General features: G+C 41.3%; 3 protein-coding genes across 6 annotated transcripts in view; 2 read left to right on the top strand and 1 right to left on the bottom strand.

The window, feature by feature from the left end:
- The window catches only part of LOC108411623 (zinc finger protein 420-like), a 35,521-nt gene extending 14,398 nt beyond the window's left edge, over window positions 1-21,123 (top strand). The window contains exons 4-6 of the mRNA XM_037538511.1: window positions 16,864-16,996; window positions 17,078-17,165; window positions 18,997-21,123. Of these exons, the coding sequence (XP_037394408.1) occupies window positions 16,864-16,996; window positions 17,078-17,165; window positions 18,997-19,996 (1,221 nt within the window). The 3' untranslated portion in view covers window positions 19,997-21,123. The remainder of the gene's footprint in view (window positions 1-16,863; window positions 16,997-17,077; window positions 17,166-18,996) is intronic.
- A 17,718-nt stretch (window positions 21,124-38,841) lies between these two features.
- LOC119263461 (putative uncharacterized protein DDB_G0290521) lies at window positions 38,842-54,420 on the top strand. 3 transcript variants are annotated; one of them, XM_037538363.1, is made up of 9 exons: window positions 38,842-39,498; window positions 40,255-40,725; window positions 40,816-40,987; window positions 41,170-41,400; window positions 42,179-42,433; window positions 51,079-51,144; window positions 52,407-52,477; window positions 53,993-54,036; window positions 54,221-54,420. In XM_037538363.1, exons 2-9 carry the CDS (start codon window positions 40,525-40,527, stop codon window positions 54,270-54,272), a joined length of 1,092 nt encoding a protein of 363 aa, XP_037394260.1. In that variant the 5' UTR covers window positions 38,842-39,498; window positions 40,255-40,524; the 3' UTR covers window positions 54,273-54,420. The 3 variants fall into 3 exon arrangements, 1 of the variants encoding a protein (XP_037394260.1); XR_005130282.1 differs by lacking the exons at window positions 38,842-39,498; window positions 40,255-40,725; window positions 40,816-40,987; ... (2 more) ...; window positions 53,993-54,036; window positions 54,221-54,420 and adding an exon at window positions 47,654-50,466; XR_005130281.1 differs by lacking the exons at window positions 38,842-39,498; window positions 40,255-40,725; window positions 40,816-40,987; ... (2 more) ...; window positions 53,993-54,036; window positions 54,221-54,420 and adding an exon at window positions 48,871-50,466.
- A 3,706-nt stretch (window positions 54,421-58,126) lies between these two features.
- LOC119263460 lies at window positions 58,127-66,524 on the bottom strand. Of its 2 annotated transcripts, XM_037538359.1 has the most exons (18): window positions 65,356-66,524; window positions 64,273-64,598; window positions 64,024-64,138; window positions 63,854-63,916; window positions 63,379-63,762; window positions 63,181-63,279; window positions 62,873-63,105; window positions 62,185-62,363; window positions 61,977-62,076; window positions 61,493-61,840; window positions 61,308-61,370; window positions 61,144-61,198; window positions 60,951-61,042; window positions 60,741-60,855; window positions 60,553-60,663; window positions 60,105-60,272; window positions 59,011-59,163; window positions 58,127-58,870 (listed from the first exon to the last, which is right to left on the bottom strand). In XM_037538359.1, the coding sequence occupies exons 2-18, from the start codon at window positions 64,357-64,359 to the stop codon at window positions 58,665-58,667; spliced, it is 2,571 nt and encodes an 856-aa protein (XP_037394256.1). In that variant the 5' UTR covers window positions 64,360-64,598; window positions 65,356-66,524; the 3' UTR covers window positions 58,127-58,664. The 2 variants fall into 2 exon arrangements, with proteins under 2 accessions (XP_037394256.1, XP_037394257.1); XM_037538360.1 differs by having other exon boundaries at window positions 61,983-62,076; window positions 64,273-66,524.
- Window positions 66,525-72,089: the final 5,565 nt, after the last annotated feature.

Here is a 72,089-nt window from a genome sequence, read left to right as displayed (position 1 = left end):
TAACTAACACAAAAAGTGAACTCAGAATACAGCAAATTTGGAGAGATTATACTTTAAAAGTTAATTTCTTTCATTACAACTTGTACATGAACATGCATCCATGGTGTGAGCAGCATGTATGTGTTTAAGGTACTAAAGCACACAACATACTCTAGGTATATAGCACATGATGTATATAGTACTGTGTACACAGTGGTATTCCAGGACTTAGACAGGGAACCACTGTGTACTTTCATTTATGTATAAATGCTGGTTTGAAAGTAAAAACATAAGAAATTATGTGAACAGCAGAAGTGGCTTGATATTTATTGTTAACAAAAAAAAAATTCTGAATGAAAAAATCCATCCATCCATCCATTATCTTCCGCTTCTCCGGGGTTCGGGTCGCGGGGGCAGCATCCTAAGCAATGAGGCCCAGAGCTCCCTTTCCCCAGCCACTTCCACTAGCTCTCCAAGGGGGATTCTGAGGTGCTCCCAGGCCAGCTGGGCAATATAGTCACGCCAGCGTGTCCTGGGTCTTCCCCGGGGTCTCCTCCCAGTTGGACTTGCCTGTGACACCTCCCGAGGGAGGCGTCCAGGAGACATCCTAACCAGATGCCCGAACCACCTCAGCTGGCTCCTCTCAACGTGAAGAAGCAGCGGCTCTACTCCGAGGCCCTCCTGGATGACCGAACTTCTCACTCTATCTCTAAGCGAGAGTCCAGACACCCTGTGGAGGAAACTCATTTCAGCCACTTATATTCGCGATCTTATTCTTTCGGTCATTACCCAAAGCTCCTGACCATAGGTGAAGGTGGGAACGTAGATCAACCGGTAAATCGAGGCCCTTGCCTTATGGCTCCGCTTTTTCTTTACCACAACAGACCGGTAAAGAGCCCACATCACTGCTGACCCAGCACCAATCCGCCTGTCAATCTCCCGCTCCCTTGTACCATCACTCGTGAACAAGACCCTGAGATACTTGAACTCCTCCACTTGAGGCAAGAGCCTATCTCCGACCCAGAGAGGGCTCTCCGCCCGTTTCCGCCTGAGAACCATGGTCTCGGATTTAGAGGTACTGATTTTCATCCCAGCCGCTTCACACTCGGCTGCAAACCGATCCAGCGAAAGCTGAAGTTCACGGCCTGATGTCCCCAATAGGACCACATCATCTGCAAACAGCAGCGATGTGACCTTGAGGTCACCAAACGGGACACCCTCCATCCCCTGACTGCGCCTAGAAATTCTATCCATAAAAATTATGATGATTATGAATAGAATCAGGGGCGGCACGGTGGCGTGGTGGGTAGCGCTGTCGCCTCACAGCGAGGAGGGCCTGGGTTCGATTCCCCGGCCGGGCGGCCAGGGTCCTCTCTGTGTGGAGTTTGCATGTTCTCCCCGTGTCTGTGTGGGTTTCCTCCGGGTTCTCCGGTTTCCTCCCACAGTCCAAAGACATGCAGTCAGGCCAATTGGACATGCTAAATTACCCCTAGGTGTGAGTGTGTGTGTGAGTGACTGTCTGTGTCTGTCTGTCTGCCCTGTGATGGACTGGCGGCCTGTCCAGGGTGTATCCTGCCTTCCGCCCGAAGACTGCTGGGATAGGCTCCAGCATCCCCCCGCGACCCTGACGGAGAAGCGGCTTAGAAAATGGATGGATGGATGGATGAATAGAATCAGTGACAAAGGGCAGCCCTGACGGAGTCCAACTCTCACTGGGAACGAGTCTGACTTACTGCCGGCTATGCGAACCAAACTCCAGCTTTGTTTGTACAGGTCCTGAATGGCTCGTAGCAAAGAGCCATGTACCCCGTACTCCTGAAGCACCTCCCACAGAATACCCCAGGGAACACAGTCGAATGCCTTCTCCAGATCCACAAAGCACATGTGGACTGGTTGGGCAAACTCCCATGAACCCTCCAGAATCCTGGAGAGGGTGAAGAGTTGGTCCAGTGTTCCACGACCAGGGTGGAACCCGCACTGCTCCTCCTGGATCCGAAGTTCGACTATAAGACGGACTGTCTTCTCCAGTACCCCTGCATAGACCTTACCAGGGAGGCTGAGGAGTGTGATTCCCCTGTAGTTGGAACACACCCTCCGGTCCCCTTTTTTAAAAAGAGGCACCACCACCCCAGTCTGCCAATCCAGTGGCACCATCCCTGATGTCCACGCAATGTTGAATAGGCCTGTCAGCCAAGACAGCCCCACAACATCCAGAGCCTTGAGGAACTCGGGACGGATCTCATCCACCCCTGGAGCCTTGCCACCAAGGAGCTTCTTAACTACCTTAGCGACTTCGGCCTCAGCAATGGACAAGCATATTCCCATGTCCCCAGACTCTGCCTTCTCACTGGAGAACGTGTCGGTGGGATTGAGAAGGTCCTCAAAGTATTCCTTCCACCACCCAATGACGTCTTCAGTTGAAGTCAGCAGCACACCATCTCCACTATATACAGTGCTAGTGGCACACTGCTTTCCCCTTCTGAGTCGCCTGACAGATCGCTTGGCCTGTCGATACCTGCCAGCTGCCTCTGGTCTCCCACAGGCCAACCATGCCTGGTAGGACTCCTTCTTCAGTTTGACGGCATCTCTCACCTGGGGTGTCCACCACCGGGTTCGAGGATTACCGCCCTGACAGGCACCAACTACCTTATGGCCACAGCTACAGTCAGCCGCTTCAACAATGGAGGAGCGGAACATGGCCCATTCTGAGTCAATGTCCCCCACCTCCTCCGATATCTGGTCAAAGTTCTAACGGAGGTGTGAGTTGAAGATCAATCTGACAGGTTCTTCTGCCAGACGTTCCCAGCAAACTGTCACTATTTGTTTGGGCTTGCCTGGTCTGACCGGTATCTTCCCCCACCACCTGATCCAACTCACCACCAGGTGGTGATTAGTTGACAGCTCAGCTCCTCTCTTTACCCGAGTGTCCAAAACACATGGCCTCAATTCCGATGACACGACTACAAAGTCAATCATTGAACTGCGGCCTAGAGTGTCCTGGTGCCATGTGCACTTATGGACATCCTTGTTTTCAAACATGGTGTTTGTGATGGACAAACTGTGGTTTGCACAGAAGTCCAAATACTGAACACCACTCGGGTTCAGATCAGAGAGGCCACTCCTCCCAATCGCATCCCTCCAGGTCTCACTGTCATTGCCCACGTGAGCGTTAAAGTCCCCCAGTAGCACAATAGGAGCCCCCAGGAGGAGCACTCAAGCACCCTTCCCAAGGACTCTAAGAAGGCTGGGTACTCTGAACTGCTGTTCGGTGCATAAGCACAGACAGCAGTCAGGACCCGTTCCCCAACCCGAAGGCGTAGGGAAGCTACCCTCTCGTCCCCTGGAGAAAACCCCAACATACAGGCACCGAGTCAAGGGGCTATGAGAAAGCCCACACCTGCCCGCCGCCTCTCACCATAGGAATTAAAAAATGAAGTATTTAATTGTGTAATCGTGGCGCTGTTTTAGTATGAGTATGCAAGTTTTTAAAATGGCATGCAGTACCTTTTGAGCTACACAGACAAGCAGTTTACATCATTATGGATAATCTGGCAGATTATATGCATGATATATGACAATAACAATATATGGTTATTAACAACAGATCAGATTGATGCTTCCAGATGGCTGAGAGGCACAGTAGACTCCCAGTTGTGGTTTTCTTTATGCATATCACTGTTTCCACAAAAGTTCTTATACGGCAGTTGCCTATGTTTCGTCACAGTCCTTTTTGCCAGACTGTTCTCCATGTTTAAATGGTGGGATGTTTAGTCTCACGCCCTTAACTGCCAGCATGTCTTTGATGACAAAACCCTTGCCTGCCAAGACCTTGTCTTCAGGTTTCAGTAGGTTTACAATGTCAGACTTCAGACTGTCAGAAATTGAACGGGTGAAAAGTCTAGACATGAATCTCAGTGCACCACGTGGTGCTACTCCAAGTAGAATTTTAAACATAGTGTTGTTTTTTGCAGGTGGAGAAGGTCTGAGATTGAAGTGGCAAAGCGATGGCACTTTCACAGCGAATTTCTGAGCAGTCAAGTGTGACATTCGCTTTCGGACTGTATTTCAGTACAGTCTAAATTTCTGTGGCTTGGAGTTATCCAGCTGTCAGATGGTCGTCCGAAAGGGTACTGGACCCACCACAAAGAACAGGTCATTTATCCATGTGATGATTATTCTACTAACTATAGCTTTGCTCTCTCTGCACATCAGCAATCACCTTCTCCATAAGTCCAGCAGCTACGCCAAGGCAAGAGATTACCAATTCATCTAGGTGCTAGACTGTCCTTACAGGGCTTTGTGTTGGGAAAGCTGCTTGTCTGATTCTTTATGCCTTGGTTCAGAAATTCAGAGTTTAGAAATACATATGTACCAATATGAAGTATTTATATAAATCATAAAACTTTTAAGTGGTCCAAACAAAACAGATGAAACCAATATTTTGCTATTAACACTATTAATCTTATGCAAAATAACTGCTCAATAAAACAAGATTCACCATGATTATTGTTGAGAAAACCAAAGCTTTCTAAAAAGTTACTAGTATTAGAGACAATGTAAAGTTAAATGTGCATACATACCGGGGAGTGCAGTGTGTGCCACACAGTTATGGTCCATAGTGCCCAAGGACCCTTATTGGTATAGTGTAGGGTGCTTGCCGTGGTGGGGCAGAGGTGTTAACCACTACACTAACCAACCACACTTCTTACATGTTAATGTATTTTATTACATAAAATATATTAGCCTTTTTGTATTAATCTGTCATAAAAACAACTTATTCAGTGGTGTCTGCCCAGTGATCTTAAATAATAATAATAATAATAATAATAATAATAATAATACATTTGAAAAATGTGTTATTCAATAGCAAAAAATCAGAACTTACATGAATTCCTACAATTCCACATCACTTAAATTTAGTTTTCATTAGTTTCCCTATCATTTACTTCTTTTTGACAGATTTCCGAATAACATCCATCCATCCATCCATCCCATCCATCCATCCATCCATTTTCTAAGCCGCTTCTCCATCAGGGTCACGGGGTCCGAATAACAGAAAAAATAAATCCAAATCTCAGCTCTTTAACTGACAGTCTGGAACTATGCGATAATTGGCTCCAACAGGTTCCTCAACAAGATGAATGTGCTCTGCCATTTCAGAACTTCATCCACAACACTCCACTAAATCCTGTTTGGAATAAATGTTTTACTTTAGAAACTGATTGCAGGCTCTGTTGAAAAAAAAAAAACAGTTCTAAAAACATTCAGAACATCTATCTCCTGACGTGTAGCCTGATTGTGGAACAGGACTAGATGTTCTTAACTATATTTACACTCTCAAATAAAACAGTTCACACACAATGTGAGGAGGAAAGCTGTAAAGGTCTAATAAAGGGATTAAGAACAATTACTGCATTTGCAGAAAAGAAAAATAAGTTAGTAGGTATGTTGGCTGATGAAGGCACACACCACGCTTTTGCTGATACAATGCAATCAGCTTCATCAGACTGTTAATATATAGTGAAACTACTGTAAATAGCGGGAGTAAAAATACACAAAATTCATAATTCAATTTGATACAATGAAAATTTCTCAGTATGCCAAAAAAAGAAGTACTGTAATATGTAAACAGTTCCATACAGTACTTTTATGATCATCTCTCTCATATATATATATATATATATATATATATATATATATATATATATATATATATATATACACACATATACATACACACACACACATATACTGCTCAAAAAAATAAAGGGAACACTCAAATAACACATCCTAGATCTGAATGAATGAAATATTCTCATTGAATACTTTGCTCTGTACAAAGTTGAATGTGCTGACAACAAAATCACACAAAATTATCAATCAAATTTATTAACCAATGGAGGCCTGGATTTGGAGTCACACACAAAATTAAAGTGGAAAAACACACTGCAGGCTGATCCAACTTTGATGTGATGTCCTTAAAACAAGTCAAAATGAGGCCTTGTGTGTGGCCTCCACGTGCCTGTATGACCTCCCTACAACGCCTGGGCATGCTCCTGATGAGGTGGCGGATGGTCTCCTGAGGGATCACCTCCCAGACCTGGACTAAAGCATCCGCCAACTCCTGGACAGTCTGTGGTGCAACGTGGCGTTGGTGGATGGAGCGAGACATGATGTCCCAGATGCGCTCAATCGGATTCAGGTCTGGGGAACGGGCGGGCCAGTCCATAGCTTCAATGCCTTCATCTTGCAGGAACTGCTGACACTCCAGCCACATGAAGTCTAGCATTGTCCTGCATTAAGAGGAACCCAGGGCCAACCGCACCAGCATATGGTCTCACAAGGGGTCTGAGGATCTCATCTCGGTACCTAATGGCAGTCAGGCTACCTCTGGCGAGCATATGGAGGGCTGTGCGGCCCTCCAAAGAAATGCCACCCCACACCATTACTGACCCACTGCCAAACCGGGCATGCTGAAGGATGTTGCAGGCAGCAGATCGCTCTCCATGGCTCTGTCACATGTGCTCAGTGTGAACCTGCTTTCATCTGTGAAGAGCACAAGGCACCAGTGGCGAATTTGCCAATCCTGGTGTTCTCTGGCAAATGCCAAGCATCCTGCACGGTGTTGGGCTGTGAGCACAACCCCCATCTGTGGACGTCGGGCCCTCATACCATTCTCATGGAGTTGGTTTCTAACCGTTTGTGCAGACACATGCACATTTGTGGCCTGCTGGAGGTCATTTTGCAGGGCTCTGGCAGTGCTCCTCCTGTTCCTCCTTGCACAAAGACGGAGGTAGCGGTCCTGCTGCTGGGTTGTTGCCCTCCTACGGCCTCCTCCATGTCTCCTGGTGTACTGGCCTGTCTCCTGGTAGCGCCTCCAGGCTCTGGACACTACGCTGACAGACACAGCAAACCTTCTTGCCACAGCTCGCATTGATGTGCCATCCTGGATGAGCTGCACTACCTGAGCCACTTGTGTGGGTTGTAGAGTCCGTCTCATGCTACCACGAGTGTGAAAGCACCACCAACATTCAAAAGTGACCAAAACATCAGTCAAAAAGCATAGGTACTGAGAAGTGGTCTGTGGTCCCCTCCTGCAGAACCACTCCTTTATTGAGTGTGTCTTGCTAATTGCCAATAATTTCCACCTGTTGTCTATTCCATTTGCACAACAGCTGTGAAATTGATCGTCAATCAGTGTTGCTTCATAAGTGGACAGTTTGATTTCACAGAAGTTTGATTTACTTGGAGTTATATTGTGTTGTTTAAGTGTTCCCTTTATTTTTTTGAGCAGTATATATATATATATATATATATATATATATATATATATATATATATATACATACATACATGGTTTGTATGTATGGTTGTGGTTTTGTAGTGTAGTGGATATATAGTGGTTGGTACAGTGTAGTGGGTATATAATGGTTGCAAATAACAGCAGCATGAGTATGAGGTAGAAAGTGTACATCTTAATACTGATAACAACTGTGGTTGGTATAATGTATATAGTGTTTGGTGTAGTTTATTGAGTATATAGTGGTTGGTGTAATGTATATAGTGGTTGGTGTAGTGGAGTGGGTATATAGTGGCTTGTATAGTGTAGTGGGTATATAGTGGTTGGTGTAGTGTAGTGGTTATATAGTAGTTGGTGTAGTGTAGTGGGTATATTGTGGTTGGTGTAGTGTAGGGGGTATATAGTGATTGGTGTAGTGTATATAGTGGTTGGTGTAGTGCAGTAAGTATATAGTGGTTGGTATAGTGTAGTGGGTATATAGCAGTTGGTGTAGTGTAGTGGGTATATATTGGTTGATGTAGGGTTGTGGGAATATAGTGGTTTGTATAGTGTAGTTGGTATGTAGTGGATGGTATAGTGTATATACACTCACCAGCCACTTTATTAGGTACACCTTGCTAGTAAAAGGTTGGACTCTTTATGCCTTCAGAACTGCCTTAATTCCTCATGGCATACTTTCAACAAGGTGTTGGAAACATTCCTCAGAGATTTTGGTTGGTTATTTGAGTTATTGTTGCCTTTCCATCATCTTGAACCAGTCTGCCCATTCTCCTCTCGCATCAACAAGGCATTTTCGTCCACACAACTGCCACTTACTGGATATTTTCTCTTTTTCTGACCATTCTCTGTAACCCTAGAGATGGTTGTGCTTGAAAATTCCGGTAGATCAGCAATTTCTGAAATACTCAGACCAGCCCGTCTAGCACCAACAACCATGCCACGTTGAAAGTCATTTAAATCACCTTTCTTCCCCATTCTGATGCTCGGTTTGCATTTCAGCAAGGTTTCTTGACCACCTCTACATGCCTAAATGCATTGAGTTATGGCCATGTGATTGGCTGATTAGCTATTTTACAAGCAACTGAACAGCAACTTATTATTGTACCTAATAAAGTGGCCAGTGAATGTAGTGGTTGGTACAGTGTAGTGGGTATACAGTGGTTAGTGTAGTGTAGTGGGTATATAGTAGTTGGTATAGTGTTGTGGGTATATAGTGGTTTGTAAAGTGTAGTGAGTATATAGTGGTTGGTGTAGTGTAGTGTGTAACACCTTCTACGCTGTAGACTGGGGTTCAATCCGCTGCCTCCGTAAACACTCTACACTATACCAATAAGAGTCCTTGGGCAAGACTGCTAACACTAGCTCGCCTATCTGTGTAAATTGATCAAAATGTAAGTTGTTCTGGATAGGAGTGTCAGCCAAATGCCATATATATATATATATATATATATATATATATATATATATATACTCACCATGGATCACCACCTTATCGTGGTGGAGAGGTTTGTGTGCTTGAATGATCCTAGGAGCTACGTTGTCTGGAGCAAAAGCTCCTGGTAGGGTCTCCCATGGCAAACTGGTCCTAGGTGACAGGCCAGACAAAGTGTGATCCATGAAAACAAGAAAGCAGGACTTGTGTACCCTGACCGGATTAGGGTTACCAAGGCCCCACCCTGGAGCCAGGCCTGGGGGAGGGGCTTGCCAGCAAACATCTGGTGGCCGGGCATTCACTCATGGTGCCCGGCCGGGCCCAGCCCGAAGGAGCTACATGAGTCCACCCTCCCATCGACCCACCACCGATGGGAGGGGCAGTAGTAGGGGTTCGGTGCATTGTGGATCGGGCAGTGTCCGAAGGCATGGGCCTTGGCGTTCTGATCCTCGGTTGCTGAAACTGGCTTTTGGAACTTGGAACGTTACCTCACTGGCGGGGAAGGAGCCTGGGTTGGTGTGCGAGGTTGAGAGATACTGGCTAGATATAGTCAGGCTCACCTCAACACACAGCTTGGGCTCTGGGTCCAATCTCCTTGAAAGGGGCTGGACTTTATTCTTTTCTAGAGTTGCCCATGCTTAGAGGTGGCGGGCAGGTGTGGGCTTTCTCATAGCCCTTCGACTCAGCACGTGTATGTTGGGGTTTTCTCCAGTGGACGAGAGGGTAGCTTCCCTACGCCTTCGGGTTGGGGAACGGGTCCTGATTGTTGTCTGTGCTTATGCACCGAACAGCAGTTCAGAGTACCCAGCCTTCTTAGAGTACTTGGGAAGGGTGCTTGAAAGTGCTCCTCCTGGAGACTCAATTGTCCTACTGGGGGACTTCAACGCTCACGTGGGCAATGACAGTAAGACCTGGAGGGGTGTGATTGGGAGGAATGGCCTCTCTGATCTGAACCCGAGTGGTGTTCAGTTTTTGGACTTCTGTGCAAACCACAGTTTGTCCATAACGAACACCATGTTTGAACACAAGGATGTCCATAAGTGCACACGGCACCAGGACACCCTAGGTTGCAGTTCAATGATTGACTTTGTAGTTGTGTCATCGGACGTGCGGCCATGTGTTTTGGACACTCGGGTAAAGAGAGGAGCTGAGCTGTCAACTGATCACCACCTGGTGGTGAGTTGGATCAGGTGATGGGGGAAGATACCAGTCAGACCAGGCAAACCCAAACATATAGTGACAGTTTGCTGGGAACGTCTGGCAGAAGAACCTGTCAGATTGATCTTCAACTCACACCTCCGTCAGAACTTTGACCAGATATCGGGGGAGCTGAGGGACATTGACTCAGAATGGGCCATGTTCTGCTCCTCCATTGTTGAAGCAGCTGACTGTAGCTGTGGTCGCAAGGTTGTTGGTGCCTGTCGGGGCGGTAATCCTCAAACCCGGTGGTGGACACCCCAGGTGAGAGATGCTGTCAAGCTGAAGAAGGAATCCTACGGGCATGGTTGGCCTGTAGGACACCAGAGGCAGTTGGCAGGTATCGACAGGCCAAGCGATCAGCGGCTTCAGTCGTTGCCAAGGCAAAAACCTGGGTGTGGGAAGAGTTCGGTGAGGCCTTGGAAAGTGACTTTAAGTCGGCTCCAAAAAGATTCTGGCAAACCATCAGGCGACTCAGAAGGGGAAAGCAGTGTGCCACTAGCATTGTATATATTGGAGATGGTGTGCTGCTGACTTCGACTGAAGACGTCATTGGGCGGTGGAAGGAATACTTTGAGGACCTTCTCAATCCCACCAACATGTTCTCCAGTGAGGAGGCAGAGTCTGGGGCCACGGGAATAGGCTTGTCCATTACTGAGGCCGAAGTCGCTAAGGTAGTTAAAAAGCTCCTTGGCGGAAGGGCTCCAGGGGTGGATGAGATCCGTCCCGAGTTCCTCAAGGCTCTGGATGTTGTGGGGCTGTCTTGGCTGACACGCCTTTTCAACATTGCATGGCCACTGGACTGGCAGACTGGGGTGGTGGTGCCTCTTTTTAAAAAGGGGGACCGGAGGGTGTGTTCCAACTACAGGGGAATTACACTCCTCAGCCTCCCTGGTAAGGTCTATGCAGGGGTACTGGAGAAGAGAGTCCGGCTTATAGTTGAATCTCGGACTCAGATGGAGCAGTGCGGGTTCCACCCTGGTCGTGGAACACTGGACCAACTCTTCACCCTCTCCAGGATCCTAGAGGGCTCATGGGAGTTTGCCCAACCAGTCCACATGTGCTTTGTGGATTTGGAGAAGGCATTTGACTGTGTTCCCCGGGGTATTCTGTGGGAGGTGCTTCAGGAGTACGGGGTACATGGCTCTTTGCTACGAGCCATTCTGGCCCTGTACAAACAAAGCAGGAGTTTGGTTCGCATTGCCGGCAGTAAGTCAGACTCGTTCCCAGTGAGAGTTGGACTCCATCAGGGCTGCCCTTTGTCACTGATTCTATTAAAAATTTTTATGGATAGAATTTCTAGGCGCAGTCAGGGGATGGAGAGTGTCCGGTTTGGTGACCTCAAGGTCACATCGCTGCTGTTTGCAGATGATGTGGTCCTATTGGGGACATCAGGCCGTGAACTTCAGCTTTCGCTGGATCGGTTTGCAGCCAAGTGTGAAGCGGCCAGGATGAGGATCAGTACCTCCAAATCCGAGGCCATGGTTCTCAGGCAGAAAAGGGTGGAGAGCCCTCTCTGGGTCGGGGATGAGCTCTTGCCTCAAGTGGAGGAGTTTACGTATCTCAGGGTCTTGTTCACGAGTGATGGTACAAGGGAGTGGGAGATTGACAGGCGGATTGGTGCTGGGTCAGCAGTGATGCAGGCTCTTTACCGGTCTGTTGTGGTAAAGAAAGAGCTGAGCCATAAGGCAAGGCTCTCGATTTACTGGTCGATCTACGTTCCCACCCTCACCTATGTTCATGAGCTTTGGGTAATGACCGAAAGAATGAGATCGCGAATACAAGGAGCCAAAATGAGTTTCCTCCGCAGGGTGTCTGGACTCTCCCTTAGAGATAGGGTGAGAAGTTCGGTCATTCTTCCTCCTGGAGGAAGACCCAGGACACGCTGGCGTGACTATATTGCCCAGTTGGCCTGGGAGCGCCTCTGAATCCCCTCCAGGGAGCTAGTGGAAGTGGCTGGGGAAAGGGAGGTCTGGGCCTCATTGCTTAGGATGCTGCCCCCGCGACCCGAACGTCGGAGAAGCGGAAGATGATGGGTGGATGGATGGAAGGAAGGAAGGAAGGAAGGATGGATGGATGTATATATATATATATATATATATTATACAAAAAGTTTAACAAGCCACTTTTATATATATATATATATATATATATATATATATATATATCCTCTCCATGGATCACCACCTTATCGTGGTGGAGAGGTTTGTGTGCTTGAAGGACCCTAGGAGCTATGTTGTCTGGAGCAAAAGCTCCTGGTAGGGTCTCCCATGGCAAACTGGTCCTAGGTGACAGGCCAGACAAAGTGTGATCCATAACCACCCCTATGAGGACAACAAAGCAGGACTCGTGTACCCTGCCCGGATCAGGGTTACCGGGGCCCCACCCTGGAGCCAGGCCTGGGGGAGGGGCTCGCCAGCGAGCGTCTGGTGGCCGGGCATTCACTCACGGTGCCCGGCCGGGCCCAGCCCGAAGGAGCTACATGAGTCCCCCCTCCCATCGACCCACCACCGATGGGAGGGGCAGTAGTAGGGGTGCGGTGCATTGTGGATCGGGCAGTGTCCGAAGGCGTGGGCCTTGGCGTTCTGATCCTCGGTTGCTGAAACTGGCTTTTGGAACTTGGAACGTTACCTCACTGGCGGGGAAGGAGCCCGAGTTGGTGCGCGAGGTCGAGAGATACCGACTAGATATAGTCGGGCTCACCTCAACACACAGCTTGGGCTCTGGGTCCAATCTCCTTGAGAGGGGCTGGACTTTTTTCTTTTCTGGAGTTGCCCATGGTGAGAGGCGGCGGGCAGGTGTGGGCTTTCTCATAGCCCCTCGACTCGGCGCCTGTATGTTGGGGTTTTCCCCGGTGGACGAGAGGGTAGCTTCCCTACGCCTTCGGGTTGGGGAACGGGTCCTGACTGTTGTCTGTGCTTATGCACCGAACAGCAGTTCAGAATACCCAGCCTTCATAGAGTCCTTGGAAGGGGTGCTTGAAAGTGCTCCTCCTGGAGACTCGATTGTCCTACTGGGGGACTTCAACGCTCATGTGGGCAACGACAGTAAGACCTGGAGGGGTGTGATTGGGAGGAATGGCCTCTCTGATCTGAACCCGAGTGGTGTTCAGTTTTTGGACTTCTGTGCAAACCACAGTTTGTCCATAACGAACACCATGTTTGAACACAAGGATGTCCATAAGTGCACATGGCACCAGGACACCCTAGGCCGCAGTTCAATGATTGACTTTGTAGTCGTGTCAGCGGACTTGCGGCCATGTGTACTGGACACTCGGGTAAAGAGAGGAGCTGAGCTGTCAACTGATCACCACCTGGTGGTGAGTTGGATCAGGTGGTGGGGGAAGATGCCAGTCAGACCAGGCAAACCCAAACGTATAATGAGGGTTTGCTGGGAACGTCTGGCAGAAGAACCTGTCAGATTGATCTTCAACTCACACCTCCGTCAGAACTTTGACCAGATATCGGGGGAGGTGGGGGACATTGACTCAGAATGGGCCATGTTCCGCTCCTCCATTGTTGAAGCGGCTGACTGTAGCTGTGGTCGCAAGGTAGTTGGTGCCTGTCGGGGCGGTAATCCTCGAACCCGGTGGTGGACACCCCAGGTGAGAGATGCCGTCAAGCTGAAGAAGGAATCCTACCGGACATGGTTGGCCTGTAGGACACCAGAGGCAGCTGGCAGGTATCGACAGGCCAAGCGATCTGCGGCTTCAGTCGTTGCCAAGGCAAAAACCCGGGTGTGGGAAGAGTTCGGTGAGGCCTTGGAAAGTGACTTTAAGTCGGCTCCGAAAAGATTCTGGCAAACCGTCAGGCGACTCAGAAGGGGAAAGCAGTGTGCCACTAGCACTGTATATAGTGGAGATGGTGTGCTGCTGACTTCGACTGAAGACGTCATTGGGCGGTGGAAGGAATACTTTGAGGACCTTCTCAATCCCACCGACACGTTCTCCAGTGAGGAGGCAGAGTCTGGGGACACGGGAATAGGCTTGTCCATTACTGAGGCCGAAGTCGCTAAGGTAGTTAAAAAGCTCCTTGGCGGCAGGGCTGCAGGGGTGGATGAGATCCGTCCCGAGTTCCTCAAGGCTCTGGATGTTGTGGGGCTGTCTTGGCTGACACGCCTTTACAACATTGCGTGGACATCGGGGGTGGTGCCACTTGATTGGCAGACTGGGGTGGTGGTGCATCTTTTTAAAAAGGGGGACCGGAGGGTGTGTTCCAACTACAGGGGAATCACACTCCTCAGCCTCCCTGGTAAGGTCTATGCAAGGGTACTGGAGAAGAGAGTCCGGCTTATAGTCGAACCTCGGATCCAGGAGGAGCAGTGCGGGTTCCGCCCTGGTCGTGGAACACTGGACCAACTCTTTACCCTCTCCAGGATTCTCGAGGGTTCATGGGAGTTTGCCCAACCAGTCCACATGTGCTTTGTGGATTTGGAGAAGGCATTCGACTGTGTTCCCTGGGGTATTCTGTGGGAGGTGCTTCAGGAGTACGGGGTACATGGCTCTTTGCTACGAGCCATTCAGGCCCTGTACAAACAAAGCAGGAGCTTGGTTCGCATGGCCGGCAGTAAGTCAGACTTTTTCCCAGTGAGAGTTGGACTCCGTCAGGGCTGCCCTTTGTCACCGATTCTATTCATAATTTTTATGGATAGAATTTCTAGGTGCAGTCAGGGGATGGAGGGTGTCCGGTTTGGTGACCTCAGGGTCACATCGCTGCTGTTCGCAGATGATGTGGTCCTATTGGGGACATCAGGCCGTGAACTTCAGCTTTCACTGGATCGGTTTGCAGCCGAGTGTGAAGCGGCCGGGATGAGGATCAGTACCTCCAAATCCGAGGCCATGGTTCTCACGCGGGAAAGGGTGGAGAGCCCTCTCTGGGTCGGGGATGAGCTCTTGCCTCAAGTGGAGGAGTTTAAGTATCTCGGGGTCTTGTTCACGAGTGATGGTACAAGGGAGCGGGAGATTGACAGGCGGATTGGTGCTGGGTCAGCAGTGATGCGGGCTCTTTACCGGTCTGTTGTGGTAAAGAAAGAGCTGAGCCATAAGGCAAGGCTCTCGATTTACTGGTCGATCTATGTTCCCACCCTCACCTATGGTCATGAGCTTTGGGTAATGACCGAAAGAACGAGATCGCGAATACAAGCGGCTGAAATGAGTTTCCTCCGCAGGGTGTCTGGACTCTCCCTTAGAGATAGCGTGAGAAGTTCGGTCATCCGAGAGGGACTCGGAGTAGAGCCGCTGCTTCTTCACGTCGAGAGGAGCCAGTTGAGGTGGTTCGGGCATCTTGTTAGGATGCCTCCTGGACGCCTCCCTTGGGAGGTGTCACAGGCAAGTCCACCGGGGAGGAGACCCCGGGGAAGACCCAGGACATGCTGGCGTGACTATATCGCCCAGCTGGCCTGGGAGCGCCTCGGAATCCCTCCCAGGGAGCTAGTGGAAGTGGCTGGGGAAAGGGAGGTCTGGGCTTCATTGCTCAGGATGCTGCCCCCGCGACCCGAACCCCGGAGAAGCGGAAGATGATGGATGGATGGATGGATGGATGGATGGATATATATATATAACTGGCTTTATATATAACTGGATGTTTTTATATATATATATATATATATATATATATATATATATATATTATACAAAAAGTTTAACAAGCCACTTTTATATATATATATATATATATATATATATATATATATATATAACTGGCTTTATATATAACTGGATGTTTTTATATATATATATATTATATATATATATATATATATATATATATATATTATATATATATATATATATATATATATATATATGTGACCCGAGGGCTACCTTATTCGATTGTTATGTGGTAACCAACCTAAAGAATTACCTAAATAAGGCACGCAGAGACGTTAAGAGGCTGGTATATTAACAGGTTTATTAAGGATAGAAGATTTGACAGATGCACACATCATAGCGATATCAGACCCACTTCTAAAATCACATCAGCCTAGCACAATCTGGGCCTCGATGGATTATCAATTACTAATGGTAGAATAACCACGCATAAAAAGCAACCACAATACCAGCCTGGGTTCAACCCCCCATACTAAATTACACACTGCAATTAAATTAATTCAGTAGACGATGAAAACAAATCACATAAATATACTTCCAATCACCCACACTAATCAAATCAAAATAAACCAAACGTGACACAGCAACCTTCAATATAGGTGGGACAGAAACCCGGCTTAAATGGGCTGAATATCCTCTACCTTTCAGCGTGCTCTTCCTAACCGTCCTTCCTAAATTAAAAAGGCACCAGATTAACCAGCAGTAGAATACTAAGGGCTGCCCTGGGTCAAAAAGCCTCCCAATAATATACTAAAATATTCCTTTATTAACTATTTAAAATGATGTAATGCAGAGATAAAAAAAAGGGGAAGAAGAAAAACAGTGGCTATTTTTGCTGGCCGTACAGACCGGTTAACTATAGCAGGTGGGATGCACAGTGCAACTTCACTTTGTAGTACTTCCAGATATCCCCAGGGGCTCACACAATATCTGCCACGCCACACTGCTGATTCATAAAGCCCCCCACTCTCCCTGTGTAAATGTGGGCTTCTCGCACACACACGGCGCCAGCAGGCTCAGTCACGTTCCTATGGTCTTCCCCAAAAGTTTAAAATGCAAGTTAGCAACATACAGCGTCACGGATCTTCCAGACGCCGAGCTCAGATTTGCCTCCACAAGATCAAACGATGCTTCGTTCTCCCTGCGCGAGACTATATAGCGGATGAAGCCGAGATCAATCAAAACGCAAGTGTCAAAATAAAAGCCCCCTCTTGCCGGTACAGAGCCACTAGCGGACAAGGACGCTATAAAAGTCGCTACAATTAAACGACCATTTTCGACCTAACGGTCTCACCTTTTGCCCTATGCTTCTACCCTTCACATATAACTTAGACATTTTTGTCCAAGATTTGCCTCAGATGCTGTTCAGCCGTTCAACTTCCCTCGCGTCCTGGGGTCCCTGAAATGAAGTGCTTCTCAACTGCCCAATCAGTGGCCCGCTCCAATAGAAGCGTAGCTGGTGGAGTTTGCCGGAAAACAGGTGGGATATAAACAACCTCCAGTGTGAATCCCTCTTCAGCCCAGGTGGGGGCGCTAATTCAATAACTGTTGTTCTCAAAAGACAAGAAAGTGAAAAAGAAGAAGGAGAACAAGAACAAGAACCGCACACACAGTGTAGATGGAGGAAGAGAAACAGGAGCTGCTCTAGTGTAAGTAGGGGCTGTAACGCTTTTTGACACTCTTAACTTTGTGTTTTTTTGGATCTTTGGAGAATTGTTCAGTTTTGGAAAAGTAGGTCTTGAATTGTTGATAACAAGCCAGATGGTTCCTCTCCTCTCTAGCACGGAGGACACAGTGTCCGTGATTTCCAGTGGTGGACAGTAACTAAGTAAATGTAATTCGTTACTGTACTTAAGTAGTTTTTTCGTGTAACTGTACTTTACTTAAGTATTTCCATTTTGGGCGACTTTTTACTTCCACTCCACTACATTTCAAACTCAAATAGCTTACTTTTTACTCCACTACATTTGATTTTGTGTGTATAAAAAACGTAACATGTCAAAACAAAAGAAGTGCAAAGCAAGAACACCAATCAGGGCACAGCGGTCACTTTGTTCCGAGCTTGTTTTGACCTGTTGGTCATACTGACCCAGTGCAGCACACGGTTCAACGTCAATGCAGCAGCGTAAAAATTTGGGAGCACGTACGTCTACCTAAATGATGGAACAAACCTAACTTTGTGTAAATAGACCACACTATAGAAATATGTACACATATGCAGTTGTGACTGGCATGTTTATGAGCAGAGACCTACAGATCAATATAGTAAAGGAAAACTTATTTGTGAACCTGAGTTTAAAGCAAGATTTATTCAACTTGTAACTAATTTACAAAGTAATCTTAAACTGTTTTTGTAAAAACTGATTTCAGAGCCACTCTGTTCTACCTGATGAAAACTGTTTGCCTTCTGTGTTTTGTGCTTATGATCATTTTAATAGACGTCAGCGTCACTAATTAATGATGTTCTGTTAAAAGACTGGTTTACCAAGAGAGACACTGGAGGATTTTCACCTAAAAGGAGTTCATGAAACGAGTCTTGTTACAAAAATGATAACAGGACATCAGAGCCATAATTAATCCTTTAGTACTTAAGTACATTTGAAGGCAAATACTTTTGTATTTTTAATCAAGTTGAGGTCTAGAGTAAGGACTTCTACTTTTACTGGAGTATTATTTTACCTTGGGTATCTCTACTTTAACTCAAGTACATGATTTGTGTACTTCATCCACCTCTGGTGATTTCCAAAAAGAATTTCCAATGTTGATTTGTCGACCCACAGAACACTTTTCCACTTCTCCTTAGTCCATTTTAAATGAGCTCAGGCCCAGAGAAGTTGGCAGCGATTCTGGATCCTGTGTTTTATTTGGTTTCTTTTTTGTGTTTTAGAGTTTTAACTTGAATTTGTGGATGCAGTGATGAACTGTTCACAGACAATGGTTTTCAGAAGTGTTTCTGAGCCCATGCAGTGATTTCCACTACAGAATCAAGTCTGTTTTTAATGCAGTGCCGTCTGAGGGCCCCAAGATCATGGCCAACTAATACTGGTTTTTGGCCTCGTCCCGTACATACTGAGATTTCTGCAGATTCTCTGAGTCTTTTAATCATATTATGTACTGTAGATGATGAAAAGCTGATGTTCTTGAATTGTTGCACTATTTGATGGTGCAGTCTTTCACAGAGTGGTGAACCCCTCCTCATCTTTACTTCTGAAACACTCCACTTATCTGAGATGCTCATTTTAAACCCAGTTTTGTTACTGGCCTTATGCCGAATAACATTAGTTGAGATGTTCCACCAGGTGTTTTTTCTGTCTGCATATAATGTTTATGTGCAGTTCTGTCTTGTCATTTGTGGGGCTTTGATTTTAGTATGTTCTTTTTTGTTGATCATGTTGGTAAGTTTAAAATGTGCTACATAAGTAAAAACAGTCTGACTTGACACAAAACTGACTTCTTTTTGTTGCTCTTTCTCTTCTCCAGAAAGGAAGGAGTTCCTTTTGGAAGCTGTCTACTCCTCCTACTGTTCACTTTCCTACACAGTTGGTATTTACTTCCTCAAACACATCTGGAGATGCCACCAAGACAAAAACGTCTGAGTCTGACAGAGGACAAATGTGTTCATCTGGCATCCACAAAAGGCTCCAGTGCTCAGAGAACACACTCTGAAACTGTCCGCACTAAAACAGTGCTGAAAAATACCGCCAAGGAACGAAAACATCGCTGCTCAGAGTGTGGAAAGAGTTTTGAACGGCGGAGTAGTCTCCAATTGCACCAGCGCATTCACACAGGAGAAAAACCGTTTCACTGCTCAGACTGTGGGAAGAGTTTTAATCAACAAGTTCATCTAAAATCGCACCAATTTGTTCACACAAGAGAGAAACCGCACCACTGCCCGGAGTGCGGGAAGAGTTTTGCTCAACAAATTAATCTCCAAACGCACCAGCGCATTCACACTGGAGAGAAATCATATCACTGCTCTGAGTGTGGCAACAGCTTTAAACATAGGTGTAGCCTCCGAAAACACCAGCGCATTCACACTGGAGAGAGACCGTATCAGTGTTCGACGTGTGGGAAGAGATTTAGTGTACATTATACTCTCCAAATACACCGGCGCATTCACACTGGGGAGAAACCGTATCAGTGCTCAGAGTGTGGGAAGAGTTTCTGTGACAAGCGTAATCTCCAAACTCACCAGCGCGTTCACACTGGAGAGAAGCCCTATCACTGCTCAGATTGTGGGAGGAGCTTCAATCAACTTGTTCATCTCCAGACGCATGAGCGTGTTCACACTGGAGTGAAACCGTATTATTGTGAGTGTGGGAAGTATTTTAATGATAGTCGGAATTTCAAAGCACACCAGCGCATTCACACCGGAGAGAAACCGTATCACTGCTCGGATTGTGGGCGGAGCTTCACCTACTTGGCTTCTTTAAAGTCACACAAGTGTCCCTGTAGAAAGGTCAAAGCTCACAACACATAAGCTTGTGATATTCACTTTTTTATGTATCAATAATGCTGTCACCCATGGCCAGTATTCTTTTTGCACATTCAACAATATAATGCATGGGCTCCTGAGTGGCGCAACCATCTAAGAGTTGGCCCTGTCATCAGGAGATCGCAAGTTCAATCCCTGGTGATTCTATAGCCATCCTTAGCCGGGAGTCCAAGAGAGCACAATTGGCCTTGCTTTTTCTGGGTGGGTAAGATGGCCCCCCTTCTCCCCACCTTCACTCAATGCGATGCTTGTCAGTGCAGGCATGGCTGATGTAACAGATCTGGCGGTTGGCACTTTCCTGTGCATTCAGCTGTCCCGTGACATTGCGTGTCCGGCAGTTTGAAAAGAAGCGGTGGCTGGTTTCACAGGTCTTGGAGGAAGCCTGTGTTGGCTTTCACCCTCCTAGCGTTGGTAGTATCGTGTGACTGGAGGAGTCCTAAGTAGTGGGTGGAACAGGAAATGACTAAATTGGGTAGAAAATCAGGTAAAAAAAGAAATATATAACGCATTGCTAGAAATATTTGTTATAATGCTGAGTGCACATTCATGCACTCAATAGTCCGATCATAATTGGATTTCTGCAATTATCCGATTATTCAAATAGTCATGTGAACATCACACTCCGATCTAGAAATCTGATTAAGAAATCTAATAAACAGGCTGGATTTTAGCTCAGTAATCAGATTTCCCACTGCATGTAAACTCTCACTCAGATTTCTATTAGATTTTTCAGTCTGTGGAGATCAGACATTGGACGTCACGAGATGCAGCAAAACACTTTTGGAGCGGTGCTGAAACCAAACATGAAATAAAGTTAAAGTTAAATATTCTTTGTCTTCCAGATGATGTTTCTTCATATTTTTAGGTAAAATCACTCACTGTTTAAAAAAAGCCATGGTATGAAGGTTTGTTATGTTTATGTCGCATCTTCTTTTGTGAGTTATTGGTTTCCCATTGTGAGTTTCCCATTATCTAATTACTCAAGTGCATATAAACGTGTTTATTGAGGTAATGACCATCTGATTTTCTGCAGTTTTTGGATTATTAAGTGCATGTAAACACACTCAGTGTCACAGCCTTTTAAATAAAGTACGTTCCATTAAAGATAAAAAGGTTGTTGTTCATTAATGAAGACGTAGTCGTGGCTGAGGAATAAAGGATGGTAGTTCAGACTATTTTGGTCTGTCCTTCATCAAAGGGATTTTACTCCCGAAAAGAATTTAGGATGATCAAATTGAGGATGAAGGTCAGACACAGAGTGAAGAAATAAACATACACCATCTGCAAAATGTGGTTAATTATATTCACATTTGTCGGGGTAGATTTGCTAAGATCACCACCCTAAACATAAGCATGGACACTTTGTGTATGAATGTCCAGGCTAAACGCTTATTTTGTAAGCAAAGATAGAATAATCTCATCTCGTTCCCATCTGCCAACAAACTGACTGACTCCAATATCTGTTAGTCTGTTCACAAATACATAATTCTTTGCTGAAATAACAGGTCAGTCGTGGTCATCAGGCTCACTGTGAGTAACTTCACCAAACGCCATTTATTCACCATTTAAACACAGCAGGAATTAAAACCACGGATCGGTTATTTTTGGTGTTTTATGTAATTTTAACTTCTGTTTTTATAAATTATTGTTTATATACATGATTTAGTCACCATTCTACACTGTTAACCCAGATTTTATATCTAATTAATCTGTTTAGTTACAATGTACATAAATGATTTGTTTTATTGCGTTACTATAAAATTTTAATCTATTGTACTAATTCAATCACTTTTAAATTGGTGAATAATTTTAAACTGAATAAACTTAAAGCCTTACGTTTTAATATATTAACTTAAAATGTAGATTAGATATCGACCGAAGAGGGGGAATAAAAACGCAAAAAAAAAGCCTGCCAGCTCTTGAGAAGGGTCTGAGTCTCTTCAGCTTCTTCTGGCAAGACGGAATGAAATTGTGGAGTTCGAGAGGCTGATATTTAAGGTTTGTTCTAACAAGTGAGAGAGAGATTTTCACCGTATTTTTTCACAGAGGGAGAATGTGCGAGGTGAAATCCTTGTTTTAACCAAGTAATGTTATTTTCAACTGTTGCCAACAGTAGTAGGTTAGCTAGCTAACAGACTGGCTGAAGACTTTTAGCTGCTAGGTAGCTTGTTAACGCTAACAGATTCGACTGACATTTCCCCCTCGTTGACTGTCTGAAGACTTTTTGCTAGTGCCAACGCTAATAAGTTTGACACACATTTCAGACATTTTCACCCGTACCAACGGGACTAACAGACTGAATGCTTTTAGCTAGCAAAGCTATTATTTTCACCCGTACCAACGGGACTATCGATAACTAACAGACTGTCTGGAGACTTTCAGCTAGCGCTAACATTAAGTTAACAGGTTCGACAGATATTTTGACCAGCTACTAATGGTAATAACAGACTGTCAGTAAATGTAACTGAATGAAGCCTTTATTGTCACATAGTCACCAAAGTAACCAGCGAAATTTTGATCAACCCGTCCGAGCACATACAGTATGACAAGGGGGAGACAGGACAGGAATAATGGAAAAACTACAGAGAAACAGAATACATTGGGTGAGGGAGGAGACAAAAAAACCCTAAGGCCTGAAGAAGGCGCCCTGCTCAGCATCCCAGTCCAGGTATCTCAGTTCGCAGGATGGTATGGCGATAACACAGCAAAATTGCCCTGGAGACAACCTTGATCGGACCCAGGCAGAGTCAACAATCAGCAGATCCAGGGAAGTGGAGGAGGATGAAGAGCGCCTCGCAGCAGTGTTCCTCTGGGGGAGATGTGATGTACCAGCAAAGGCCAAGGCCCGCGCTGATACGGGGAGCCGAAAGCAGATAAGAAGGTGTTGCAGGCTTCGAGCGAGTAGCCGTAGTTTTTTACGGTAGCTCACCAAGTCCATTATGGTCACTCCAACGATCCATTTTCCTTTGCAAAGCCGCCAACTTCTCCACGATGTTATCCAGGGTACGACTTACAGTCAAAGTCTGAGTGTTGACAGCTCTGCCCACCACGTCAATCATGTCGGGCAGCTTCAAGGGGCCGTGGACAGCTGCCCCCATTCTGCGAATTTTTCGATACCCCAGGGCAATGCCTAATCCAATCAGCAGAACACCTGTGATCGTGGTTCCGTAAATGTAAATGTAAAACTGTCTGAAGATTTTAGCTACCTAATGCTAACAGGTCCTCATGTTTGTGAACAGTTTTTTCGTTTGTAGCTACCAGTATACATCCAGACGCTTTCATCTGCCACTGTTCTTCAACTTTACCGCAACCAAGTGATTTAGATAAGTGCTGTAACGAATTTACAAAAATTTAAAATTTATTTGAAATGAGTCTTGTTAAGGTATCTTTTTTTCAGAAAAAAGAGGAGGTATCATAATGATCCACTTGCATTACTTCATTTGCTAGCAAGGTGCATACTGTATATTTGCTAGGTAGCATTGTAACTAGCTAGCTAGCTAGAAAAACATCTTGAGCAGAACTTTTGCACACATGCACCTACATACACACATGGCACACGTGTAGGATTGGTTTATGTTTATCCATGCATTAATGCTAATGCTGTTGGTAACTGTATTGCCATTTCAAGCGAAATGATCGAAATTATTATTTATATCAAATGATCCTAGCTACCAGATTCAGTTATGCATGGTGTCCGGTCATGTTTTTCTTAAATGCGTGGTCTGTCACTTTCCCATCAGGAATATAAATTGTGCGTGTTACACTGAATTCTGTGACCGTCGAGGGCGCTATTCTGCAGTTGTACTTCACATGTACGAGCGTTTTACGCAGACTGCCTAAGCTACGCCGACGCGCGTTCGTTTCTCGTTCTGCTGCTGTCCAGAAAGTAAAAGTCCCTCCCAGGATTTTGTTCCAACAGGCTGGCTTCTCTAGTTAGATCACACCACCAGCAGAGCTGTCGAGCCTGTTGGAACAGAATCCTGGGAAGGACTTTTACTTTCTGGACCTGAATTTGACCTCTGCTGCTGTCAGCATGTCTTACGATGAGAAATGCGTGTGTTTACTTTTCTTGTTACTTAGTTATCACTGAATTATTCGTAGCTCTGATGTTTTATTACAAATGTTCTGCATCTATAAACGGTATATGATGAAAGATACACAATATGTACACAAGCTTTTTTGCCTGAAGAAGGTAAAACGCAAGGCGCTCTCTCTCTCTCTCTCTCTCTCTCTCTCTCTCTCTCTCTCTCTCTCTCTCTCTCTATATATATATATATATATATATATATATATATATATATATATATATATATATACACACACACACACAAACAATAAAAGCATCAAGAAACAGTCAGAATGATCTACACAAAACAGTGAAAGATAATTTTTGTAACTTACCACCTCTTCTCATTTTTATGCCTTGGCATAGGGGTCATCAAATCTGACAGCTGCTGTCAGAATATGTGACCACACCTCATCACCAAAAAGACTAGTTAAAGTCACACCAAATTGTTTAAGGTGTTGTCGGATCCCTTTATCTTATCAGACCAAAAAAGCCTTCATCACTGGAGTGGACAGATTGGCCTTGGCATTGGGGTCACCAAATCTGACAGCTGCTGTCAGAATATGTGACCACACCTCATCACCAAAAAGACTAGTTAAAGTCACACCAAATTGTTTAAGGTGTTGTCGGATCCCTTTATCTTATCAGACCAAAAAAGCCTTCATCACTGGAGTGGACAGATTGGCCTTGGCATTGGGGTCACCAAATCTGACAGCTGCTGTCAGAATATGTGTTGTGTATCATTACTGTATTATTGTATGTATTATTCTTATTATTATAATTCTTAATAATAATGCTAATAATATTTTTTATCATCATTATTATTGTTTCTCATTTATGTATGTTTTTATCTTTTTCTACACACATACATCTTCTAAGCCACTTCTACTGGGTCGCAGGGGGTGATGGAACCTATCCCAGCTGTCAGTGGGCAAAAGGCAGGATACACCCTGGATAGGTCAGCAGTCCATCACAGGGCAGACAGAAAGATATATTCACTTACACACTCACACCTAGGGCAATTTAGCATGTCCAAACGGCATGACTGCATGTCCTTGCACTTTGGGAGGAAACCGGAGAACCCGGAAGAAACCCATGCAGACACGGAGAATATGCCAACTCCACACAGAGAGGACCATAGTCGCCCGGCCGGGGACTCGAACCCAGGCCCTCCTTGCTGTGAGGTGACAGCTGTATGTTTTTATGTCTGATTTAAAAAATCATTCACATATAAGTTGACTAAGACCTCGATTTTATTTCAAAATTGGTTACATAATAGTATTTATCAAATAAGATTCTCACATATTGGAACATAATGGTTAGGTGCTCTGTAGTGGTATATAATGTAGTGCCTGTGGCTAAGATGTCCCTATACAATATCTTTTTATCATAGGTGAAATAAACTGAACTGTTCTTAAATGTATTCCCTCTGCATTGTGTTGGTTTGAGCAACAACATTTTAAAGTCATGTACAAATGGACGGGAGAGTGGGTTTCCCCATCATCCCCTGTAACTTTCGATTACGTGACTATCACGATGTTATTAGTTCGCAGTTAGCAGCTTTAAACTTCGAGCCTTTCGATAGTTCAGATAGTGAGGTCATTATGGATCCTGACATGGTAAAACTCAAGGAATTTATTACCAAAGGTAAGTGCCCTGAACCCTTCGACAAGCATCAACGTTACACACTACGATGAAAAGCGTCCAGTTACTGCGTTAATGGTAAGCATCAAGTCCATTAGCGTTGATGTAAGTGCTAACTGCTGACAAAGCTGTTATTAGTGTCCTTAATTTTATGTGTAGCCTAACGTTGGCGCTTTCAGTCTGCTCTGCTTTTGGTTCTAGAACTTTTAACCTCATTTCCATTGCCATTTTTTCTCTAGATGATGGTCTGTTCTACATACGACGTAAGGGCACTAACAAAGAGCGAAAGGTCAAAGTTGTGTGTAGTGCAGCAGAGGCCGACACTGTTGAGTTTCACAGCAGTGACATTGGCGCACACTGGGCAAATCAAAACCAGACATGCTATTTCACAACGGTTTTATTGGCCTGGCATGTCTGAAGATATCGACAAATGGGTATGTTTTTTCTGTGTTTTTTGACCTTTAATTTTCAGCTAACAAACTTTAAGATAAGTAATTTTTAATAAATCTGTTTCTGTTGTGCCATAGGTGTCACAGTGTACCCTATGTCAGAAGAATAAGAGACATAAAGGTTGGCATGGAATACAAGCCAATCAAGGTAAACACTGGTATTTTGTACTCCTTGTACGATAGTCTTGAAAGGAATGCATTAAAGACACTGTTATGCATTTACACTGTTAACAGTGGTAAAACATGACCATTGTAGTATTTTAACATATAGAAATTCCTTGCCTTTTTATAGAACTATTACTTACTATAATTTCTCTTTTGCTCATTATCTAAAGTTTTAAATGGCACAGGCTGAATTTTAGCATCTTATATGGAAGTAGGGTGTTCATCTTCAAATAAAAATTATAACATATCTGGACAGTGGGCCTCATTCACCAATACTGTATCTTCTTAAGTTGTTTTTGAGAAATGTCCTAAGAAAAGGTCTACATCAGGTTCATCACATGTTCTTAAACCGCAGAATTGTTCTCAGAATTGTTCAGTATGTTTAGATGTGGCTCTTACATAAGAACAAATTCCAAATAAGAAAAACATTGGTAAATGTCAGAATCTTTGTGAAAACTGCATAAGTAGGTTTTCAGTAGACATTTCATCTTAAAAAATGGTTGGCAAATGAAGCCCATTGATTTAAATGACTCATTCTCAAATCCAGTCCTGGTGAACCACTGTCCTGAACAGACATTATTCTCTCCCTGCAACAAATCTGATCCAGCCCATTATCAAGAACCTTTTGAGCTATATACTCTTCTCACAGGAAAATGAATGATAACGTAATCTGTTCATCCTTTTTTGAAGAAAAGAAATTAATTGTAATGCAAGCGATGACAGCAGTAAAAATATTCCAGGCCTAAGCAAATGGAGACATAATTCATTTGGAGACATAATTCACAAGTCATCTTATGAACAATCAATATGTAATATAACAGTAAAAGCTAAATTGTAAACTTATATATTTATGTATAAATTGAATGCAGAGGTGAAAAGTTAGAAATTACATTTAATCTCATTGCTGTGCTAGAATACATTTTTCCCTGTAACAGTAGATTAGATATTTTTTTCTGAGTAGACTAAATCTTGACATTGAATATAAGTGAAAACCCTGATGTCATTTAGCATTAATGCACTAGAAACAGATTAATTATACACATAATTACCAAAGATAACTCTTAATAATGTTAATACTTACTAAAAAGATACAATCATGAATTTGTTTCATGAGGGTGTTTCATTTAATTAAATCTCATTACTCTGTGTCAAAAACGCAATATGGAGAGAAGTTTTTTATTTTCAATACAAAATTCAGAAATTCACTACCTGTATGTATACAGTGTGCAAAATGTCAATATAAAGAATGCAATGATGTGCAAATCATTTAAAACCTATATTTCATTGAAAATAGTACTGTGACAACACATGTTGAAACTTGGCTTTTGAAAATAAATTGAAATACATGTTTCAAAAAAATTGGGAGGTAAAGGCTGGTAAAATTGTGTAAGTCGGCGGATGCTTTAGTCCAGGTCTGGGAGGAGATCCCTCAGGAGACCATCCGCCACCTCATCAGGAGCATGCCCAGGCATTGTAGGGAGGTCATACAGGCACGTGGAGGCCACACACAATACTGAGTCTCATTTTGACTTGTTTTAAGGACATTACATCAAAGTTGGATCAGCCTGTAGTGTGTTTTTCCACTCTAATTTTGTTTGTGACTCCAAATCCAGGCTTCCATTGGTTAATAAATTTGATTTCCATTGATGATTTTTGTGTGATTTTGTTGTCAGCACATTACATATATATATATATATATATATATATATATATATATATATATATATATATATATGTTGTCGTGACAAAACCTTGTATCTCTTTTTTTTGTTGTTTTTCAGTTTTTAACATAATTTGAAAATGCATATTGTCTCTTACAACGAGTGGAAATTTTATGAAGAATGGACCAAAAGAAACAGCCCAAAATTGCTTGGAAAAAAATCTGGCTCCATTGACTTACATTCAAACTAATGTATTTTTTTTCCTTTGGAGATATGAGGTTTTGTTCAGACAGCAACGATATAAAAATAATAATTATATATATAATATGTATGTATGTACGTGTGTGTGCGTGTGTGTGTCATATTTAGGGCTCTCCGCAAGCTAGTGGATAAGAAACCAAACAACTGGTACATGTACCTCGATGCAGTAATGTTTGGACTGTGCACAAAGAGGCAGTTAACCACGCAGTTCTCTCCATTCTTTTTGATGTTTGGGAGAGAAGCACGTTATCCAGCTGATGTGCCAGAGAATTATCAGGTTAAATATAATTTTGTCTTTTGAGATGTGCTTAGGAGCACTTGGTAGTTCTACTGTTACAGAGTGTAAACTGTTATATACAGACGGTATATACAGGATATGGTACCTTACTTTGTTTATTTTTATTAACCTTTTAAAGCAGTATTGCCAATTTTGTACAGTCACTAAAAAGCATTTTCAGTGCCAAAATCACTTTTTCAAAACTCTTCACACTCCTTTTTGCAGAAACATACAACTCTGCACAAAAGTTAATTTTTAAATACTCTAGAAATAATGCTGCAGAAACAATTTAATTCCATGAAAACATTAAGGCTAGTGTTCTTCCAACAGCAATACTTTAGCGATCAGCACACACTAATAAACAATAACTTAGTAGAAGTAATAAAGACTTAACTGTAGTTTTGTTTTGGAGAGAAATAAGTTTATTATTCTTTGGCTGATCATGTAAACAACACAGTAAAACGTGGAATAGGGCAGAAGTTCATATGAAGTTTTTAATTCATGTAAAATATTGATTTCTAAGAATTTGTTTTGGCTTTTCATTGATTTTTTTTATTATTTGTAGTTAAATTACTTGTTACTATATGATGCTTTTAAGGTTGAACTGACAAACCATTTTTTTACAGTGAATGAAACTTTATAGCATCAGAAAAAACATTTAAAAACAGAACTGTGCATTTTATTTTATAGGAACAAATGAAGTAGTACAAAAAATCCAATACTTTGCATTATTTAGCAGAGAAAAACAATGTAAGTCAGAGATGCTTATTGGTCTACATCATTTAGCATTCTCTTCCACATCATACCTAATATTCTCTCTTGCTTGTACTGTACACTGTACTGAGTGTACACTGAGTGTACACTGTACACAGCCTACTATACACAAAATAGCTCTTTTTACAGATGGTCAGCACACCTGGGTCTAACGTCAACTGAAATGGCAATCAGTTGTGATCAGACTATTTATACACTTTTATTCAGCAGTTTGTCTCTATAACCATTACATTTTAGGGCTTTGATTGTTGTCATGTAGTATTTGAAGTAAATTCAAATGCAGTTCTTTTATGTTTAGTAGTACAGTTCAATGCATTCTAAAAGCATTCAGTATTCATTTTGTTGAAAAACTGTTCTTTTTTCACACAGTTTGTGGATGAATACTCTGGGAATAACCATTAACAGTTTTTTGTTGTTTAAATACAGTGTGCATCAGAGACCGTAAGTTAATTCTTTAATTCTGTTCTGACTTAGACTCAGATCAATTTTCAGATGCTTACAGAACTCTTACACTCCAGAACTCCAAAATACAACAATAAAATCAATTGCATATCAATGAACTCAATCACATTCACTATAATGCACAACATACCCCCAGAAAATTATCATAATTATTGCTGATCATGTGTAGGTCACTTACAAAGCTGAAATTCCCATCTGTGCTGAATCCTGTTGAAAAAGGGGTGACTTCTGGAGTTTTTGTTCACAATAGATGGTCCAATACAGGCCCAGCACATAATAAGAAAGTGCTTATGTCTATAAGCAAGATAGGACATTCGGTGTGATGTGAATAAGAACTTGTGGCCAGATAAACAGATCAGTTAGATTAAGCATGTATAATATGATCTGTTCTTGATTTTTTATTATACAAGGAAAATTTCCCTTTTCCAATTCTGTTTTGCTGTGTTTTTTCTGGTGTGATGGGTTTTCATTCACTGTAAAATGTTTGTCAACTCAACCTAAAAAATACTTTGTGTGGTACCAAGCAACTTAATTGCTTTTATCCAACCCAAAATTACTTTGAATAAAAAAAAAATCTTTAGTTGAACAAGATCAATATTTTCATCAGTTTAACCCTCAATAAGACTGCTGCCCTGTTGCACAGTGTTGCTTACATGATCAACCAAAGAATAAGAAACTAATAAAAATATGAAACAAACTGTAAAAACGGTAAATAATATGTCAGCTGTCTACTGGCATTGTGTACAGCACTGTTTTATTTGTTCATTGCCATATATTGTTACAGGTTGATGGTTCTTTTGAGGATGTGCTTGCTGAGGAAGAGGTGGCCATTGATATTGAGAGGCATGATAAGAATATGAAAATTGTTCAGGAGAATGTGGAGGGAGTTCAGGAGAGAACAAGGAGAAGACTGCAGTCAAAAATCCCTCAGCAAAACCTTCAGGTGGGAGATGTAGTGTTGAGAAGGAATATCCGCAGCCAGCAACGCAAAAGGAGGGAAGCTGGATCCAGAATTCCTTGGTCCTTTTATAGTCACCAGAATAGATGGAAAAAGCATTGACCTTGATGATTCCAATGGAAAACCCATTCAGAAGGTCAAGATTGATCATTACAATTGTACCGTGAACAGACCCCAAGGATACCCAAAAAATTGAAAGGACATCCTGAAGTCTGCAGTATCTCCACTCCCCCACAGTCCCTAGTCACTGTCATTTAGTTTTCCGCTACTGTCACCTCCACCAGCCACTATCACCTCTGTTCTACCTAATGTCACGTCTTCTCCACCAGCCACTATCACCTCTGTTCTACCTAATGTCACCGGCATCATATTAAACCCTATGGATTAAGAATAGGATGGCATAACATTTGTGTAGATATCTTAATAGTTTTATCCAAATAATGTATGCCACTTTATATTTTTGTTTCTTAGATAATGACGAGCCTTGTTAATAACACACGTCAGAATCTGCATATGCTGTATTTTACTCAGATGATCTCAAAGAGCTATGCTACTACTGTGGAGTAGAAAATGTGCAGAATGAAAAAAGCAAACGTGGGAAACAAAGGAAAAGACAAGATTACACTACAGTCTGGGTAAGAAGTTCAAATAAGCTAATATTTTGTTCTGGTCTTGATGCAAGAAATTTAGGACAAATCTTTAAGAGCACATAGGACACATACTGTATTTTAAATGAACAGTCACTCTGAACATCTAAAATGTTGTAAATATACATGTGATTTTGATTACAGATCCAGTGTGACAACTGTGCATGATGGTACCACATAACGTGTGGGAAAGCCTGACACAAAGAAGCCCTACAGTTGCCTTGCATGTATATAAACTATGATAATAGTATAAGGGATAAGGACAATATTATTTCAAAGCACCATTTACTGTTTGGCAAAGAGATCACTCCCTGAACAGTGTTTAAAAAAGATAAAACTAATGCAACTTATATTTTTGTTAATTACTTTAACTTTACGATTCTTGTCTGTTAAATAAATAAAGAAGATACTGCTCAAGTTTCATGGTTACAGTTTGGTCATGGTCTGTTAGGCTGGTTTATAATTATCAGCGTTTGTTTATACATTCTAGCAATTAATACTTTTTTAAAAAAGGTAAAGGGATGCTGAGTCACCTGAAAATATTTGGGTGGACTTAGCTAGTTTTTGTAAAGATGCAATTCAGTCGCATATTCTGATACAACACATGAAACAATTTGGTGTGACTTTAACTAGTCTTTTTGGAGACGAGGTGTGGTCACATATTCTGACAGCAGCTGTCAGATGTGTTGACCCTTATGCCAAGGCCAATCAATCCACACCAGTCATAAAGGATTTTTTTGACAAAAAATGAGAAGAGGTGGTAAGTTTCAAAAGCTATCTTTCACTGTTTTGTGCAGATCATTCTGACTGTTTCTTGATGCTTTTATTGTGTGTGTGTGTGTGTGTGTGTTAAATATATATATATATATATATATATATATATATAAAATGCTCGTGCTTGTGATCAACGGTCACAGAATTTGGTCTAACAGTACGGTTCCAGCTTTTTCAAGAGTTTTTCTCCCGCCTTGAATATCGATTGTATGCCTTAAAGAATCAGGATCACCTTCTGGCTGGGATGGATGGAAAAACAGCCTCAAGTTTAAAATGGGTAATTACAGAACCAAAATACACCAGCTTGGTCAACTTGATGTCTCCATCAATGCTGGTAAGCGTGGAAAGCACACTACAAATGGAGACCCTCCCAACAAAGACATCAAGAAGCCAAGGAAGGGGGAAATTTACATTTACATTTACGGCATTTAGCAGACGCTGTTATCCAGAGCGACTTACAAGAAGTGCTTTGTCAATCTAGTGAAAGTATCTTTGCTAGTTATCAATAGCTTAGAAAAAAAGACAGTCCTGAGCTCAGATACTGCTAGAAACATATGTCACTGCAGACACCAAGAGAAAAAGAAAGAGTTGAACGCAGAACTCTGTGCCATTCAATGCAATACAATAACAATAAGATACAATACAATAAACTACAATACAGAGTGCAGTACAATAAAATAAGTGCATCTTATAGTTCAATGCTCATTTAAGTGCTGTGTAAAGAGATGAGTCTTCAGTCTACGTTTGAAGACAGCAAGAGACTCTGCTGTTCGGATAGCCAGTGGGAGTTCATTCCACCACCTGGGTGCCAGTACAGAGAACATTCTCGACGCTTGTCTTCCGTGCACCTTGAAGGATGGCGGGTCAAGATGGCGGGTCACCATTGCCATCAAGTAGGTAGGGGCTGGTCCATTTTCGGCTTTGTGTGCAAGCATTAGGGTTTTAAATCTGATGCGTGCAGCTACAGGAAGCCAGTGAAGGGAGCGCAGCAATGGGGTGACGTGGCTGAACTTGGGCAGATTGAAGACGAGTCGTGCTGCCGCATTCTGGATGAGTTGCAGAGGCTTGATGGTCTGCATGGGAAGACCAGCCAAGAGTGAGTTGCAGTTGTCAAGCCTTGAGATGACCAGAGACTGCACTAGCACCTGGGTGGCCTCTCGGGTGAGGAAGGGTCGGATCCTGCGGATGTTGTACAGTAGATACCTGCATGACCAAGTCAGGTTCGCGATGTGAGTCGAGAAAGATAACTGGCCATCCAGGGTCACACCAAGACTTCTTGCCTCTACAGATGGAACAATCAGGGAGTTCTCGAATGAGGTGGCAAGATCATGATGAGGACCTGTAGTCACAGGGATGAATATCAGCTCAGTCTTGCTGGGATTGAGCTTCAGGTGGTGGGCTGCCATCCATGTAGAGATGTCAGACAGGCATGCCGAGATGCAACTGGAAACCTGTGTGTCAGAGGGAGAGAAAGAAAACATTAGTTGAGTGTCATCAGCATAACAATGGTAAGAGAAGCCATGAGAAGATATTACTCATCTACCTGAGTATCTAGAAGGGATAGATGACTGCAACCTTGAAGGAGCTCGTCAGATTCTGGTCAATGAAATGATGAAAACATAGCCAAATGGATCTCTTGTTAAGAAAAAAATGGATACGACATTTGCTCTTCGGAGAAAAGAAGTGGTCCAGGACAAGCCTGCCATCAGCCAGATGGTACATCGTTGGCCAGCACTTCTCACAGAAAATCAGGTTGGTTTGATTTAAGTATTTGCAAAAAGGGATTACGGTGTTTTGTATTCTAAATGTTCAGTATGCTATTTTTTTCTGTAGCAGATGTTTAATTCTGCTTGCACTAGTTAATGCATTTGTTAATGCTTTGTGAGAGTTATTGAAAAGGATGTTTTAACTACCGGCATGTACATAGTTTGCTTTGTGTTATGTTTCAGGTGTTCTGTGAGTTCACCAGGGTGGAATCTCAGAGACAGCTTCTTTGGTGCACTTGATGATATCGCTCCAAAACTGATTCACCTCTTTAGAAAGAAGAAAGGACTTACCAGCCAGCTTTTGGCTGAGCTTTTACGACAGACAAAGGTAATTTGTCTTATTTATCCTTCTCTTCCTTTGGTCTCACTTCTTCTTTTTTTTCCTTTTTCCTTTTGTGTAATTTTCTTATAATGCTTTTTTTTATTCATATCTTGTCTCATTTTCCTGTACACTGTTTTATCCCTCTTCTTCTGTCCTTTTGTCACATCTGTTTTCATCTTATCTCTTTTTGTTATTGCTTTGATGACTATATGTAACCTTTTGCTGTATTCTACATTATATCCACTACCTTGCAGACCACAGAGCCAACAGACATCAGGTGCCTTTGTCTTCGGGGGCTGCCAGTCATCTTGGGGAATGATAACTTCTTCAAGATAAGTGACTGAATTTGTTGTAATTTTTTTTCTTTCCCAGTTTTTGGGTCTTCTCTCGCATTGCCTTGTACCATGGCCGAGCATTCCCCACTCGCCTGTTGGCCTGCACCCAAGCTGTGTTTAGCATTCTGGGCCCATGATTTGGACTGCTTATTTGGAGTTGTCTTCAGTATTAGTATAGTCTGTTTTATGGCCAGCCCTGCGATGGACTTGCGACCTGTCCAGGGTGTATCCTGCCTTCCGCCTGATGACTGCTGGGATAGGCTTCAGCACCCCCCCGCGACCCTGAGGGAGAAGCAGCTTGAATGAAAATGTGTGTGTGTGTGTGTGTGAGTGAGTGAGTGAGTGAGTGTGTGCGAGTGCGTGTGTGTTTTATTAGCTAAAGATTTTTAACATTTTTACATATTAATCTTGTTATTGATCTGTCATTTGTTCATAGACAGATCATAAACAGAAGTTCTATTACATTTTTAAATGAGCAAAAACCTCAAATTAACACAATAGTAATATTGTGTTCTCACCTTACCACTGTGTGAGATGATGGAGTAAAAAAGTGTGGCTATGGCACACAAATAAAAAGGACCATAATTACCCACGTTAAAGGAACAGTTCACTCAAAAATCTAATTTACATGGTTTTTCCCCCTTTCTATTGTCCACTATTATTAAACACAGTTACATAGTTTTCAGATAGCATGAAGCAATTCTGAGATTTTTTTGTTTTGTTTTGTTTAAAAAAAAGTGGTGATTTGTGGTAGGTTTATCCATAAGTCAAGTAAGTTTCTTTCTTTCTTTGTTAGGATGTAACTGATGAGGACTCCTACAGTCAAATTCCAGTGGGACTCCTGTGTTGATCACACTGTAAAAAAGTTTTTGCTGACTCAACTTAACTCAGTCAAGTCATCTTTTTGCTTTGACTCAGTTAAGTTGTAAGAACATTACCTGTTAAGTTTATTGAACTTAACTAAGTTTTGTTCACACGACAACCTGGAAGTTTACTCAATTAATTATTTCAAGTGAAGTGGACTTGAAAAATTAATTTTGTTTACTTAAATCAAATTGGTAGAACTTGTTTTTTCAATTTTCCCAACAATGCAGCAAGTTCTCTTAACATGATATGGCAAGTTTTCTCAACATAATTTACCAAGTTGCATTGGTCTAATTTAAGCAACAGTTCATATAATAGTTCAAATAATAAAACAGTTCAAATAATTAACAGTTCAAATCAGCCTGCTGAAAAATTACTCTGAAATGAGAAATATATTTTTATTAACAATTTGCAATAATATTTCCATTAGTTGGCTGTGCCAAATGCCATAAATGTAAATACAAAACAAATATGGCTTTTTGAACATAATTTCAAGTCAGAAACCTTGGCCAGTGTATCCATATGATTTTAGCTTTGCAACATATTAATAACCATGTGCTAATGTGAACTGAAGAGCAAGTGCCAGAAAACAAAAAAAAATACACTATATGGTTAAAAGTATTGGGACACCTGCTCATTTACAGTTTCTTACTAAATTAAGGGTACTAAAAGAGTTTATGCTGCTTGTGTTGGAGTAACTGTCTCTACTGTCCATGGAAGACTTTCTACTAGATTTTGGAACATTGTTGTGAGGAGTTGGTTGAATTCAGTGACAGAGAGCAAAATCATCACACCACCTCATCCCTAACTCCCCAGCTCATCCATGAAGTACTGAATGGAGCATTATCACTACAGAGAACACAGTTCCACTGCTCCCCAGCTAAATGTTGGGGGCTTTATAGCACTCTAGCCCATGCCTGGCATTAGGCATGGTGCCAATAGGTGCATGTTTTTTTTCTGCTCCAGAGAGTCCTATTCTGTTGGCAACATAAAGGTTACAGTACCTGATAAATACTCTCTAGTACCAACAAGAATACTCTCTAACTCAGTAATTTATTCTTGAGTGTGTGTACTCTAGCAGTGCAAGATTCTATCCCAATGCCCATGAACAGACGCTGGATCACCTCAAAAGTATATCTGAGATCTTTAGGGTGTTCGTGTTCAATGCGTAGAGCAGGCCCATCAAGTTCATAAACGCATTTGGTACATCAAGTTTACGAAGGACAACATGCTCTTTCATGACCAGCACCACGTCACTGTAGATTGCTGGGAGGGGTTCCTTCACATCCTCTACTACTGCCAAGGATTCCAATGGTCATTCCTTTGATGACATCATCTTCTCGATCAGTGGGCTTTATAAAAACAGAAACTGCACATTTAGAAGTTGCTTAAATAGGCAAAAAAGTCTGTTATGTTTAGTACAGATTTCTGGAACTGTTTCAGTTTTAGCATACCTCACACATCTTAAGGAACTTGGAGGGATTCTCTCTCTCAAGTACCATGGCAACACCTGCAGCACGCCTGTCCTCTTTCTTTGGTTTGATGCCTGCAGAAAAAGTAAAAACTGAAATTACTTTTCCAGCCCCTACCCCCCCTTCACCACACACACAAACACACATTCTTAGAGATTGAAAATTAGCATTAATTTACATCCTTGTCAAGGCTCTCCAGTATGCAGGTCATTTCTGTCATCCCTGCAAATCGTTTTGACCGGTACAACTGAAGAAGCTTCAGGAGATGGCCATCAATACCCCATAAAAAGACTTGATAAGGTCCATTGACACAAGCCTAGTGAATTCCATGCTGATCTACTTGAAAGAGATCACTTAAGTAAAACACTGATCATATTGCATACTATAGCACTGAGCTGGGCAATATGGCCATATTGTGATAAATTCTCCTCAAAGCAGGCAAGTTCACTTCTGAATGAGCATGCACCATCTTCATGGATGCAGGGAAGGGGACAATTGCTTGCATGATGAAAGTGGTTTAATTTGTAATGCGTTATCAGAGCATGCTGGCTGGGAGATGAGAAATAGCAGATTTTGCAACCCCACCTCATAAGCAAGGGCACTTCACTTCAACAGGCCAGTGATTCTGTAAAGAAAGCATAGAAAAAATTACTGAAACAAAACTTCAAACACTAACTAAAGCAGATAAAATTTCTAGACATCATCAATTCCTGATTTCATACACTAAACATGCAAATTGTTTTAAAGCATCCACTAAAAGGTAAAATGCAAACTGCCTATAAAACATTAAAACATCTAATATTACTGCTGACAGCCCAGGATTAGTGATTATTGTGGACTGTTTGCCTAATATACATGCTTAATGCACAATACTTAATTTTATAATTACACTCCTTTGAATGATCTACAACTTAAACCGCACACCCTGAAATAAATGTTGGATTATATATGTGACCCTTTCTATTGGGTGTTCGTCTGCCCTGGTCAGTGATGGACACCGGATTGGGATGATGCAGGTTTTATTAGCCTGTAATGAGTATGAGTTTCTGTTCATACTTCGGTCAGCGTACAACACGGCAGCATGCAACCATTCTACTGCCGAGACTGCAGTAGTCTAGATACATCTCCACAATAAATCAATGACAAGACATATAATTCATGAAAATAATACAATTACCTTTACAAATTGCTACGATCGTATAGTGGTAGAAGTGCTTGTGTTTCCATATTATATTCAGTTTTTTAAAAGATTTATACAAGTCTACATTTTACATTCACATCAGGGTCAATTGTCACAGTATCAATATGAACTATATTTTACAGCTACATCATCCCTTTTTAAATTAGAGCAACAAAAAGGTAAAATATGAAATAGTGCCATCTGGCGGCGAACACAAAATATGGCACCCAACCAACCCGGTCTCACTCCCTATGCGTATGAAATCGTACGCAAAACTAAACACTGGGATGCGTACTCATGCGTACGCAGAGAGCTGCGTACAAATGTTACGCCGCTATCAAATACATGTAAATACTCGCCGATTCCCGACAAATCGATCCCTAGGCTATATTTAGGTGTCCAAACTGATCGTAGTATCTACTCTGTACAGTATATTAACGCAAACGCTAAAAAAAGATGAGACATTTGACGTTTTACGAGTTGAGAGAGAGAGACATAGAGAGAGATGCACTTACTGAGCGAATGCCTAGAATACAGTGGGATTCGGTCAGAATTCTTCACTAAAAAGACCAACATAATCGCTTTATTAAAACCCTTCCTGAGCAATGATGTCTGAGGTAAATATAAGCGTGCTATACACTGGAGCACAGTATGTTCAGGCCTGCCACAGAGTAAGGGACGGAGATACACACCAATGAGCACACACGTTATTATTAATTAATAATAATAATAGTATTAATATTAGTAATTAATATATTATTCATAATTCTGTTATTAATTAATAAACTATGAGAGTTTAATAGTTTCATAGTTTAGGGTTTGTTCGGTTTGTTTTTGGCTACTTTTTTCTGATGTGTGGAGACAAACGTAATTTTCACCTAAACGTATTCCTTCTTTTATTCTCTGTTTCTGGTTCTTCTCAGGTTCTGATATGCCTAAATGAACTGATTAGTATCCAAGCTCAAATAATGATGGATTTTACATCTTCAGAAGTGATGTGCGAGGTTGCCAATTTAACAAAGGAATTTACTTTTAGTCATTCTTGTTCGTTTTAGTTAACCTCACTTGTAACAGGAATTCATTCATAATAGACCACGTATGGAAACATCCCAATATATGTATGTATTTAGTTAACAAGAATGTGCTCAGACAAAGACTCTTACTGTGAAGTTCTGGTTGCATTGGTAAGGTTGCTATCCAATTTGAGCGCGATTGCGACCATCGATATCAAGGTTTTGAAGCAAAGATCGTTTAAGGGAGGGTCTAAGTTAGGGCACTACATTTCATACAGCCTCATTTATGAAAGCTAATGCATTGAAGTGAAAGTGAGCGCCCCCCATCTTTCGGACTGTGTGCACTTCCGCCCGATCCTCTGGACACGGAACCACAGCTCGCTTTTCCCTCCACACGGTGAGTGTGTAAGCAGTCCGGTGCTTAACTTGACTTCGTTTTAATAACAGACACATGCAATTCTGAATACATTAACAGTTTTTTTTCATTAATATAAACTTAAATAAAATGCAATATTAAGTAGGAGCTCGGTTTAACATCCCAAGAGTATAAGACAAATGTGCACAGTCTGGTCATGCTGCTAGCTAAACTAGTAAACTAGCTTAGATTAGCTAGCATGCCTTTAATAAACTTGAGATTTTAATCACTCTTCCTTTTGTAAGTATCGCAATTTCTATAAAGTTATGTTGCCCTGTGCACCATGTAGTAGTTTACTTTTGACATGCTAAGAATGCGTGTCGGTGTTTAACAGGTGAAAATGTTCTTTGCTAGCTAGCATTAGAGCTGGCCTAATTAGAGCATGTGCCTAATATGTATACCTAAATAATCCACAGGTCTACACTAACATTACTCAAACTGTATGTCCATTAATGAATGATATAGAAATGACATTACAGCTAGAGCTGGTTGATATGTGAATTGTGAAAACATGAGTAAGAAGTTTTCATGATACGTGGTAGTATTTAATAAATGAGTTAAAATATTTTCAGAGTATAAACGCACAATGATATTTTTTTAAACATTTCACACACTGTGCTCTACCAAATCTAGTTGGAGAGGCCTAATTACTTTTATTACTGACAGTATCTGCAATATGCTCCGAAAAATTATATGGTAACATTAAATGTTTTGACATCTATTTTTTTCTTTTCACAGACCTTTCAGATCCCTCCTCACATCCATCTATCTCTCTATCCTTTATAGCGACCCAACGACACTTTTAAGAGCCACTCGTCTGTCTGTCTATCCATACATCCGTTTATAATCTGATTATAGATAATCAATTTGTCTATCTACCTATCTGTTTGTCTATCTATATATCTATCTGTCTATCTCTCTATCTACTTACCTACCTACCTCTCTGTCGTTCTACCTTTTTGGCTTTCTTTCTGGCTGTTCATCTGTCTGTCTGGCTGACTGGATACCATGCCAGGTTCAACCCAAAAGACCTGCCAGTCATGCAAGGCACAAATAAATGTTGGCTGTAAACACTGCAAGCTGTGTGGGGCTTCTCAGCCCCAGAAAGTGAAATTGCAGCAGGCCAAAGACAAAGCATCAAAGGAATGGGCCCAAAAAATGTTGAATGGAAGAAACACCTCAAAGCTGATAAATTCCACCAATCTTCTAGTAAGTTAACTAATAATAACTAATCACATGGACTGTTTACATACATGGGTTTTGTAATACTACTAATATGTACTTATTGTTAACTTACAGCTCCACAAGTTTCACATGTTGGGTTATTACCCCCTTCTTCTTCTTGGGAGGAGGAAGACGAGGCAGGCCACAAATTTTAGGGCAGATGTTTTTTATCCTCAGCAGTTTTCTTCAGAAATGGAGAGGACATCAATTTCTACAATTCGTTTGCTGTATGAAGGTCTTCTAAAAGGCATGTTGAAATTAAGTGCATTGAGTATTTCACTCATTCATTTTCTGTGTCTCTCATATCTGCTTATCAAATCAGGAGGAATGAATGTTAATATGTCCTTCAAAGGACTGTAATTACTATAACATTACATTATAATAGTGTGGTATTATAATAACATTATAGTAATGTTTTTCTTCACGTAGTGGCTCTTAATCCAGAAGCCAACCCCAACTCTTCAAATGCTCCTGAGACCAACACCAGCTCTGCCCATACTCCTGAGACCAACACCAGCTTTTCACATGCTCCTGAGACCAACTTCAGCTGTTCAGATGGTCCTACAGAGAACCCCAGCTCTTCAGTTGCTCCCCTTCATACTGAACCTACATACACCTTAATTCTTACTCCTGTTACATCTGAAAAGGAAAATTCCACAGGTGAGACCCTTGCAAGCAAAGAACACAAAAGTTCCTGTCAGATGGTAATATTCACTATTATTACTCTTTCAGTTTATTACATTGAACTGTTAATGGTGTATCACTACGCTCATAAATGTGTTTTATATTTGTGTATTTACACAGTCATTTATACATTGTTTATAGATACATACAGATTAGTCACAAATTTAAGCAATAAACAATAAAAATGTTCATTTGTAAGGTGATCCCAAGCTGCTAGAAAAGTTTATTGCCCCTTGGCATAGATGCAACCACCTTTATAATCCAGTGATTATTCTGGTCAAAATGCATCATTCATGTATGTCTCTTAACTAAAATCAGTCCTTCTGAGAGTGAAAGCAAGTACCAAAAAATAATGCTTAACATTCACTGAATGTGTTTGCGGGTCCAGAATTCTATTTCTCACTCATATAACATAATTTATTAAGGTTTCTATAAAGTAACTGAGTTAGAACATAGATGTTCGTGAAGGCTACATTAACTGGACTTTTTATCTTACGCACTTACTATATGGGCAATAGGCCGACACAATTAATTTTTTATCTTTGTTGGTCCAGTATTGTTCCCTTTCTGTTAATGGAAATAGAAGAGGTTTGCTGATAAATTGTGCAGCACAATCTACACAACGGTCAATTACTGTAAACTTGTAAAATATATTGGCGATGTACTTGGCACCATGAATGAAACACGAGAGGTTTGTATTATCGGTCATGCATTCTGTGGAACTGTAGTTAATAAAATATTTTCCTCAACTTAGTGGTTCTTAATCTGGAAGTCAACCCCAGCTCTTCAGATGATCCTGAGACCAGCCCCATCTGTTCAGATGCTCCTGAGACCAGCCCCTTCTCTTCAGATGGTCCTGAGGCTAGCCCCAGCTTTTCAGCTCCTCCTGAGCCCCGCAGCAGCTCTTTAGATGAACTCAATCCAATTCTCTCCCCTGTTACATCTGGAAATGGGAATTCCACAGACAAGTACCCCTGCAAGAAAAGAACACAAGAAGTAACACCAAATGGTAAATTATTAGCTTCACTATACTTTTTAAGGTTATTGCATTGAACTGTAATCAATCATTATGCAATAATACGACAGACAAAACAATCTAAGATTACATTTTCACTTTCAGCAGAGAGTTAGCAAAAACAGCTAGCCTCTTGTTTACCATGAAAACTTGATAGTCTGTTTAGTTGTTGAACAATGGCACCCATGCCCATCATTTGCCTATTATGCAACTGACACCCGCAATGCAGACCTAGCCGTGTTTAAATATCCCATAAACTAGTAAAGTAGATGAATGAAACGTTTGTCAAATCGTCAAACAATTAGCACCCACATCGGTACAGTTAATAAAACTATTGTATCATTGGAAACAAATCTAACCTTTATTAGATTCGTATTTGTGTAATCATAATTTTATGTATGTATCTGTAATGTATATGTATATTCAAATAATAATTCTGATGAAGAAATAATGTTGTTATATTTGTCATTGTTTCAGATCACTCTTATTGAACAATTAGGGGCCGGTGTGTTGGAGCCATTTATGTTTTCTTTAAACTTATGTTTATTTTGATCGCTCACCACTTGGGGGCGCTGCTGGGTTTATAGGTGGCTGTAAGGTTGTAGTAGGGATACGGGGGTTGGCGAGGAAGTCAACAGTATTTTGACCGTATGGTTAGCGGGACATTAAAAGATCTTGAGCGCTGGTACTGCTGCTGTTGGATTATGTGCTACCTGCCAACTTAAGAACAATAAATGGATTGGTATATCCAAAGTTTCAAAAGGTATGGACTTTGTGGTAATTCCTGCTAAACTGAACGAGTCAAATCCGCTACCGCCAGCTCTCTTTCTCATTATGTGGTGGCTTAGGTCAATTTCGTTTGTTTTGTTTAAAAGTCACTACATTTTTTAAGTCAAAATACTGACTACGCTAGAATTGGATGCGGACTGTTTGCTGAAGTGCAGTTGCTGCTTCGTTTGAGCACGGACTGCTACAGGAGAATGGTCTTGGGCGTTTGGAAATGGAAACGGAACATGGGACTGCGACAGCTTCGTTTGGGTGGAGACTAATGGAGGCTCTGTGGGACCCAGAGGCTGGACCGGTGAAATAAGTCTGCACAGATTGCGGCGATTGGTAACGCTTCATGAAAGGAAGGAAGGAAGGATTGTTCGTGTGAGTGCGGCGGTCTGACTGATCGTTGGATATGGAGGTATGGTAGCGCTACCTTAAAAACAAACAATGGCCATTTGACTAACTCGTGTGCACACGTTAAAGACTAGTCAGTAAATCCAATGCGCATTGGTGGGGTTTAAAGGTTTTCGCATATGCGTAATTTAAGTGACTGGGTCTTAATTGAAAGTTCAGTTTTAAAATGAATTCTGATTTTTCTGTGTCTGAGCCCTCCGTGGTTCAACCTCAGGGTAATGATGGTAATACACAGAGTACTAATGGTAATGTAAACAAAGAGCCTGTAAAAAGGGTGGTAAAACTCACTGAAAAGGCACTGCTTGAAAAATTGGAGTCTTTGCAAAAAATTCGAAAATTTAAACTTAATAAAGCTTCCAATCTTAAAACTATGATTCAAGGGTTCATGGTTAACACAGAACATGGAACAGAGGTTAAAAGTGTATTTGCAAAATTCCAGGTATTATGCACTGAGGCAAAAGAAGCACACGAGTCTTTAATGGGTCTGTTACCTGATGAGGAAAAGGAAAAACATGACATATGGTTTAAAGCAAAAATGCTGAGTGCAAATGAGTTCTCTACTGGGGTGTTTAAATGGCTGTCACTTTCAAAAGATGATACAATGGCTCAAACTATTGACAACGAAGCACGTCCAAAATATGGTGTGTTGGGTCAAATCGTTGAAATTCAGGGTAGAGAGCTTGATCCAAATGATGGTATAAATCCTGATGACAGCATTTCTAATATTAAAACCGGTGTTTCTAATAAGAGCTATAGCCACAAAGAGAGCCATTCCAGTTCTAGATCTAAACGGTCTAGCCACTCTTCTATTTTGTTTGCACGCCTCCAAGCTGAGGCAGAGAGAGCAGCACTGGTAGCTCGTGCTGCATCCTTAAAAGAAAAGCACACTTTGGAGGAGCAAGTAGAGGTGCTAAGGAGGAAAAAGGAACAAATGGATCTTGATGCGGACTTGGCTGCTTCCACTGCTAAACTGTCAGTGTTAAAGATTTATGGAGCATCAAGTGTCATCTCAGATGGAATGGAGTCCTATTTTGAAAAAGAAACCAAACAAAAGGCAGTCTCCATAACAAGAAAATCAGAGGAAAATCCAAATCCATCTACAAGACAAAAGGTTAACAAAAGGCTTCTTGATATTGATGCATTGATTTCACAACAAGAAATGCAAGATGACACTGAAAGTGGTCAGAGAGATCCTCTTGGAAGTGAGTCACAAAGACATGTCAATAAAATAGGTGTTGCACAGAAGCCACAGTTGCAAGAAACGCAGTACCAATTATCAAACGGAGAATCTCAAGGCCATATCCATGAACCAATCATACGACCAAGGAGACCACAAATGCATGAAGGACAATCACAACCAACTGTTCAGGAAAACAGTGAGAGTGCTACTTTACACTTACTTCAAAGACAAAATGACATAGCAGAATTGCTAATACAACAGCACAATTCACATCTGCTTCCTCCAAGAGATGTTCCAATCTTTGAAGGTGATCCTCTGCAATACAGAACATTTATTAAAGCCTTTGAATATTGTGTGGAGGAAAAAACAAGTAGCAAAGGGGATTGTCTGTACTTTCTGGAAAGGTACACTAGAGGACAGCCACGTGCATTAGTTCGCAGCTGCCAGCATATGGCTCCTGAAAGAGGCTATTTAACAGCTAAAACGTTGCTTCAACAGCATTTTGGACATGATGCTAAAGTTACATCTGCATATTTGGAAAGAATGCACAACTGGCCAATGATAAAGCCTGAAGATGTTAAGGCTCTCCAAGCTTATGCCTTATTTTTGCGTGAGTGTTGTAATGCAATGTCTGATTTACAATACATGCATGAACTGGATATGCCAGCAAATATGAAGACAATTATAATGAAGCTCCCCTACAAATTGAGAGATAAATGGAGAGTTTACGCATGTAACCTTATGGAAAAACATGGACGCCGGACACAATTCAGTGACATTGTTGCTTTCATTGAACGTGAAGTGAAAATAGTGTCTGACCCAATATTTGGTGATATTCAGAACACACAAACAGGACCAATCAATAGGCCTGTAAACAAAGGAAAATTACAACTCAAACCCAAATTTAAAGGAGACAGTTTTGCTACCACTGTTACACCTATTGACCTGCCTGTATGGAAAACACCTAGACAAACAAAAGTTCTGCCAGGGAACAACTGCTTATTTTGTACCCGAAATCATGCATTGAAGCAGTGTGCCCAGCTGGAAAAAATGAAGCATAGAGAAAAAATGTCCTTTCTAAAGGAAAAAGGGGTCTGTTTTGGTTGCTTGTGCATTGGGCATGTAAGCAAGGATTGCGATAGGCGCTTAACTTGTGAGATTTGTAACCAGAATCACCCAACTATTCTTCATATACATCTCACATATAAGGCAGATAAGGCGGTCAACACAAACACTGTAGCCTTAAATGATCCAGCATTGGATACCGCACTTGTTTCTGCGCAAGCATGTGATCATACAGGGGCCGGGAAAGGTCATGGGATTTTATCCATCCTCCCAGTACAAGTAAAATCCAAAAGGGGAGACAAAGTCATTCAGACTTATGCATTCTTGGATCCAGGTAGTACATCTACCTTTTGCTCTGAAAGCTTAATGGCAAAGTTGAATTTGAATGGAAGAAAAACTAAAATCTGTTTACTAACTATGAGCCCGAAGACAACAGTTTCTAGTTATATTGTGAATGGATTAGAGATTTCAGGTCTTCATGGCAAACAGTTTTATGACCTTCCTGAAGTCTATTCGCAAAGGAAAATGCCTGTGAGCACAGCCAACATTATCCAAAGGAAGGATCTGGCTAAATGGCCTTATTTGGATGGCATTTCCATTCCTCACATTCAAGCTGATGTTGAGCTATTGATTGGTACCAATGCTTCAAAGCTGCTTGAACCATGGGAAGTAGTGAATAGCCATGGGGAGGGACCCTATGCAGTGAGGACCCTATTGGGGTGGGTTCTTAATGGATCACTGGGAGAGGGTCATAGTAAGCCTCCTGATGTTGATTGCCCAACTCTCACTGTAAACAGGATTTCTGTGGAAACATTGGAACAAATGCTGAAAACTCAATATGAACATGATTTCAATGAAAGGGCATCAGAAGAGAAAGAAGAGATGTCAAGAGAGGATCTGAAATTCATGAACATCATGAAAGAATCAGTGAAGCTTGAAGCTGGACATTACAGTTTGAAACTACCCTTTAAAATGGATGGTGTTGTCATGCCAAACAACCTCTGTGTGGCTAAACAGCGCATTTCAGGATTGAAAAGAAAGTTTGAAAGACATGAAATGTTCCATCAGGAATATACTAAGTACCTTAATGAGCTCATTCAAAATGGTTATGCTGAACAGGTACCCCAGGATCAGCTGGAGCGTTCTGATGGTAAACTTTGGTACATTCCCCATCATGGAGTGTTCCATCCTCGAAAAGGAACATTACGTGTTGTATTTGACTGTGGTGCGGAATTCAGGAATACGTCCTTAAACAAACAACTTCTACAAGGTCCCAATCTTACTAGTTCTTTGTTGGGTGTTCTGCTTCGATTCAGACAAGAACCAGTTGCATTTATGACTGATGTCAAATCAATGTTTCATCAAGTTAGAGTTGCTGAGGATGAGACCGACTTTCTCCGGTTCCTGTGGTGGCCTGATGGCAACATTACTCAAGGAATTGTAGAGTATAGGATGACCGTTCATCTATTCGGAGCAGTATCCTCTCCAAGCTGTGCCTGCTATGCTCTTAGGAAGACAGCAGAAGACAACAAGCACATGTTTCCAACAGAGGTCATTGATAGTGTCCACAATAACTTCTATGTTGATGATTTTTTGAAAAGTCTTCCTTCTCAAGCTGAAGCCATCCAAATGGTCAAAGATCTTGCTGCACTTTGTCATAAAGGTGGCTTCCATTTAACGCAATGGATTAGCAACAATCGTGAGGTTTTACAAACCATTCCAGAGAAGGATTGATCCAAAAACTTGAGTGAATTGAATTTGGATCGAGATGAACTGCCCGTTGAAAGAGCTCTTGGACTTTATTGGTGTGTCCAGACAGACACCTTTAAGTTCAAGATGATGGAAAAGGAGCGACCACATACTAGACGTGGAATTTTATCGGTGGTCAGCTCAGTTTATGACCCTTTGGGATTTCTTGTGCCAGTAACACTTCCAGCCAAACTCATGCTACAGGAGCTTTGCAGAAAGAATTATGGCTGGGATGACCAGATTCCCCAAAGCCTCAAACAACAGTGGATAAAGTGGTTAACAGATCTTCAACAAGTGAATGCATTTAAAGTTGACAGATGCATCAAGGCACAGGACTTTGGACAACCTGATCATGCTCAATTGCATCACTTCTCAGATGCCAGCGAGAATGGCTATGGAACAGTGACGTATCTTCGACTACAAAACCAGAACAACATTCATGTTTCTTTTCTGCTTGGCAAATCAAGAATGGCACCTCTTAAACAAATTACCATCCCTCGATTAGAGCTTACTGCTGCTGTCCTGGCTGTTCGAATAGATAAGATGCTTAGAACAGAATTGCAGCTTCCACTTGACAACTCTTGTTTTTGGACTGATAGTACTTCAGTTCTAAAATATATCAAAAATGAAGAAAAAAGGTTTCGGACGTTTGTAGCTAATAGAGTGTCAGCAATTCGAGAAGTAACAGATGTCTCACAGTGGAGATACATTCATACCTCCCAGAATCCTGCAGATGATGCTTCCAGAGGATTGAAAGTAGAGAAGCTAATCACAAACAAGCGGTGGTTAAAGGGTCCAGACTTTTTGTGGACAACAAAGGAGGAGTGGCCAGAGGTCAATTTGGATTGTAACCTTGTTCCTCAAGATCCAGAACTAAAAAAGGAGCACAGAACAAATGCTGTGATCATGGAAACAAATGCAACCAGCCAATTGATTGAATATTTTTCTGACTGGAAGAGGCTAAAAATTGCTGTTGCATGGATGCTGAAATTAAAACATGTCTTAATGGAATTGAGCAAGAAAAGGAAGGAATTGTTGGAATTGTCAGACCAATCCTGTGACATTCAGCAGGAAATGCAGAAGGTCAAAGCTGCATTAAGACCACAAAGCTTGTCCATAGAGGACCTTTCTGAAGCAGAAAAGGCAGTCATTCGTTTTTCTCAGTTTGAAAGGTTTAACAAAGAAATTGTTGGACTGTCCTCAGGAAAACGGAAGTGTCAAAAGGCAGCACTATCCACCGATTGAACCCGGTCCTGGAAAATGAATTGTTGAGAGTTGGTGGAAGATTGTGTAAGGCAGCAATGCCTGAAGAGATTAAGCATCCCATCATTTTATCCAAAGACCAACATATTTCCAAGCTTATTTTAAAGCATATACATGAACAGGTCGGTCATGGTGGAAGAAACCAGGTTCTGTCCAAATTGCGTGAGAAATATTGGATAACTCATGCCAATGCAGCAACAAGGAAAATTCTATCCAGTTGTGGCTTGTGTAGGAGATTCAAAGGAAAACTGGGTGAACAAAAAATGGCCGATTTGCCTGTTGAAAGGTTGACTCCTGATCTTCCTCCATTTACTAATGTTGGAGTTGATTACTTCGGGCCATTTGAAGTAAAACGAGGACGTTCCTTTGTAAAGCGATATGGTGTTATTTTTACGTGCATGGCTAGTAGAGCCATACATTTAGAAGTGGCCTATTCTTTGGATACAGATGCATGTATTAATGCCATTCGAAGATTCATTTGCAGAAGAGGACAAGTTTCTCATTTGAGATCAGACAATGGAACCAATTTCACTGGTGCAGAAAGGGAATTAAAAGAAGCATTGGCAGCTTTAAACCATGATAAGATTCAGAAAGTCTTTCTGCAGGAAGGAATCAAATGGAGCTTTAATGCACCTACAGCCTCCCATCACGGCGGTGCATGGGAGCGAATCATTAGGATGGTGAAAAAGATTCTTACATCCCTTTTGCACCAGCAGACTTTAGATGATGAGGGGTTACACACAGTTTTATGTGAAGTGGAAGCGATCATTAATGATCGCCCAATCACCAAATTGTCTGAGGATCCAAATGACTTAGAGCCTCTTACCCCCAACCATCTTCTTACTATGAAAAGGAAACCAGTCTTGCCTCCAGGGCTATTTGATAGGACTGACATGTATGGAAAAAGAAGGTGGAGACAAGTGCAGTACATCTCTGACCTTTTTTGGAAAAGGTGGATTACAGAGTACTTGCCTTTACTACAGGAACGACAAAAATGGACCAAGAAGAAACGAAATCTGGTGCCTGGCGATATAGTTCTGGTTGCAGATACCACAGCTCCTCGTAATTCCTGGGTACTTGGCAGGGTATTTAAAATATACCCAGATAAGAAAGGGCTGGTTAGATCAGCACAAGTACAAACCAAAACCAGTCTCTTGACCAGACCAATAACAAAACTTTGCCTTTTACTAGAGGGGTTATGAGGTATCGTATATAGGAACACATTTTGTATGTATATAGTTTGAAGTATGGTATTACTTTGGCTCCTTCTATTGTTGTATTAGTCATTAAATTGTTTATGCCTTTTGTCATTAACAATTAGGGGCCGGTGTGTTGGAGCCATTTATGTTTTCTTTAAACTTATGTTTATTTTGATCGCTCACCACTTGGGGGCGCTGCTGGGTTTATAGGTGGCTGTAAGGTTGTAGTAGGGATACGGGGGTTGGCGAGGAAGTCAACAGTATTTTGACCGTATGGTTAGCGGGACATTAAAAGATCTTGAGCGCTGGTACTGCTGCTGTTGGATTATGTGCTACCTGCCAACTTAAGAACAATAAATGGATTGGTATATCCAAAGTTTCAAAAGGTATGGACTTTGTGGTAATTCCTGCTAAACTGAACGAGTCAAATCCGCTACCGCCAGCTCTCTTTCTCATTATGTGGTGGCTTAGGTCAATTTCGTTTGTTTTGTTTAAAAGTCACTACAGATTCCTTAACATTCACTGAAGGAACCAGCAGGTTCAGACTTGTAGTCTTCCCTCCTTAAACTTTATAATACCTTGGTTGTTTTGCATTGTTTTCTATGTAGCAACTGAACAACAATGACAGTGCAAGTGAGACAGTAGTTTCTCCAGGTTGGAACCACATGGGTGACCATGTGGTTTATTTGAGACATGAATAGAACACTGAGATGAAATGTGTTTATATGGCCTACTTGTTTTGAACTCATATGAAGCAGAAATAAAATGCAGGGTAACAATACATGTAAAAAAAATATTTAACACTACTATTTAGACTAATTTTATGTGTAGTTATATAGATGCATAGTTATATAGTTTGCCTGTTTACTTCTAAATAAGAGTTGTGTTGATGTCTTCACTCAGCCAGAATGCATTGATGTCACAACTCAGCCAGCTTGTGCTGCAGCGAAAATTTCGATGTCACAGCTCTAACTACTAATATGTTTTCTTTCATCTAGTGTCCAGCTCGACATTTAATCGTACTTTTCCCTGCAAGAAAAGAAGAATAAAGATCAACCCAAGTGGTAAAATCATATTCTCACAATCTGGGGTTCTATTGGGTTCATCTATTTAATTGAATTGATGTATAACTGAAATTGTAATTATTTTTACCTAGACTAGTTTATTTGATTATATTAAGAAGAATGTAATATTTCAGAAATATTTTCTCAGGTGCCTGAAACATTTGCATAGTACCAAATACTGGTGCATGCAGCTCAAAAATTATAATTTCATCAAAAAGTTCATTTATTTCAGTAATTCAGTTCAAAAAGTGAAACTTATATATTGTATAGATACATGACAAACATAGTGATCTATTTCAAGTGTTTTTCTTTTAATGTTGGTAATTCTGGCTTACAGTCAATGAAAACCCAAAAGTCATTACCTTAAAAAATTAGAATATTATATAAGACCAATTTTTAAAAAGATTTTTAATACAGAAATGACTACTGAAAAGTATGTACAGTATATGCACTCAACACTTGGTCAGGGCTCTTTTTGCATGAATTACTGCATCAGTGCGGCGTGTCATGGAGGCGATCAGTCTGTGGCACTGCTGAAGTGTTATGGAAGACCAGGTTGCTTTGATGGCTGCCCAAACCATCACTGATTGTGGAAACTTCACACTAGACCTCAAGCAGCTTGGATTGTATGCCTCTACACTCTTCCTCCAGACTCTGGGACCTTGATTTCCAAATGAAATGCAACATTTACTTTTAGCTGAAAACAAGACCTTGGACCACTGAGCAGCAGTCCAGTCCTTTTTGTCTGTGAACAGCCAGCTTCTTTTGCAATGACCTTTTGTGGCTTACCCATCCTTGTGGAGGGTGTCAACGACTGCCTTCTGGACATCTGTCAAGTCAGCAGTCTTTCCCATGCTAGTGTAGCCTATTGAACCAGACTAAGGGACCGCTTTAAAGGCTTAGAAAACCTTAATTTTCTGAGATAATAACGTTTGGGTTTTCATTGACTGTAAGCCATGAACATCAACATTAAAAGAAATAAACGCCTGAAATAGATCACTACGTTTGTCTATCTATACAATATATGGCTTACACTTTTTGAATTGAATTACTGAAATAAATCAACTTTATGATGAAATTCTAATTTATTGAGATGCACCTGTACATTACAAACACTGGATATCTGGTAGGTTTACAGCAAAAGGTTGGCCCTGAGTACTAGAACCACTGCATTATAGGACATTGCTTTAATTAATCTAAATATATGACTACATACATTAACAAAGCTGGTCATAATGAAATTTGTACTGTTTGTACTTTAGAATGCCCTGTCCACACTATGGCTGACACCTACCCAGTCCAAAACATTTTATCACAGAGGGTATCAAAAGAGGTGAGTGATCATTGTTTCAGTGTATAAGATAAGATAAGATAACACTTTATTAATCCTGAAGGAAATTGCAGATCCTGAAGGAAATTCATCTTTTGAATGCAAACTGAGATAAAGGGTCCTATTTTTATGATGTGTTAGGATAAACACATGCACAGTGGGGAAAAAATATAGGCTATATTCCAAAATGAATGTCTCATCGTCACAAATCATCTACGTATCCAATCCAAGAACACATTAAAAGTAATTCAGCTCTGACTTAAGACTCAGTTCTACCCTGGTATAAACATGTTTAAAGCTACAGGTGTTCTCTGAATGTCTGGTACACCAAACACCCTGATGAGGTAAAATATTATGACCACATGCCTTATATGCTGTTGACCATATGCCGCATGCCACCACAGTAGCTCCAACATGCTGAGGCAAGGCCTCTGAAGGTGCTCCGTGGTATACGGTACCCAGACATTAACTGCAAATCCTTTGCATCCTGTAAGTTGCAAAGTAGAGCTGCTGGATAGGACCTGCTGTTGCAGTACATCACAAATGCTTAATGTGATGTCACAAATGATTAAGCACAGATGCTTAATCTGCTTAAGATCTGGAGGTCAGGGAACTCTTTTGCATGTTCCTCAAACCGTTCCCAAACGGTGTGCAGTGTGGCAGGATGCATTATTAGGAGTCATCCTGAAAGATATCACTGCCATCAGGGAACCTGTACCTGACCCATAACAATGTTTAGGGAGGTGGAATGTGTCAAATTGAGCAACCCTCAGACAACCTTCTTTCATTGTTCCAAGGTATGATTCTCATGACGCATTGTGGGCGCATGGGACAAGCCTGGACACTCTGACAGGACTTTAGCTACAGCTAAACAGCCACATATAAGATAAGATAGCCTTTTATTATCCCACAGGGGTAAATTTGCAGCAAGGTGCAATACATTGTGTAGCTAGTATTAAATGTTTTTTTTTTTTTTATTATTATTTGTGACCCAGTAGCCCAGACAATATAGCCTTCATTGTCTCATCAATGAGCTTTGAGCACCCAACACCTTCTTGCAGGTTTGTGATTTGCCATTTCTGAGATGCTCCAGACGCCCAGGCTTCTGATGATTTGGTCACTCAGGTCTTCAATCTTGCCGATTTCTCCCTAGAACCAACATGCTGACTATGAGAAGCAACTGTTCAGTTGTAATGTATCACAAACCTTGACATGCGTCACTGTCATAATATCGGTGTTTGCTTCATCTGTGAGTGGTCATAATGTTTTTTACTTTGAGGTGTATAAATCTTGTGATTTTATGATGAGTATTATCTTGAAACTGATGCTGTTTATTGTTCTGTCTTTGAGATGACAATATTTGTAGCCAAGTCCTAGACTGAATGAAACCACTGTGGTATTGTGTGTCGATTCAGCATAATGTCTTAGAAGATGTTGTGGTGTATTTGTAGCGAGACCAGGTCAGTAACACTGTAATTGGACTGTGGAGTGTAATGAATAATTTATATTTCATCATAGGGCACAAAAGAGGTCAAAGTCCGTTGGCAGCAGTGTTCTGGGTGGTATGTGAACTTTGTCATTTGTGATTTAATTCTGAAATTAAAATGTGAAAGTTTATGTACTTACATAAGCAAGTCACTGCGGAGGATAGAGAGGATTACAAGGCTCATTTCTATTCACACTCCGATTTATAAGAATGTATTTTACGTAATGTGATGCCTTATATTTTGTTTTCTTTTTTTGCAGTGGCATCAAGTGGAAAGACACATGGGAGCCTTTCAACGAGATATTCCCGTAGTAATGATTTGAAATAATACTCTAAATTATTCATTTTGGAATTTTGATGTTTTGCATAACTATTTCTAGGTGATGTGTTATTTATTCATCATTACCCTTGTCATTCATAAGGTTATTATTGTTCAATAAAGATATTGTGCAACATCTTAAAACAATACTTGTATGTGGAATTAAAGTGTTTACCCCACACACCTTTTCTTTACCTACATATCACTTAAAATTGATATAATATTGTAAAACTTCATGTTGTATTTCTAATTGTTCTTAACTTGTAGCACCACATTCTCAGAATCAGTCATGTTCGCAATTTCAGTGATACACTATATTGTCTGTTTTGCCAAAAGTAACAATCAAAACTTTTGGTCATACAATTACCTGCAGAAAGCTCTGGGGCATTGTTGGGTCATTATCACTTATTTTATTGATTAGTCAGTCACATGCTTACACCAACATTAGATTTGTAATGATTTTCACTTATTCTAAAACATCATTATACTTTAAAATTAATGGTTGGGTTATTTTTGTACCATGAAGTGTATTGCGCAGGTTTATAGACATGGCCCTGTTCTACACTGGCTGTGTACTTCAACATAAACGATAAAGTTGTGTAATGATAAAAACAGATCAGTAACACGATTGGATATAAAAGAGCATCCCAGAGTTTCAGAAGTAAATAAGGAAATCATGGACATGGATCATCATCCGGGCTAGAGGAGGAGAGGGACCATCTGGTTTGTCATCGGAACACAAAAGGCCAGCATGCATGGTGGTATGTGGTAGAGGGCTAAGTGGATAAGTGCATATGGCATTTGGCATTGTGCACAGTTTGGCAACGACAAATGACATTTGATGCATTGTGAAAGGAAAAATAGGACAAAGGACACCCCAAACCATTCATGTATATACCTGTGCCCTTGTAATTCAGGGTGTGAGTTTGAAGAGGATTGGAGAAAGTCAAAAATTTGGTCCAAAGGGTTTTTTTGGACCAAAATTTTGACTTTCTCCAATCCTCTTCAAACTCACACTCTGACTTAGGGAGACCCAAACTTGGACTGTGCTGGTCTTATTTTCAATGTAGGTCACTCCAAAGCAGAGATCTCATAATCCCAATTCCAATCTACTCAAGTCACCAAAATAGGTGGGTTTTGTACAGTAGAATTTTACAACTCTGAAGACATATATGGCTTCAGTGAAACATGTACTATGTTAATTAATGCTTAGTTTGTGAGTTTTAAGCTCATTTCTTAAAATAAACTAGCATCCCATTTCTTGATCCTACTTCACATCTATATGACATAGTTCAAATAGGTGTGAATTTGCATCCCAATTGACATTATTTGACACAGCTCATATAGATGTGAATTTGCATCCCACTCACAAAGAATGTTCATGTGGGCAGGCCCTTGTTGCTAGGTGCTTGTAACAATGGACTAACCATGTATATATAGTGAAGAGTAACACTCTATGAGGGGGTGCAGCTACCTCCATCCATTGGCCCGCACCACCCAAATCCATATTACATTATGATATATGATGTAATATATGTATGTATGTACCTAATATGATGTATCTAAATTTTGGTTCAGCTGCGCTCAGCGGTTGGCCCTGTCTGGCCCTGTCTCCGCCCTTTGACCTAGGGGTCCGTGCTTGCAGTATGTTCATCTAGGGGGACTTTACAATGCGTCCATGCAGCAGCATGTGACTGCATTCATGCGTTGGGCCACAGAAGCATGTTATATGCCTGATTTTGCCCCTATAGTGCTCTATATAGTATAGCCCATAAGGGCACCTTGAAAGGTTTGCCACGTGTCTGCCCTTTGATCTAGGTGTCCGTGCTTGCAATATGTTCATGTGGGGGTCCTATGCAATGCGTCCCCGAGGCAGAAACTGTTGAGCATTCTGTTTTTATTTACATTTTTAGGGTCATAAATCATGTCACATAATTCAATATGTGACATAATTCATCAGCATGATAAAACATTTTTTTATAAACTTGATATTTTCATATAAGCTTGAAAGGTGCCTCCTACTTTATTTCTTATATAAATAATCAATGTATGAAATTTCACATTTATATGTGAATTAGTTGCTGAATTAGAGTTTTTTAAAGTGTGCAAATTTTTGTTATTCCTGGGGGTGTTGCTGGACCTCCAGGGGTCAAATGGCATTAAGAACTGTATATATGACTCTTCTATCATGCAGAACAACCTAGGCAGAGATACTGGGAGTCTGATACCAAAAAATGTTCCCTTCTTCCCAGTTCTTATGTTATTGCTTCTAGTGGCAGTTTGGAGTTGCACAGGCACAAGGTCACCAGGCACAGCGCTGCATTCATATGCAGGCTTTGCAATGCGCAGCGCTGGACTGGTGAAACCTGTGGAAATAAGGGAGACAAGACACCAAACCCAACGAGGACTAGGTGTTTTGGATTAATACTCAGGTGATTGGGAATTGGGTAGGGATGGTGTAAAGTGTGCTCCCCTAGAGGTGGAGGCAGGAATGGAGGGAGTAGTCGTGTCCCCAGAGCTGGGACGCCGACCCCCCGTGACACCGTGCAAACACACAGTGGGGCTGCCGAGTGCTGAAGCATGTAAAAAATACCTATGTCCTCTGTTGCATGATATTCCAGGCAGTTGCTAGGGAGTTACTATGTCATTGCTAGGGTGTTGCTAAGTAGTTGCTAGGGTGTTACCTGGCAGTTGCTATGACATTCCAGGTGGTTACTAGAGTTTTACTATGTTGTTGCTAGGGTATTACTAGGTAGTTGCTAGGGTATCCCAGGTGGCTGCTAGGGTGTTACCAAGTGGTTGCTATAGAGTCCTAACTATGTGGGTATGTGTGTGCATGCATGTTAGTGTATATGTGTATTTAGCAGAAGTGTCATGAGTGTGAGGGAGAGGGACCCTGCGTGTCTGTGAGACTGAGTGGCCTACTGCTGCATCATCGGTTTAAAAAACTGCCCCATTCATTCCTATGGGGATTTTAAAATATTTAAACTTAAATTTATTAAAAACTATAAATCCTATCGGATCCAAAAATACACAGCACAGGTCTCGTCATGATTATCTATGTAACGGTGTTTGCACAATTTTCCATCTGTGTTGGTGACCTACTTTTCCTGCACAGCATGTTTGCCCATTAATATAACTTGAAGATTAATGTAATGTATAGTGCATTTTCATGGTGAATAAAAAAAGACAAAGTTCTCTACCATAAAGATTCAGATACAGTACCATTTATTCACAATGTAAAGCATTTTTTTTCTTGACAATTGTCCATATTAACATTAGACTAAGGATAAATGCACAGAATAATACCAATTCAGCAGTATCCATTATGTGCACTGGAAAGTGTACAGCGCGTTTCATGATAGTATGCAAATCTAACTGTATATGCACAATGAAGACTATATACAAGCTTCAGGGGTCTTGTCTCCTGTGCAAAAACTGCCTCCTCAATTATATAATTAGACACATACACACAGATATAACAATGAAATTAATTCAGGCTATTCTCAGGCCTGTGATACATATATAGTAATTCAGCACAGCTCGAATAAGACGTGAATGAGTAGGTGTCCTTTGTAATTTTTGTGATCAAAAGAACAGATTATAAAATTTAATAATAAAAAGTGTTTTTCACTCCCAGAGATGTCTTCTCCACCCAACACAGAATTGGCCAAAGCAATTACAGGTAGTTCTCGACTTACGACGACGACTGGTTCCAACAAACCCGTTGTAAAGCTGATTGGACGTAACTCGAGTAGGCTATATGTACAGTACTGTGTAATGATGTTATGAAAATCTTTAAATCATATTTTATCATCATTTTCCTTATTATTGTTATATGTCATACTTTTCTTTGTTCATTTTATGTCATTTGAAGCGTCTATTAATACACTTTCTTTTTTTTTTACAGTTAATTTAAAGTAAAACACTAATTGCAATTCAGAACATAACATATCTTCCGGGATGATGGTCAACCCCTTGTTATTCCGAGTGCCGATCGTGATTGTTTTTTTCCAGTGTCAATCAAAATACTCTTCTCTTCCATTGTGCGCTCTTTAGCTGAATCTCAAACCGCGTACTACAACACTAGAAAGCAAGCCTAAGTAGTGCACTACGCCAACGGCCGCTACTATTTAGGCAAGTCTCGGTTGTAATTCGGCTGTTGATTCGCTTTTCATTTGAGAAAAAGAACTAAGCACGAATTATAAGTTAAATTCTTAATTCTTAAATTCGTAGCTCACCTTTCATAAAACGGTCGTAAAGTCGAATGGACGTAAGTCGAGAACTACCTGTAAATGATGTGGTGATAATGCACCACATCATGCACCATAAGCTGTTTTGAAGCCCAAAGAACTAGACATGGGTATTTAATAATCTCAATGTACTTATGAAGAATCAATGTCATTGTCATCATCAGATGTGTCCTCCACATCTGACACTTGTTCCTCCCTGTCCTCAGACAGCATATCTTGGGATGTCATTTCTCCATGAAGAGCCAAGCTGAATGATGCTTTTGTGTGATGTACTTGGGCATTCACAACACTCAATCTCCTCCTCAACATGCTGTGATATCCACAGTGTGCGCCATTGCCTAAGAATTGGATGAAAAAGCAGATTAACAATGCCCCCCACACCAGGTTTTGCTGAAGCACAAATAGTCCTTCAATCAAGTTGCATACTCTTGACTACATACTACAAAAATGCTATTAACTGCAATGATGAAAAACTTACTTTGGTCCAGCAGTAAGGTTTTTAGACTCCCAGCAACACCTATGAGGGAGTTCAAGTGCCTCCTCATCTCCTGAACTACAATTTGCTCCTCCTCTTGCATTCTCCTGATCACCATCACCTGGTCAAAGATGGCCTTCTTTGTTCTGAGATCAGCTGTTCATAGAAAGAAATAGAAATATGTAAGCTTACAGCAAGTCAGACCTGCCAACCTGGGAATTCTTTTTGAGTAGCAACTTCTTGCGGTGGGGTGGCACAGCACATCACAGCAAGGCACGGCACAAGGTCAGGTACATTTGCACTCGGGCAACAGGTATCAGTGAATGCATGCATAAAAAACAAAAACATCTCAATCCAATACTCGAACATTTCACAAACATTTCACTCGAGCACAGAAAGCAGTCGAAGGTGACACATGGCGTGCGAAGACAATCGAGAATGAAAAAGGCGGTTTGAGCGCAACATGATGATAAACACGCACGCAGGACTTCTTGCTGTGCTCACGAGTTTCACATTCACGCTCGCAGGGGGATATTTACACAAGCGAAATGCTAAAACTTAAAAAAAAAAAAAGTTTATATTTTGCATCTTGTTTTTGAGTTGCCTAGTTTTGACATTGACAATTCACAATTCCCATATCCTGCCAGTTACCTCTGAAACTGTTTAGTACAGTCCTCCCTTTAAAACCAGTCACAGTATGAAGATGGACTGAGAGGGATGAAAACTAAATTCGTTACTTTCGTTTTGACGGCTCTCCGCTTGTAGCCTGTTTGAAGAGTTTAAAACTACCACTATGATTGGTCAAAGTCTTCCCAACTGGTTGCTGCCCAATGCAGTTACACCCATAGACAACCTGCCCAGTGCGCAAATGCACAGACAGTTGAACTCAAAGCCATCGATGGCTTTTCTCGTATTTTGAAGTGACAAATCGTAGCAGCGTAGTTTGATGTCTAAATGCGTATCTGCTACGCAAAATGCGTAAAGGTTGGCAGGTCTGGCAAGTGCTGGCTCTACCTATTAAGCAACACAAGCAGTTATTTAGGATGTATTTAGTATGCAAAAGCTACATTTGAGCTCTGTATTGTACATGTTCTTACTGGGTCCAAGATAAGTCCAGGACCACACAAAATTTTCAGTCAAGAGAAGCTCATCAACAGCAGGCAGAATGATGTCCGTCTGTTCACGTAGCTCTTCAATAGCAGAAGATAAAGCTGCCTTTTCCTCTGCAATTTTCTGGCGCATCTTATGTCGTCTCTTGTTGCTGTCTGCGGAAGAAAATATCAGTCTACTTATTCAAAGTTTACTTAATCAATATCACTATTCACTTTCACTTCACTGGAGAAATAGGCTGACAGTATTTTGTTGTACTGTACAATCCTATATAGGCATAATGACAATAAAGTTGACCTGAATTGAATATAAAGACCTGAATAACATGCACAACAATATTTACATAATTTACATGATGTTATGTTTAGTACATTACAAAAGAAAGAAACAATCAGTTGGCTGAAAGAAAAATTGCTAAATAATGAGGAATCATACCTGTCTGACGGTAAAGGCGATGTTTCCTCTGCATGACACTAAGGTACAGTCCTTCAATTTTCTTCTTCAGAATGACCTCCCTTGAGGCTTCACCCTCCAAACTAGAATTTGCTATTAGGAAAAAGTGACTTTAGAATAAAATATTACTGAATAAGGACACAAGATCAATATTTACTTCAGTATATTACCTTCAGGCCAGTGTTGCACCTCAGTGACCCACTGTTGGATAACAGCATCATCAATCCTTAACTCAGCTTTGAGCTCCTCCAGCTTAAGCTTATCATCTGCCACTCTCTGGACGGCCTTTAATATTACCAAATCATATCACCAAACATTTTTCAGTATTCAGTAACATTTTAAAAGCGTTAAGAACAGTTCCAGTCAGTTAAATGGGGTACCTTAGCATATCTTTGGGCCAATATTTTGTCCATGTTACTCATTTTCTTTTTGTTCCACCCCATTGCCAGAACTGTGAGCATGTCTGTTCTTCCTGTAAACAAAAAGTTTGAAACATTTAACTTCATTGTAATTTCAATGGCTGTGTATCACAAATACATGTGATGGGTTTATTGTATACCAAAAAATACTTACCACCTTTAGACATGTATTTTGTGGAGATAGCAGCCCTGGACAGGAAGCTATTTACCTAACATAGATATAAATGTCAGTAATTTTTCATTATCATGCTCGAACTATCAAGTCTCATTACAACCTCTACACTTCAACAGCTACATAGTGCTTTAAATTATCTTTACCTGCTCCACTTCCTCACCAATGGTATTGCCAGCGCCTTCTTGATTGCGTCCACCCCATTTCAACTGTAACACAGTTTTTGAGAAATCTTGGGAATAGTTTTCAAATTGATTTAAAATTCATATTTTGGTTTGTTTAGCCAACAGTTTTCACATAGCTGTTGAGATTTTATACAACCTTTGCTTACCTCACATGTCCAGGAGTGTGCTTTGGCATGCATCACTGAAAGAAGTGGATGCATCTCCAATAGTCCCTGCAGTTCAGAGCACTTATTGGAGACCTTTTCCAAATACGGATAATACTTGCATGCCACATCTGAACAGAAAAAGGAAACATTTGAGGGGGACAGTTCCTTCTGCAGATACAGAGGGTAAGCATAAATCTCCCCTCTGAACATATTCAGTGCTCTCAAAAGCACCCCATGCCGGCACACAGCGATTTCCAGCCCCTCCTCATCAATTTTTGAGGCAGATTTCCCAGAATGCTCTTTTGCAGCTGTCCATTGTGATGATCCGCACATTCCTTTCCCAGGAGTCTATAATTAAATAAAACAGCACAAAAATGCAAGGATTAGAAAAGAAAAACGAATGTGTTACACAAATAAGTAATTAATTTAAACAGATCAATGAACACAAAATATAAATTCTTAAAAAAAAAAAACATTAGTGTACATTTACATGTTTGGTTGCCTGCTGGATTTGAGCAACAAAACTTGACACCTCCTCATCTCTGGCCAGGAAGGTGCCATCAAAAAGTCCCTTTGTGGCACTTCTGCACAATAGAAAAAGCTAGATTTCTGTAATGCTACAAACATGAACAGCTTTTGAAACAACATGTGTTCTGTTTGAAAAAAGAAGTATTCTGAACACAACTTCATACCCTGATGCATTCTTAAATCGGTATAATTTTCTATTTCCATCCACTGATACAGCATGCATTTGTGGTGAACATGCTGTACACCGGAAGGGCTCAACTTCCAACAGTTTGTCCACCTCATGCTGCGCGTAGCACCACTCCAGAAATGACCGCTGGAATGTGTCACCACATATTTTTCCGGTCTTGCAAAATAACAGAAAAAACACAAAGGTGATGAACTAATTGTACACATACATTTCTTCATTACATGTAATTAAAAAATACTTCAACACATTGTGTACCACACATTATACACCACACTGACGGCCAGAGTACAGCACAGTAAAGTAATTAGCTGATGAGTTAAACCAGGGGTGCTTGAGCAGGAATAAAATTACCAAACTGTGCAAAACTATCAGGGCATCCAGGTCCAGAGTTCCTTACCTCAAAATATAACAAGAACCACCAACACATTTTAACCTGTAAATGGGCATGTAAAAACCTCATGTGGGCATTTTTCACCCCAACCAAGGTCGCATACCTTCTATGTACAAATTAGAGAATAATGTAAAATAGATAAATGTATTCTACAGCACCTTTAAACAAATAGAAATAGGTTCTGCTTGATTGGAAAGACCATCTGCAGCCACAGTGACCCTTTGTGGATAAGACTGGCCCTGATCTACAACAAAGAAATATGATGCACGCTTACTCTGCCAAAATACTTTGTTCTTTCATCAAGCATTCCAATAAATGCTTGACGAGAAAGCCCAGGAGCCAGCTGCTTCAGATCCTGGAAAGACTGGAACAGGTCTACATGGAAGATGGTCTGGTGGTTGATGGTAGCAGGCCAATATCCACATTGTACTAGTTCATCAAGTCCAGTGGTCCAGCTTTTCATGCACTGAGAACAGCTCAATGTTGGCAAATTTAGTTGGTACCGTCCTGAAATCAAAAAGAGCTGTGTAAGCAGCATGAATTCAGTCGTTTGCATTTAATTGAACTGAACCAAGTACTTACCATTAATTCCAACAAGGATGACCTCTTTGCCACAGGTCAGCTTTAGCTGACTGGGAGAACAGGTACACTGTTGAGGTAGACGAACCGGCAACAGTCGAACTAAAACACAGAAGAAAAAAATTAATGGCAACAAAATTAATCAGAGCTGAAAAAACAGATGGCAAACACATTGCACAACTATTTAAAAGAATTTAAAACCTTCATGCTTTATCTGGTGTGACCCATCATTTTGAAGTTGAATGATCATGTTTGGGGCTAAGGGTTGATAGAATCCCTCAAACATGGCTTCTCGGTTATGGAGGATGTGCTGATGTATCTGTGTATCGCAGGAACTGCACAGGAACTGTCTTGGCAAACAATCTCTGCACCTCACAACAGATGTGTTTTGCAGGCAGATGTCACAGATATAGGTGTCTGTGTGCTCTGCGAGAAATATGTTTTTAACCATGGCTGATCTAGAAGCATTCCACTTCTCTGAGCTTTGAGCTTGCCGTTCAGCCCAGCTTAGTGGCACAGTGCCCTTCTCTTGTGGAGGAATGTCCCTGAGAATGTCTTGCAGTGCATTAAGTTCTTGAGCACTATCTGTAAATGTAAGACAAAAAATATTACTAAATTATTAAATGTGTGACTAACAGTTAGGTATGTATAATCTGTGTAACAGATTTCTACTGACCATAAGGTGTTGGCTCAGGCTGCTGAAATACTGGTTCAGCCACTTCAGAACTGCTCCTTTTACCTGAGTTTGGAACAAAAAGCAATGTGAGACCAAGGTACATTTTCATTATTAAACTATCAGAAGACCTGTACAATTCAAATTTAGAGACCAAAAAGAACATTTATTACGTGTAGTCGAGTTATAAGTCTTTGGGGGAAATTTTGGAATAATTTGTCCTGAATTATCCCTCTGTCTCCAACTAACAACACCAGATACGGGTTTTGCCGACCTTCTTTTCTTTGCCTATGATTGTAAAATAAAAATTAGTACACATACCCAGGCTCATTAAACTGCTTCAGTAAATATCCATAATAAAGATCATGCCATGCTCATACTGTTACCACAACATGTAAAAAGAAAAAAAAACACAGTATTACCAATTTTGGATTGAGCTCTGCTGCAAGTCTCTGTGCTTCCTGAAGAAGCTTGTGGAATTTATTACCAGAGTCTCCTTCAGAGTCCATGGTGTAAATGAAGGCAAAAATATGACACCTACAGATACACAGACAGACAACAGATGCACACACACAGACAATGCAGACAGATAAACAGGTAGACAGATAAACACCAAGACAGACAGACAGATATATGGATGGATGAATGGATGTATGGATAGACAGACAGACGAGTGGCTCTTAAAAGTGCCGTTGGGTCGCTATAAAGGATAGAGAGATAGATGGATGTGAGGAGGGATCTGAAAGGTCTGTGAAAAGAAAAAAAAAAGATGTCAAAACATTTAATGTTACCATATAATTTTTCGGAGCATATTGCAGATACTGTCAGTAATAAAAGTAATTAGGCCTCTCCAACTAGATTTGGTAGAGCACAGTGTGTGAAATGTTTAAAAAAATATCATTGTGCGTTTATACTCTGAAAATATTTTAACTCATTTATTAAATACTACCACGTATCATGAAAACTTCTTACTCATGTTTTCACAATTCACATATCAACCAGCTCTAGCTGTAATGTCATTTCTATATCATTCATTAATGGACATACAGTTTGAGTAATGTTAGTGTAGACCTGTGGATTATTTAGGTATACATATTAGGCACATGCTCTAATTAGGCCAGCTCTAATGCTAGCTAGCAAAGAACATTTTCACCTGTTAAACACCGACACGCATTCTTAGCATGTCAAAAGTAAACTACTACATGGTGCACAGGGCAACATAACTTTATAGAAATTGCGATACTTACAAAAGGAAGAGTGATTAAAATCTCAAGTTTATTAAAGGCATGCTAGCTAATCTAAGCTAGTTTACTAGTTTAGCTAGCAGCATGACCAGACTGTGCACATTTGTCTTATACTCTTGGGATGTTAAACCGAGCTCCTACTTAATATTGCATTTTATTTAAGTTTATATTAATGAAAAAAAACTGTTAATGTATTCAGAATTGCATGTGTCTGTTATTAAAACGAAGTCAAGTTAAGCACCGGACTGCTTACACACTCACCGTGTGGAGGGAAAAGCGAGCTGTGGTTCCGTGTCCAGAGGATCGGGCGGAAGTGCACACAGTCCGAAAGATGGGGGGCGCTCACTTTCACTTCAATGCATTAGCTTTCATAAATGAGGCTGTATGAAATGTAGTGCCCTAACTTAGACCCTCCCTTAAACGATCTTTGCTTCAAAACCTTGATATCGATGGTCGCAATCGCGCTCAAATTGGATAGCAACCTTACCAATGCAACCAGAACTTCACAGTAAGAGTCTTTGTCTGAGCACATTCTTGTTAACTAAATACATACATATATTGGGATGTTTCCATACGTGGTCTATTATGAATGAATTCCTGTTACAAGTGAGGTTAACTAAAACGAACAAGAATGACTAAAAGTAAATTCCTTTGTTAAATTGGCAACCTCGCACATCACTTCTGAAGATGTAAAATCCATCATTATTTGAGCTTGGATACTAATCAGTTCATTTAGGCATATCAGAACCTGAGAAGAACCAGAAACAGAGAATAAAAGAAGGAATACGTTTAGGTGAAAATTACGTTTGTCTCCACACATCAGAAAAAAGTAGCCAAAAACAAACCGAACAAACCCTAAACTATGAAACTATTAAACTCTCATAGTTTATTAATTAATAACAGAATTATGAATAATATATTAATTACTAATATTAATACTATTATTATTATTAATTAATAATAACGTGTGTGCTCATTGGTGTGTATCTCCGTCCCTTACTCTGTGGCAGGCCTGAACATACTGTGCTCCAGTGTATAGCACGCTTATATTTACCTCAGACATCATTGCTCAGGAAGGGTTTTAATAAAGCGATTATGTTGGTCTTTTTAGTGAAGAATTCTGACCGAATCCCACTGTATTCTGGGCATTCGCTCAGTAAGTGCATCTCTCTCTATGTCTCTCTCTCTCAACTCGTAAAACGTCAAATGTCTCATCTTTTTTTAGCGTTTGCGTTAATATACTGTACAGAGTAGATACTACGATCAGTTTGGACACCTAAATATAGCCTAGGGATCGATTTGTCGGGAATCGGCGAGTATTTACATGTATTTGATAGCGGCGTAACATTTGTACGCAGCTCTCTGCGTACGCATGAGTACGCATCCCAGTGTTTAGTTTTGCGTACGATTTCATACGCATAGGGAGTGAGACCGGGTTGCACCCAACCCACATGGTGAACTAAAAATAAGCTAGTTAAACCAGCTAGCATTGCTGTGCTCATTCATAGCATGAAAATACATAACACGAATAGAACATACCTGTAATGAGTATGGCAACCACAGTATAAGTTTCTGTTCATACTTCGGTCAGCGTACAACTAAGGAAACAGGCTATTGTTAGCACAGTTCAGTTCAGGTTTAGCTTCAAATTTATAACTCTTTAAATAAAGCATCTTGGAAGAGCCCAACTAGGTATACTGGTCTCTGTGACATGTATTTCACCACAATAGGGACAAAAGTCGAGCACTACAACGCTTTACATAGCTTTTGCAGTTTTGCTGAGCTGAACATACAAGGCTGTACTCACCACGGCAGCATGCAACCATTCTGCTGCCGAGACTGCACCGAATCACCTATATATACAGAAACTGTAATACGCTGACCAACCAGCATTTAGCAGGAATTTCATAACATAACATTAATACAACTATTGTACACCGTTACATATATTAGGTAATATATTAAAACTCAAAAACCTCATTCCATCACATCTTATTTATTGCACCTTTATATCTTGTATGCTGCATCAGTTAATGTCAAACAAGAGCACAAACTGTGCTAAAGCAAGCTCGTTTTACGTCAGATGCAAAAGGACACAGCGCCAACGCAGACCATGTGCTTGCATTTTACAAACCAGCTCAGGACTCGTGGCCTGCAGCTCGTGAAAAACAGACGGGAGGTGTTTACAGTCATGCCGAAAGCAGAACCCAAGTTCGTTTGCTTCCAGTCACTAAAATCTTGCCACACTACTACTAACACAGAGACTTTTCACAAGCACTTCTTACTCTAAATGACCTTTCATTTAGCTCAGCTCTGGAGGAAAACACTACACAACCTCACGGAGCTTCCTTGCAAACTGTTTGTCCACACTGAGATGGACATTTCAAGGATTCAAGGATTCAAGGAGGATTCAAGGAGATTTTATTGTCATTCGCATCACATGGTACATGAGGTGGAACGAAATTAAGATCTCATGGTCCAGTTTACACCCAAGAGCTGTTATTAAAATAGATAAATATAAGCAAATAGATACAAAAAACACAAAATAGAAAAGTACACAAGAGAGGGAGAGTAGGAGAGTAGGCGGTTAGCAGCAATATGAAGTCCAGAGTGCAAGTTTGCTATAGCAGCATGATATTGAATTAGAGCAGTGGATAAAGTGTCTAGATAAAGTGTCTCAGTGCGGTTTAAAGTGACAGTGTTTGTAACAGTAATTGTTCTTGTAAGTGTCAGTGCAGTGTGTTCAGTTGGAATTTAAGAGCCTTACAGCTTCTGGTATGAAGCTGTTTCTGAGTCTGGTTGTTTTGCACTTGATGCTCCGCAGCCTCCTGCCTGAGGGGAGCGGGACAAAAAGTGCGTGTGCTGGGTGGGTGGGATCCTTCCCGATGCAGGTAGCCCTTTTCCTGCATCTGGAGGTGTAAATGTCTGTGGTGCTGGGGAGGCTGACTCCAACAATCCTCTGTGCAGCCTTCACCACCCTCTGCAGTGCTTTCCTATCTGCAGCAGAGCAGCTTCCATGCCACACGTTGATGCTGGAGCACACAACACTCTCCACCACACATCTGTAGAAGGAGGTGAGGACTGCCCTCCCGAGTCCAGCTCGTCTCAGCCTCCTGAGGAAGTAGAGCCGCTGATGTGCCTTCCTGACCAGAGTGGAAGTGTTGTTGCTCCAGGTGAGGTTGCTGCTCAGGTGCACACCCAAGTACCTGTAGCTGTCGACCACTTCCACCTCAGAACCTCCAATGTGCAGAGGGAGGTGGTCATGATGGCCCCTTCTGAAGTCCATAATCATCTCCTTCGTCTTCTTTACGTTGATGCAGAGGTTGTTTTCTCTGCACCAACCCTCCAGGTGTTCCAGCTCCTGCCTGTAGTTGGACTCATTATTCACTAGCTAGCCAGATAGCTAAATAGTTAACGTTGCTATTCTCGTTAACGGTCGCTTATAAACATTGAAGACAGTAAAAAAAACAAAGACATGGACATGAACTGCAAAAAACTAGCTAGCTAACCTAGCTACATGTAAACTCAGCTAGATGGCTGGTGATCTACTTACTTAAAGTGTATTAACTGTTCAGGAATTGACTGATATCACAGTTACCTTCTAGCTAGCTAACTAGAACAGCTATCCTGGGTAACGTTAGCCAGCTAGCTAGTTTTGGTAGCTACAAGTCAAATCGATGTTTAATATGCCATTCACCATTTTAACATTATATGTGGCTACATATACTAGCTAACTCTAAAACAAGCGATTTTAAGTTTTAATGTCCAAATTCAAGTTGAAGTTCTTAGAACACATTTTATTTAGTTGTAATGGACAGAAAGTTCAATCAACTTGATAATAGCAGTCCATCTAACTAAAACACAAAATCACTTTTTAGAGTGCAGGAGCATCCTCAGCACAACCCATCCAAAGTGGGGATCATCTTGGAAGGGAGTGTGGTGATGGATGACCTAACCAGCCTGCCTCAGGCCTACTGCCTGCTTTTCGGCCTGATCTATGCCCTCTACCTAGACTACCCTAAAGGCATGAAAAACACATTTTACTTTATTCAGCAGGTAATGCTGGGTAGTCGTGAGCTGGCACCCAAAATTCAAACCTCAAAAAATCAGCTTGCTGTGTGAAACTGGGTTCAGGACAGTTACTGTACCACAGACTGAGTGCTTTGTTCATGCGGTTGAACTGTTGCACTGTTTAGCAATGTATGCCTTAAATTTAAAAGTGTAAAAATTTTTACTAATACCTGTTTGTGTTTAATATAATACACTGTTGAGCTTTGTGATTGGTCATACCTCTGACTTATGAGGGTGTTTTTATTTATTTATTTATTTACTTAGAGTGTAGTTTGATTTACTCAGGCTTTGTGATTGGTCATACCGCTGACGTTTATTTTTTATTTATTTTTGGAACATAGTGTTTGCTTCCATTTTATTCAACCTTTTTTTTTTAACCAATGCCTTTATGTGTTTAATACACCGTTGAGGTTTGTGATTGGCCATACCTCTGACTTTTGAGGTTTTCTGTTGTTTTTTAATTCATAAATTTTATGTAGTTTGATATACAGTTTTTTTTTATCAGGACAATGATGTTCCATTGACAATTATTTTATGTTTCATGCTGTACTTTATTATATTAAAGATTTAAAAATATAAAAAATTATATTAATATTACATATTAATACATCTGACCTGCAATAAAAACAACACATTTTATTCTTGTTTTTCCATTAATGTGTCTAATTTTAGTTGAATGAACTTAAACAAAGAAATCATGATAAATCCATCCATCCATCCATCCATTATCTTCCGCTTCTCCGGGGTTCGGGTCGCGGGGGGCAGCATCCTAAGCAATGAAGCCCAGACCTCCCTTTCCCCAGCCACTTCCACCAGCTCTCCAAGGGGGATTCCGAGGCGCTCCCAGGCCAGCTGGGCGATATAGTCGCGCCAGCGTGTCCTGGGTCTTCCCCGGGGTCTCCTCCCAGGTGGACTCGCCTGTGACACCTCCCGAGGGAGGCGTCCAGGAGGCATCCTAACCAGATGCCCGAACCACCTCAACTGGCTCCTCTCGACGTGAAGAAGCAGCGGCTCTACTCCGAGTCCCTCCCGGATGACTGAACTTTTCACCCTATCTCTAAGGGAGAGTCCAGACACCCTGCGGAGGAAACTCATTTCGGCCGCTTGTATTCGCGATCTTATTCTTTCGGTCATTACCCAAAGCTCATGACCATAGGTGAGGGTGGGAACGTAGATCGACCGGTAAATCGAGAGCCTTGCCTTATGGCTCAGCTCTTTCTTTACCACAACAGACCGGTAAAGAGCCCGCATCACTGCTGACCAAGCACCAATCCGCCTGTCAATCTCCCGCTCCCTTGTACCATCACTCGTGAACAAGACCCCGAGATACTTGAACTCCTCCACTTGAGGCAAGAGCCTATCCCCGACCCAGAGAGGGCTCTCCACCCTTTTCCGCCTGAGAACCATGGTCTCGGATTTAGAGGTACTGATTCTCATCCCAGCCGCTTCACACTCGGCTGCAAACCGATCCAGCGAAAGCTGAAGTTCGCGGCCTGATGTCCCCAATAGGACCACATCATCTGCAAACAGCAGCGATGTGACCCTGAGGTCACCAAACCGGACACCCTCCATCCCTTGACTGCGCCTAGAAATTCTATCCATAAAAATTATGAATAGAATCGGTGACAAAGGGCAGCCCTGACGGAGTCCAACTCTCACTGGGAACGAGTCTGACTTACTGCCGGCTATGCGAACCAAACTCCAGCTTTGTTTGTACAGGGCCAGAATGGCTCGTAGCAAAGAGCCATGTACCCCGTACTCCCGAAGCACCTCCCACAGAATACCCCTGGGAACACAGTCGAATGCCTTCTCCAGATCCACAAAGCACATGTGGACTGGTTGGGCAAACTCCCATGAACCCTCCAGAATCCTGGAGAGGGTGAAGAGTTGGTCCAGTGTTCCACGACCAGGGCGGAACCCGCACTGTTTCTCCTGGATCCGAGGTTCGACTATAAGCCGGACTCTCTTCTCCAGTACCCCTGCATAATAAAGACGCAGTCATTAGTCTGACTATGTGGGCTTTGTTTATCCGACAGAGCCGTTGACTGTAGTTTCCTCTGGAATACAAATAGGCAAAGTTCTGATCAGGTAATGTGACCTTCACACTTTACGAGCTGAAGAAAATTCACTCAGTTCATCAACTGTCAATTCATCAGTTCATCAACTGTCAACACAGCTCCTGCTGTGCGTTTGGACGGCTCTCATGATCTCATGAATTTCCCTGTTTATCATTAGGAAGTTGCACTCAAAAGACTGCTTAATGCACAAATTAAACTTGGGCAAATGTAGCCCAGATCTATTAGCTGTGACTATAATTATAAATATATCAACACTTTATCAGATTATCCTGTTATCGCTTCATGAACTAATTTAGGTGAAAATCCTCCCGTGTCTCTCTTGGTAAACCAGTCTTTTAATACAATGTCATTAATTAGTGACACTGATGTCTATTAAAATTAAAAAAATAAAAACATAAACACAAAACACTGAAGGCAAACATTTTCCATCGGGTAGAACCTAGTGGTTCTGAAATCACTTTTTACAAACAAGCAAAGTTTCAGTTTAAGATTTATTTGCAACTTAGTTACAAGTGTAAGTTTAATAAAAACTCGCTTTAAACACAGGTTCACAAATAAGATTCCGTTAATATACTGATCTGTAGGTCTCTGTTCAAAAACATAAACTAGCCAAAAATAATATACTATAAAACGAAATTGTGCTTGTATAAATTCAGTAAAAAAGACGCGTCAGTCACGACTGCATATGTGTACATATTTCTATATTGTGCTCTATTTACACAAAGTTTGGTTCATCATTTATGTTGAATAGACTCCCAAAATTTTACGCTGCTGCATTGACGTTGAACCGTGTGCTGCACTGGGTCGGTATGACCAACAGGTCAAAACAAGCTCAGAACAAAGTGA

This window comes from Pygocentrus nattereri, chromosome 5, assembly GCF_015220715.1.
Source record: "Pygocentrus nattereri isolate fPygNat1 chromosome 5, fPygNat1.pri, whole genome shotgun sequence".
Classification (NCBI taxonomy): Eukaryota; Metazoa; Chordata; class Actinopteri; order Characiformes; family Serrasalmidae; genus Pygocentrus; species Pygocentrus nattereri.
This window is presented reverse-complemented; position numbering and strand designations above follow the sequence as displayed.

What these genes read in the sequence shown, in the direction of transcription:
- LOC119263461 (XM_037538363.1), top strand. Translation starts at nt 40,525, where the DNA reads ATGCCAGGTTCAACCCAAAAGACCTGCCAGTCATGCAAGGCACAAATA. An exon ending in TGAAAAGGAAAATTCCACAG is followed by an intron (nt 41,401 to 42,178) that starts GTGAGACCCTTG and finishes TCCTCAACTTAG; the next exon opens with TGGTTCTTAATCTGGAAGTC. An exon ending in AATAAAGATCAACCCAAGTG is followed by an intron (nt 51,145 to 52,406) that starts GTAAAATCATAT and finishes TTTGTACTTTAG; the next exon opens with AATGCCCTGTCCACACTATG.
- LOC119263460 (XM_037538359.1), bottom strand. Translation starts at nt 64,359, where the DNA reads ATGGACTCTGAAGGAGACTCTGGTAATAAATTCCACAAGCTTCTTCAG. An exon ending in GCCTGAGCCAACACCTTATG is followed by an intron (nt 63,763 to 63,853) that starts GTCAGTAGAAAT and finishes TTACATTTACAG; the next exon opens with ATAGTGCTCAAGAACTTAAT. An exon ending in TGGCCCAAAGATATGCTAAG is followed by an intron (nt 60,856 to 60,950) that starts GTACCCCATTTA and finishes GTAATATTAAAG; the next exon opens with GCCGTCCAGAGAGTGGCAGA.